This window comes from Podarcis vaucheri (assembly GCF_965113315.1).
Source record: "Podarcis vaucheri genome assembly, chromosome: 2".
NCBI classification, from domain to species: domain Eukaryota; kingdom Metazoa; phylum Chordata; class Lepidosauria; order Squamata; family Lacertidae; genus Podarcis; species Podarcis vaucheri.
Genome location: NC_138760.1, coordinates 17,599,525 through 17,669,755, shown reverse-complemented (window position 1 = coordinate 17,669,755; position 70,231 = coordinate 17,599,525). Strand labels below are relative to the sequence as shown.

At 46.8% G+C, this 70,231-nt stretch overlaps 2 protein-coding genes, 1 long non-coding RNA gene and 1 pseudogene across 7 annotated transcripts; 1 reads left to right on the top strand and 3 right to left on the bottom strand.

The window, feature by feature from the left end:
* Positions 1-2,654: 2,654 nt before the first annotated feature.
* On the top strand, positions 2,655-7,336 carry LOC309526591 (leucine-rich repeat-containing protein 3 pseudogene; annotated as a pseudogene). 2 transcript variants are annotated; one of them, XR_014224610.1, is made up of 2 exons: positions 2,655-3,426; positions 6,486-7,336. The product of XR_014224610.1 is annotated as a leucine-rich repeat-containing protein 3 pseudogene (transcript). The 2 variants fall into 2 exon arrangements; XR_014224622.1 differs by lacking the exon at positions 2,655-3,426 and adding an exon at positions 3,448-4,288.
* A 3,759-nt stretch (positions 7,337-11,095) lies between these two features.
* Positions 11,096-40,265, bottom strand: AAAS (aladin WD repeat nucleoporin). Its single transcript, XM_082212565.1, has 17 exons — positions 40,135-40,265; positions 37,418-37,544; positions 36,435-36,562; positions 35,520-35,632; positions 35,063-35,154; positions 34,688-34,734; positions 33,606-33,704; positions 31,818-31,961; positions 29,659-29,779; positions 28,579-28,703; positions 28,040-28,100; positions 27,367-27,457; positions 23,522-23,615; positions 21,770-21,837; positions 17,955-18,036; positions 13,495-13,579; positions 11,096-11,530 (listed from the first exon to the last, which is right to left on the bottom strand). Exons 2-17 carry the CDS (start codon positions 37,538-37,540, stop codon positions 11,387-11,389), a joined length of 1,617 nt encoding a protein of 538 aa, XP_082068691.1. The 5' UTR covers positions 37,541-37,544; positions 40,135-40,265; the 3' UTR covers positions 11,096-11,386.
* Positions 40,266-44,192: 3,927 nt separating this feature from the next.
* Positions 44,193-52,729, bottom strand: LOC309526635 (rho guanine nucleotide exchange factor 11-like). Of its 3 annotated transcripts, XM_082212948.1 has the most exons (7): positions 52,358-52,729; positions 48,425-48,520; positions 47,565-47,644; positions 47,286-47,411; positions 46,097-46,261; positions 45,373-45,443; positions 44,193-44,556 (listed from the first exon to the last, which is right to left on the bottom strand). In XM_082212948.1, exons 3-5 carry the CDS (start codon positions 47,625-47,627, stop codon positions 46,115-46,117), a joined length of 336 nt encoding a protein of 111 aa, XP_082069074.1. In that variant the 5' UTR covers positions 47,628-47,644; positions 48,425-48,520; positions 52,358-52,729; the 3' UTR covers positions 44,193-44,556; positions 45,373-45,443; positions 46,097-46,114. The 3 variants fall into 3 exon arrangements, with proteins under 3 accessions (XP_082069074.1, XP_082069073.1, XP_082069075.1); XM_082212947.1 differs by lacking the exon at positions 52,358-52,729 and having other exon boundaries at positions 45,373-45,446; positions 47,565-49,891; XM_082212949.1 differs by lacking the exons at positions 45,373-45,443; positions 46,097-46,261; positions 52,358-52,729 and having other exon boundaries at positions 47,565-49,891.
* Positions 52,730-58,345: 5,616 nt separating this feature from the next.
* On the bottom strand, positions 58,346-61,394 carry LOC309526681. Its single transcript, XR_014216831.1, has 3 exons — positions 60,659-61,394; positions 60,033-60,337; positions 58,346-59,697 (listed from the first exon to the last, which is right to left on the bottom strand). It is a non-coding gene; the product is annotated as an uncharacterized lncRNA (long non-coding RNA).
* Between the last annotated feature and the right edge of the window lie 8,837 nt (positions 61,395-70,231).

Genomic DNA, 70,231 nt, shown 5'->3' with positions numbered 1-70,231 from the left:
TTCCACATTCCCTACTGGGAAATTTGGAGGGCCACACAGCCGTGGTGTTAGGCCAGGAGCAAAGTGGGCAGTGCAACCAAGGTTAAACCACAGAGCCTAGGACTTGCCGATCAGAAGTTCGGAGGCTTGAATCCCTGCGACAGGGTGATCTCCCGTTGCTCGGTCCCTGCTCCTGCCAACCTAGCAGTTCGAAAGCACGTCAAAGTGCAAGTAGATAAATAGGTACCGCTCCGGCGGGAAGGTAAACGGCGTTTCCGTGCACTGCTCTGGTTCGCCAGAAGCGGCTTAGTCATGCTGGCCACATGACCCGGAAGCTGTACGCCGGCTCCCTCGGCCAATAAAGCGAAATGAGCACCGCAACCCCAGAGTTGGTCACGACTGGACCTAATGGTCAGGGGTCCCTTTACCTTTAATAGTTCCCACACATGCTCCATCCAGGCAAATGAGGTAAAGAGAACATTGACAGAGGCTGCAAAGCAGGGTTTGTGAGGGGTGTGGGCCTGGGGAAAAGACCAGACAGAAGCCTAGAGGACCATGCCTGACCCCTGGGTCTGAGGTTTCCCCACCCCTGATCGAAAAGATCCAAGCTAGATGGGCTAACACAACAGCAACCATCTTCATACCCTGATTAGTGACTCCTGCGCTGAAGTTTATTGCATCCAAATTCAGGGACTTCACTGCATTATTTTGCTTTGTTGTTTTTTAGTCGTTTAGTCATGTCCGACTCTTCGTGACCACCTGGACCAGAGCACGCCAGGCACTTCTGTCTTCCACTGCCTCCCGCAGTTTGGTCAAACTCATGCTGGTAGCCTCGAGAACACTGTCCAACCATCTCATCCTCGGTCGTCCCCTTCTCCTTGTGCCCTCCATCTTTCCCAACATCAGGGTGTTTTCCAGGGAGTCTTCTCTTCTCATGAGGTGGCCAAAGTACTGGAGCCTCAGCTTCAGGATCTGTCCTTCCAGTGAGCACTCAGGGCTGATTTCCTTCAGAATGGATCGGTTTGATCTTCTTGCAGTCCATGGGACTCTCAAGAGTCTCCTCCAGCACCAGAATTCAAAAGCATCAATTCTTCGGCGATCAGCCTTCTTTATGGTCCAGCTTTCACTTCCATACATCACTACTGGGAAAACCATAGCTTTTACTATACGGACCTTTGTTGGCAAGGTGATGTCTCTACTTTTTAAGATGCTGTTTAGGTTTGTCATTGCTTTTCTCCCAAGAAGCAGGCGTCTTTTAATTTCGTGGCTGCTGTCACCATCTGCAGTGATCATGGAGCCCAAGAAAGTAAAATCTCTCACTGCCTCCATTTCTTCCCCTTCTATTTGCTAAGAGGTGATGGGACCAGTGGCCATGATCTTTGTTTTTTTGATGTTGAGCTTCAGACCATAATTATTTTGCTTAGCACCCTCCTTTTCTTACATTCATTCCTCCTAAGCCCTTTTGCCTCTCCTCATCCAATACACTCAACATACCTAGTGTCTGGGTTCAATTCTGGGCAATTGAGACATTTCGGTCAATCCTAAATACAGTGGTACCTTGGTTTTCAAACTTAATCATTCCGGAAGTCTGTCCTAGAACTAAAGCGCTCCAAAACCAAGGCCTGCTTTCCCATAGAAAGTAATGGAAAATGGATTAACCCCAGACTTTTAAAAACAACCACTGAAAGAGCAATTTAACATGAATTTTACTATAACGAGACCATTGAGCCATAAAATGAAAGCAATAATCAATGTACAGTGGTACCTTAGGTTACAGACGCTTCAGGTTACAGATGCCGCTAACACAGAAATAGTACCTCAGGTTAAGAACTTTGCTTCAGGATGAGAAGAGAAATCGTGTGGCAGCAGCAGCAGGAGGCCCCATTAGCTAAAGTGGTGCTTCAGGTTAAGAACAGTTTCAGGTTAAGGACGGACCTCCAGAACGAATTAAGTTCTTAACCCGAGGTACCACTGTACTGTACTGTAAAATAAATAAGATGGTATTGTAGATGATAAAAAATAAAATTGAATTTTTTTCTTACCTGCACTGATAGTCATTGTTTGGATGGGGGGCTTTTATCCATTTCCGCACTCACACAATCAGTAGCTGAACAGGGTTCCACACAATCACAAAAACAAATGAACAGAAAGAGCCTCAAAAATAAAAACTCCAAACCTAATCTGTTCCGGAAGTGTTTGACTTCCGAAATGTTCAAAAACCAAGGCGCAGCTTCTGATTGGTGCAGGTGCCCCAGAAACAATAGCCGACAACCACATTGGATGTTCGGCTTCCGAAAAACGTTCAAAAACCGGAACACTTCTGGGTTTTCAGTGTTTGAGAACCAAGGCATTTGATTCCAACAGATTCCACACGGAAAACGCTTATGTCCCTGTGGAGATGGCAGTACTGAATCGGTGGCGCATGCCCTCCTGGCTTGCACTCTTTATAAAGACTTGAGTAATGATATTAATCACCCCTCTTTTATTGTCCATTCTGGGTCGCCCAGCCACTGCCACAGTCTCCTTCCTCTTGGCACATCAAGATGAGCAGGTGACGGCAAAGGTTGCAAGGTTTTTAGCTGGGGCAATGAGAATAAGATCCACTATTTGACTATTGATTCAAAACCCTAAAATGTATTTTATATAAAGGTAAAGGGACCCCTGACCATTCCAGTCGTGACCGACTCTGGGGTTGCAGCGCTCATCTCGCTTTATTGGCTGAGGGAGCCGGTGTACAGCTTCCAGGTCATGTGGCCAGCATGACTAAGCCGCTTCTGGCGAACCAGAGCAGCGCACGGAAACGCCGTTTACCTTCCCACCACAGCGGTACCTATTTATCTACTTGCACTTTGAGATGCTTTCGAACTGCTAGGTTGGCAGGAGCAGGGACCGAGCAACGGGAGCTCACCCTGCGGCAGGGATTCGAACCACCGACCTTCTGATCGGCAAGTCCTAGGCTCAGTGGTTTAACCCACAGCGCCACCCGCATCCCCTGTATTTTATATAACTGACTTTTTATTTCTATTCTTTGTATATCGTATTGTTGTTTTATTGCTATGGCCAATGGCTGGTGTAAACAAAGAGTCATTCATTCATTCAACCAAGGCATTTGAGAACCAAGATACCACTTTACAGAAGAACTGAGTTGCAAAAGCCGAGCTGTCCCTGCTGCTGTTCCTTGTGCAGTCCAGCAGGGGCAGGCTCTCCCCTCTCGGTTCTCAGCGCTTGTGTGTGTCTCAAGCTCTTTTGCTGATGGGCAGGAGACAGAGAAGCTGAACCAGGAGGATGCACTCCTAGAATCCTGCCCGCAAGGTTTCTGCCACCTGCCCACATGCTCCCAAAGGAAGGCCAGCAGATGTTTCGGGTGCTACTGAGATGGTCCCTGGAGCCACAGTCAGACCGGACCTGTTTCGGACCAGACTGACCACGAGAGCGCTGTTCACACAGGTGTGTTTGGAGCAATGAGAAGTACGGGGTTGGGGGGTGCAGGATGAGAGTTGCAACTAAGGCTTAAAACAGACTCCTGTGGTCTTTTGACAGCAGTCCGAGACAGAAACTCAACGGGCTGTGCTTTCCCTAGCACTGTATTCAATTGATGGTTGTGGTTTTGAAAAATCTAGAAGATTATCTAACAGGAAATCCTGCTAGGGTGGGGTGTTTTTTTTTTTTGTAAGGTGGGGTTACATGGATCTCCCCCTCCTCATTTAACCCCCAAAGCAACCCTGCGAAGTAGGCTAGGCTGAGAGGAATGACTGGCCCAAGGTCACCCAGCCAACTTTTTGGATTTGAACCCTGGCTACCCAGGCCCTCTAACCATTACACAACGCTGAGGTTTTGAGCTCCCAAACTGGGAAGGTGTATGGGCCTGCTCTCACGCCCTTGAAGAGCATGCTGAATTTGCAAGGGGGTCTTTTTCACAGCATCAAACCAAGCGAGATGACCCTGCTAACGTCTGCATGCGGCTCTTAAAGGCGCTGCGCAGAGGCTGCTAGGAAATTTGGCAACCCTAACTGAGCAAGTGACTTGAGAAACACAGTCAACTGTTGAATAAGTCACTCAGTACAGACTAACCCACTTCATACAAGTTTTGGCAATGTTCCTGAACGAGCCCTTTTTGGGACACGGTAGCTAAACAATTTAATACAGTCCTGAAATACCAGGAGCGTTTTTTTCATCCTTGTGGCTGCAATCCCGTCCCTGCTTAACCTGCATGAGTGAGACCCAAGGGAATGCACTGTTACAGCACAAATCTACGTGTATTTACCTGGAAGTAAGATCTGCGGTGTTCAATGGGGAATGCTCCCCTCAGGTAAGCATGCAGAGGATTACGAGCCTTTATCTACTCTAAATCTGTATTTCTGCCACCTGGGTGCTTAATCCTAAAGGACAGAAAGCATGGCTTGCTGGACAAACCTTGAAAAAGAGAAACTAGGGCACCAGCAGGAGGAAATATTAAACCCAGGGTTCCTCCAGATGACCTTATTGTGCATTCATCCTGATTTGCTTGCACAAAGCTTAGATGGACAAGGTCAGGTCTTTAACGTTTTGATTTCCTTTTGTGGGGTGGTTATATGACAATAAGCAGCCGTCTCGATTTGCTTGAGGATTGTTTACATGTCTTATTGTTCATTTAACCTACACTTTTGAGGGCCTTTCCCTGTAATTTTTCCAAACTGCAAGAAGTCTGTCGCTATTTAAGTGGATTTGTTGGGCTAGGGCGACAGGGTGCTTTAATAAACTTTTAGTACACAAACCTAAAATTCCACTATGCACTTGAATCTCAGAAAACTGTGACCGTCTGGAGGAACCTGTATTTAATTCAGAGTGAGATAACAGCTTTTAATATATACTTTGGATTGCCCTCTTTTGGAGGTAGGTGTGTAATTAGTAAAAGATACATGCACAACTCAGGTTATACCATCCCAGTGCAGAGGTGCAACAGATTTACTCACCCTCAGAAGAAGCACAACCAAAACAGTGACTCATACAGAAGCAAAGGGGGTGAGCACTGGTTTTCTTACTCAAGGAATCGTAGCTGGAAGAGACTTTGCAGGTTGTTTAGTCCAGCATTAAATGGTTGTATTTTGGTAATTCTGCTCCATACATGACAAAAAAAGGGAGATCATAATCTTTCAGTTTGTTCTTGTTTCTGACTCCCCTCATTCTGGTAAATTCAGTTAATTTCACCATCGTTGTAAAGTGTTATCCTTTCATAATCCAGTCTTTTTTAATCTTGGTATTTGAGATGGGCGCCATTTGGCAACGAGTGATGCATAATAAAATTTCTTACCAGAATGACATGCTCAGAACTGTATCTTTTTCCATATACCCCAGAATAATCAACAATGGGCTTAAAAGTAATTGACATCCAATTATAACTTCAATAGTCTGAATAGTCTTCCCCCAGTCACCCTTCGCTTTTTCAGATTAGTTACCACTTATCTAGAACGGATCATCAAGATTCTTGCTATGTGGTGGAAAGTTAGATAGTCCAAGAGTTTTTAGTGTTATTCTTATTACTTCTCCCACACATTTTATAAGCACTGAACATCATTCACCGCCACCACCCCAAGTATTATTCTAATAGACTATTTCCACTGTCGAAGCTGGTTTAGCTGTGATTGTGTGTCTGTCATTCCAATTTTCCCACACTCAGCTACACACACTTATGGGTGCAGAACTGAGCACAGCAGCCTTTGCAACATATAGCAGGATTTAAAATCTGGAGAGAGAAACGCTAAATAAGTTTTAGAGAAGCTAAAGGGCTGGGAGGTGGCAAAAGCCGGGGCGGGGAGAGAAAGAGAGCAGTTGTCCCAAATGGTCACTATGGTAATGATCAGATCACTACAAAGAACCAATTTCCACTTTTAAAAACAAGATCGCAAATCAAGGTGAGATGCAGACTGCAGCGCATACCTGGAGCAGATGTTGAAGCCTGGTTAGAAAAAAATATATATGCTAGTGTGGTCAGTCCTTTTTTTGGGGGGGGGGGGCTACTCAAGGGTACAAAGTACCCACACATTTTTTCTGGAAGGAAAACATGGGTTTAAAAGGTGGTCCTTACTGTGGTTAAAAGAAAAAAGAAAAAAGGTAAAGGACCGCTGGATGGTTAAGTCCAGTCAAAGGTGACTATGGGGTTGCGGCGCTCATCTCGCTTTCAGGCCAAGGGAGCTGGTGTTTGTCCACAGACAGCTTTCTGGGTTATGTGGCCAACAGGACTAAACCGCTTCTGGCGCGACGAAACACCGTGACGGAAGCCAGAGCGCACGGAAACGCCGTTTGCCTTCTCGACGGAGCGGTACCTATTTATCTACTTGCACCGGTGTGCTTTCGAACTGCTAGGTTGGCAGCAGCTGGGACAGAGCAACGGGAGCTCACTCCATCGCGGGATTCAAACTACCCGCATCCACACTGGGTGTGGTAATATTGTTAAAAGAAACCCATGGAATGTGTTAGGAGGCTCTTTCTCACTGGCTCATTTTTGTCTGCCCTGCCCTCTTATCCAGGTCGGATTCTGGGCCCTTCTCCACCTCGTGACCCCCGCCATACCCAGAGAGAGAGGAGAGCAATGCAGAGATGCCAGCATCGTTCTCCCTCTTCCTCCTGCTCCTGATCCTGCACGGCGGCCTCCCCTGCCCGCAGAGCTGTGACTGCCCGCCGGGGAGCGGCGTGGTGTGGTGCAACCGGAAGGACCTGGTGACCATCCCTTTCGACATTCCCCCCGACACCCGGGTCCTCTACCTGGACTCCAACTGGATCACCCACGTCCCCAACGGGGCTTTCTACGGCCTGAAGCAGCTCCGCGAGCTTCACCTGGCGGACAACCTCATTGAGAGCATAGCGCCGGGGGCCTTCCGCGGCCTGGGCGGGGGGCTGAGGCTGCTGGACCTTTCCGGCAACCAGCTGGAGAGGATGGAGTTTGCCCCCTTTGCCATGCTCACCTGGGTCCGGCTAGAGCTGTACGACAACCCCTGGCACTGCGACTGCTCCCTGCAGAAGCTGGTGGAGGCCCTTCCTCTGGACGCAGAGACCGTGGAGGACGTCGTGTGTGCCACTGCGGAGTGGGAGGAATACACCGGGAAGACCTTAGCTCGCTTGCTCAACACTGGCGTCAACTTCTGCCTGGGCCAGCAGAGGAACACGGACCTGGCCATGCTGCTCACCATGTTTTGCTGGTTCGCCGTGGTCATCACCTACGTCATCTATTACGTCCGGCGCAACCAAGCGGAATCCCGACGCCACTTGGAGTATCTCAAGTCTCTGCCCCTGCCCAGCAAGCAGCCCAGCCCGGAGGAGATGGAAGAAGACACCCTCAGCACCATCCTCTGACAACGGAGGGTTTTGAGGAGCCCCACCCCCAAACAAACAGAAACTGCTTTGAAAACGGTTATAAAACTTAACTGTTGTCAGCTTCTTCCTATCAAGAAATCTGGGAATTAGGTGTGTGAGTGAGGACCTTGGTGGGTTGGTTCCCCCTTAAAACGGCCCTTGGACCCCAGTTCTTGCTTCCCTAACCCTATGACCTCCTAGCAAATGAAAGAGGGCCAACCCCATATGCCTTCAGGGGATGCTGGTTGGAAGCCAAAAATGAGTTGCTTAAAATCCGAATTCCCCCTTCTGCACAATACATTTTTTTCCTGAATTACAGGCTGCATTGCTCCTATGCAGCAAACCCAACCCCAACCCCAACCCCCCGCAGAGAGTCCTCAAGCTTCTCTTTCCCCATTTGCCAGGGATTTAGGCAAAGATATTACAGCTTAATGCTAGGGGGATTAACCACGAAACAATCATAAGTCCCTGTTCCCTTAAATCCCTTATTTTGACTGGGGCGTTTCTGCCCCATCTGTTCTGCTGCAGCCACTTCCCTTTCAGTGGCTTTTTCTGCCTCCTTCCAGTCCCCATTTCTCCACATTGTGGGGCAGGGAACCTGCAGACGGAACAGCTGCATTTAATCCTGCCTCTTTGGTGACTGCAGAATGTATATACTAAGTCAGAGCTTTGGGTCTATCTAGTTCAGTGTCGTCTACACTGACTGGCAGCACCTCTCCAGGGTTTCAACTGGTTATGAGTGGCTCTCCAGTGCCCCAAGCAGGGTTCTCTCCCAATCCTCCCTGGAGATGGATTGAGCCTGAGACCTTCTGCATGCAAAGCAGTTGCTGCAAGCTGCAGCCTTTCTCCTTTCTGGGCTGCAGCTAAGAAACCTGTTCCCAAACACACATTTTTCCCACTCGCACATTACATTTTACAGAGGCACACTTTAAACAACTTGGACCAGAGCTTCAAATGAAAGCAGCGTGTGTAAACAAGGTCTCCACTTTCCCGGTTGTAAGAAATCAATTTTCACAGGCAGCCACCGCTATAAAGACGCAGAGACTGGGTGGTTATTCCGTCCCATTCCAAAAATGCAAGTGTTTTCTGCAGAGGAGCAGAGGCTACTCAATGGGAGCTTCCAAGGAAAAGACCCTCCAAACTCAGGAAGTTAGGAGATTTAAGAACCCATAAAACGGCCACTTTTTATTTCAGTATCAAAAAAGGAAGTTGAGCCCCATAGCTGGGATGGCTAAAAGATTCCTGCACTGCAGGAGGAGGAATAGATGATCCCTTGTGGTCCGTTCCAACTCTACGGTTCTATGATTCACATTTCTTGGGCCTGAAACAGATTTAGGGCAGGCAATCTCTTTACAATCAGGTACTCTTGTAAGCATTCCAGATCCTTATACTTTGAACACAGATAGCAGGCAGGTATGATCTAAAGTGTAAAGGTAGGCTCACTCATAAGATCACTGGTTGAAACTTAGCCAAATCCAGAGTGTTTTCTGAGAGCAATTCAAGGCCCAAGACTCAAACCGGGCATTGGGGTGAGGGAGCGAAAAGAATCTTATTTTTATTACTGGATTGCTTTAAATGTCCCCTTTTATAACATTGGTTCTAAAAATGTAACTGTCCTTCATGAGACTTCTGAAAGGCACAAAATAAAATGTATGATACCCAATAATATGGAGCTTGGTCCTTCTTTCTAAATATGCCTTTGGCGATCTTTAAGAAGAGGCTGTTCAATTTCAGTCCTCAGATTTCATCGTTTCTGCTTATTCCCTGGTTCTTCTGTTCCTGGCCACTTTTAATTGACCAAGCCTTTTAAGTAAACTGAACCGAATCTATTTTCATATTTTCAAATAAGCGGCCTTTGTTTCTCTCCTTTGCATGGCAAACTGCTGGCCATGCCTTCTTATCTTAAAATAACTCTTCCGGTTATTAAAGACTGCAACTGCTCTAGAGAACTTTTTTTTCCCTTTGCAATTATGGTAATCACACGGCACTTGAGCAAAAAGTCTGCAGCAGGGAGGCTCAACATCGGGCAGAGGCAGCTGATAAAGGCTGCAAGCCTCCCTACACACACTAAGGAGTCAGCTGTTGCTGAAAACGGGAGACTTTTAAATACGAATGCACGGGATGATGGATGAGGGGGCAAAAGGAGGGGTTTCAGCAGGTGCTGTCGTCTTCACATTGGTACTAAAAACTACCTGCTGAAAAAGAGGTCTTTTAACACCATTCATAATTTTATAACTCTCAAAAGCCCCCAGACACTTGACAGCTGTGCACACAACTGCTTAGATGTTTTGACAGCTGCACACAACACCGGGATCGAGACACATACCGTATTTTTCGCTCTATAGGACACACTTTCTATCCTCCAAAAATGAAGGGGAAATGTGTGTGCATCCTATGGAGCGAATGCAGGCTTTCGCTGAAGCCTGGAGAGCGAGTGGGGTCGGTGCGTCTGCCTGCTTCCCGAAGCCCGGGGATCACTTCGCAGCGCACCCCGGGCTTCCGGCAGATATCCACAAGCCTTGGGAGCCCGGCGGGAGTGCCTGCCGCGCTCCCAAGGCTTGCAGATAGCAGCCTGCATCCCGAAGCCCGGAGAGCGCAGAGCTGGGCTCTCCGGGCAACTATCCGCAAGCCTTCTGAGCGCGGGGGAGTTCCCGGCGGGCTCCGAAGGCTTGTGGATAGCAGCCTGTTCTGGGGGCTGGGGTCGGGGGAAGCTCGGGCTTCCCCCGCGCCTGGGGGCGGAAAATATTTTTCCCCTTTTATTCCCCCCCCAAAAAACACCTTGGTGCGCCCTATGGGCTGGTGCGCCCTATAGAGCGAAAAATACGGTATATGCTCCACTATGCGCAGGATACAAGTGCAACAGTTTAACTTCTGTATTTCCCCTAAGATAATACGCTGGAAGGGAAGGCTGCCTTTATACAGAAGCAGGCCTCTGGGCTACACCTAGCTCAGTACTGTTCACACTGACTGGCAAGGTCTTCTGGGGTCACCCCCTATCTGGAGATCCCAGGGGCTGAGCCTAGGATCTTCTGCATACAGTGGTACCTCGGGTTACAGATGCTTCAGGTTACAGACTCCGCTAACCCAGAAATAGTACCTCGAGTTAAGAACTTTGCTTCAGGAAGAGAACAGAAATCGGGCTCCGGCGGCACGGCGGCAGCGGGAGGCCCCATTAGCTAAAGTGGTGCTTCAGGTTAAGAACAGTGTCAGGTTAAGAAAGGACCTCCGGAATGAATTAAGTACTTAACCCGAGGTACCACTGTACAAAGCAGATGCTCTACGACTGAGCTGTGGCTCCTTGATCTCTCATTATATGTTTCCCCCTTTTATGAAGTGATACAGATAGCATTGGTCAATTCAGCTCAGTACTGCCTACAGCACTGACTGCCAGTGGCTCTCCAAGGTTTCAGACAGAGGACACTCCCAGGCCTACCTGGAACTGCCAAGCACAGAACTTGGGACCTTCTGCATGCAAAAGCATATGCTCTGTCACTTAGCCATGGCCCTGCCCAACTTCAGTCTCCTGGCCGCCCTCACACCTCTTTCATCCCAGCATGCAAACAGTGGAAAGGGATGCGAAATTGGCAGATCCATAAGTAGCACAACGATCTGCGAAAAAGATCCTTGCAGGGGAGGAAGCAGAAATAATTGAAATATCCAGGAACTGCTGCTTGTGCGGATGGAGGATGTTGACTTGGGATAATTTCCGAGATACGGTGCCCTCTGAAGCCGATGACGTAAAAGCCCCAGGAATGCTTCTGCTTGGAAACGTTGAAGGAATAAAACATTCACCCTTTGTTGTTTTTATTTTCTGTCTCAAATGCGAAAACTACAAAGTGGTCCATCTCTGGCAGACGTTCTTCTGGCTTCAAAGGCTGCTTGTGGATAGCCTACTAACACTATCAGCATGTCAGCTGCTCAACGCCTCAACTGCAACTGACAGAAAGAAGACGGCGCTCTCCAAAGTTGGACTTGGGAAGAAGCAGCCTTCACAGTGTGTATCTCCAATGTTCTGAAGGTATCTGCAATGCTCTGAAGGCACACAGGCTGGCAGGGAGGAAGCCCAGCATGTTGACCCTTAGAGTTCAGAAAACAATGGCTGCTCCCGTGTGCTGCTTCTACTGCCCAAGGGTATGAGGGGACTCAGCCCAGGGCTGAAAGATGGAAACTGGGCAACCACAAAGAAGAAGGGGATGTGGCTGACCTTTCCTGTTGACCAGCACTGAGAAGAGAGAGAAGAAATAAATAAATGAAGTAGGAGCAGAAGATCACCTTTTGCATACCCTGCCCTGACCTTCCAGGCTTCTCAGTCATACTGTTTGGCCCTCAACAAGAGGGAATCCTTATGGTAGGACGGAACACGGAGGGCCCTTTAGCAGGACCGCTGCATATACACACCCCTGCACTAGGAATCTTGTTCCAAGAAAAGGTGGGTTCTGTCACCTATAGATATTACAAAACTTGGCATATTTGCTTGCTACGTTGCATCATCTCATCTGCTTCTCGTGGCTGGAGGGAGCCCCTCCCTCCTGGACCTGGCCTCTGAAATGGCACTGGACACACACTTCTCCTGTGCTCCCAAGCGGCGGTTCCCAAACTTTGCCCTAGGCAAGCTAGCACGCCGTAAGAAAACTCCTGGCATGTAACAAAAAAATAAGGAAGCCCCAGAACATCCAACCACAGGGGGAAGCTGCCACTGCCATCCTAGGAAGCGATGCAACAGTGACCCATTCTCAAAAAGTGGTGGTTTCTTGCATCTTGAGTTAAATTGCTCCTCTGAGCTTAACTTCCTCCATTAAAGCAGTATGCCCAAATCAGTTCACGAGAAGCACAGGAATTGAGCACCAATAAAAGTGGGCAATTTATACTCTAAACCTTTTCGGCTCTTAAGAGGGACGTACGTATGTGTTGGGCTCTCAGAGGTTGGGGGAAAAGAGTCTCAAGGGCTAGAAACTCAATTTAAAAAGCTTGAGATTTGTGGATTGTTGAATTCTGTGCCGAGTCCAGGACAGAATCATACACAAACCTGAGTGGTGCACAAGACACCCAGACCCCAACTGAACAGATCAGCCTCTGCCCTCCAGACACACAGTGTGCCAAAATCACAACAGTACGTGCTCAACAATGATCAGCCCGTGAACATTTTGACCCACCCTAAATAAGGTTACTGGTAGCATTCCGAACATTAGCAAAATGCATCCTGCAACTGGTACTAACCCGAATGTGAGTAAAATAGATTATTCAGCTTTTTCACCAAGGAAAAACCCTTGAGCTGATAACAGGAACTAGGCCACCGGTACTGCATAGCTCATGTTAAAAAGGTAAAGAGACCCCTGACCATTAGGTCCAGTCATGGCCGACTCTGGGGTTGCAGCGCTCATCTCGCTTTATTGGCCAAGGGAGCTGGAGTACATGTGGCCAGCATGACTAAGCTACTTCTGGCAAACCAGAATAGCATATGGAAACGCCGTTTACCTTCCCGCCAGAACGGTACCTATTTATCTACTTGCATTTTGACATGCTTTTGAACTGCTAGGTTGGAAGGAGCAGGGACCGAGCAACGGGAGCTCGTGTTAGTTTAGCAGTAATCTAGGTGCGCTATGGTGCCTGTGTTTGACTGCAGAGCATGTTGAGTCCTCCAATTAATACCTCATACCAACATGCATGAGGGACGCGGGTGGCGCTGTGGGTTAAACCACAGAGCCTAGGACTTGCCTATCAGAAGGTCGGCGGTTCAAATCCCCGCGACGGGGTGAGCTCCTGCTGCTCGGTCCCTGCTCCTGCCAACCTAGCAGTTCAAAAGCACGTCAAAGTGCAAGTAGATAAATAGGTACCGCTCCGGCGGGAATGTAAACAGCATTTGCCAGAAGTGGCTTAGTCAAGCTGGCCACATGACCTGGAAGCTGTACGCCGGCTCCCTCGGCAAATAAAGCGAGATGAGCACCGCAACCCCAAAGTCGGCCACGACTGGACCTAATGGTCAGGGGTCCCTTTACCGTTACCAGCATGCATTATAGTTACTGTTATCCCTTTCTCCTACTAGTCCACAGGCCCGTCTAGGTGCTGCTTAGCCAAGTTAGAAGTCATTCCAGCAGCTCCTATCTGGGGCAACAACAAGCCCTTATCAGCATTCCCACAGGCTATAGCAAATGCTCCTCAAAATCTCGGCGAAGGCTTAACGCTTACCACTGTCAGAAGAGCTCCCTTCTTAAAGCAAGGGTGGAAAGCAACTAGTTGTGGCTGAGCCCCATCTTCTCCCTGTAAGAAACCACTGAAGAAAGGAGGGGTGGGGGAAAGAGAGATACAGATATCATTATTACAAGGGACACTCATAGGCTGTTGTGATGTGATGCTGCAGGCCTAGGCTCCAATACAGGCACACAAAAAGTACTTAGGACAAAAAAACAGCCCATTGGCCTTTGCTGCTGTCTTATGTCTGAAACTGCCTCCCAGAGCACAGCCTTAAACTCCCACAAGGCCATTGGGCTTAACCCTTTAGCCTTTACTTTCCTCCTTAGGTTTATTTATTTTAACCATTCAGATTAACCGAGAGAAGGTTGTGTTGGATTACAACTCCGGTGCCAGCAGGTCTGATGAGAATGACAGTCCGCAACATTTGGGGGGCAACAGGTTGGCAGAAGCCGATTCAGACCATGCTGCTTCGATCAATCTACCCTCTTAAGGGAGAGCCGTAGAACCTTTTCCTTACGTTAACCCTATAAAATACCATGTGTACTGGTGGTATAACCCTAATACTTTCTCAAAGGCATCAGAGAACTGACAGGTGCTGCATTTCTGGGGCACGTGCAAAGAAAAGGGCAGGCATCACAGGGGGAAGCAGTTGTGATGGGGTGAATCCTTTTGGCAGTATTGTCACCACCAGCAACAGTGGAAAAACTGTGCTTGCCAGTCTCCTACCTCCTATGGCCTTTGTGCTAAGGAGGGCATTTGCTTCTGGGGTGCAGAAGTGGGACATTTTAAAGCACTAAAGCTTTAAGTTAAGTGGGACATTTTAAAGCACTAAAGCTCCAGCTTTCATACAACATCCTTCACCTTGACTACAGTGGTGCCCCGCAAGACGAATGCCTCGCAAGACGAAAAACCCGCTAGACGAAAGGGTTTTCCCCTTTGGCGTTGCTTCGCTAGACGAATTTCCCTATGGGCTTGCTTCGCAAAATGAAAAAGTCTTGCGATTTTTTTCGCTCCCCCCCCCTTTTTCTAAGCCGCTAAACCGCTAATAGCCTTTTAGCCGCTAAGACTTTAATAGCCACTAAACCGCTAATAGCGCTAATCCGCTAATAGGGTTGCTTCGCAAGACGAAAAAACCGCTAGACGAAGAGAATCACAGAACGGATTCTTTTCGTCTTGCGAGGCACCACTGTACTTATCAATTCTCAGGCAAAGCATCTGTTCTCCCCAAAAATTAAGAAAAACATGCACTGGGTTTTAGTGACTAACATACAGGTGAGGTTTCAGTTACAGATAGGTAGCCGTATTGGTCTGCCATAGTCAAAATAAAAAAATTCCTTCCAGTAGCACCTTAAAGACCAACTAAGTTAGTTCTTGGTATGAGATTTCGTGTGCATGCTTTCGGGTATCTGAAGAAGTGTGCATGCACACGAAAGCTCATACCAAGAACTTAGTTGGTCTTTAAGGTGCTACTGGAAGGAATTTTTTTATACAGGTGAGGGTTTAAAAAATGCCTCACCTATTCTAAGATTAAAACACCAAAACAAGATGTTTTGCTAAAAACACCTACTGAAAGCATTTGTTTAGGCAAGCCTATTCAGACCTATATAAGAGGTTGATTCTATTCTTACTGTTGATTTTCATTGTTTCTGAATGTTTCAAATATTTGTTTTTAACTGTTTCTCTTACTGATAATTGCATTATTTCACCTGTTTTGCAAACTACTTTGAGGTTTAATTACAATCAAGTGGTACATAAATGTGAAATAAATACACTAAAGCTCAAAATTACAATGCATTAAAACCCATTTACATTAAACGGGCATTAATCAAGCTGCGATCATTCGTCCATTTGGACTGGGGCAGAATAAATATGTAAACAATAATCCTCAAGAACTCAACTTCTGATTTTTCTATGCATGCATTGTCCTTTCCCTCATCCCACAAGTCTCCAGTGCTATTTTAGGGTAGGAAGTGAGATCAGTAGCATTTACTAGAAGTTAAGACATTCCCTCTTCAGTATTCCTATTAGAACTTCTCCCCTGGCATTCAGAAAAGGCTGCAACACACATTTGACTGGAAGTTTGGGGGTTTGGTTAAGAGGTTAATTCATCACTGTTGTTTTTGTGCCGACAAATATAGGTTTTGTTTTATGGCACATGCTTCAAAGCTTCTTCTAAACTATTTTTAGACACTGCTTGTGAACCACCTTGAGTTATGAATAGGCGAACTATAAATATTTGAAATAAGTTAGGGCTGTCACTCAATTACAAAGTAGTCTCAAGGGAATAAATCTGATGAGTTTAAAACCCAGTAATAAGAGAATAGAAGAAGTATCTTCTGTTTGTTAAGATTATATATATATAATATATGGACAAACAAACAGACGAATAAATGCACGTATCGCAGAACACAAGAATGCCGTCAAAAAAGAAGAAAAAACTTCCTCTCTTTTCCAACACATGAAAGAAACAGGACACGAAATTAATTTTGCAGATTCCAAATTGCTCTTTAACATGGAACATCACCACAAGAGAATAATCATGGAAGCCATCGAGATAGAGAAACACCCTCACAACATGAACAAGCGTGACGACACGTCCCGCCTGCCAGACATCTGGAAATTAGCCCTCCCCACAAAAACCGACACCAGAACCAGAGGCACACAGAACGTCGTCACCAATCAACCACACCAGACCCAAACCCAGACCCTCTCCACAGACATATTACAGACTCCATCCAGTAGCCAAACTATAGTGGCACCTCCGGATGCTGCACCCCCCTGCAATCCCTACACAGATCTGGCTGGCACAAGGCACAAAACCACAGCTCGCCCCTATACACGAAGCCAAGCCAGAGCACAACTAAATGCAGCACAGCCATCTTCTCAGAAAAACTCTTCACAAGCTCAAGAGGTCAAGACACGAAAGCTTTAGCAACTAATCTACACTTAATGACCCACCCAGTGGTATTCAGAATATCACTCATGTAATCACCCAAGATATCCCTCAAGTAATTAAGGAACAAAAGAAGAAAAGGCACACTAATCTAGGAACTTCCTCTCTGCCCAGAACGTTGGAGGCTATACACCACACCCCTCAACAGTATTTATAGGAACTCAAACACCAGACTCTGCTCTGTTCCAGTAACAAGAAGCCGAAAGCACCAGCCTGAAGATGACGAGTGAGACCTCGTCGAAACGTCGCACAGACACCCCGACTCTTACACGGGAAGACACCCGAAGACACCAAAACCTGCATATATATATATATATATATATATGAACTATTCTAGAAGAGGCATCCCCTTATGAGAGAGAGGAGTCCTTCTTCTAAGCCAAGCTTTTTTAACAAATGAGGCTCAATCAGAAACAGCTTTTAAATTAAAGAATATTAACTGATCAGCTTAAAATGCTATGGCCCATAAATAAATTAGAGGGCAAGATAATCAGAGCTACGGTTACACGCTGAATTGTGGGATTTGGTATCTATGAAAGTTGCCTTGTGCTGAAAACAAACCACATGATGCTGCCCTTTACGGTCTCCTCTGGCTAGCAGAACATCTCTAAGATCTATCTTCTCATCCCATCTTTCCTACAACTGCTGCAACACATGTCACAATTGTCTCACTTGACTTCACTGGTTCATGAGCTCAATTTAAGGGGCTGGTTCTTTAATAAAAACATTTTTTAAAAAAATTAAGGGGCTGGTGCTAAGCTTTTAAAGCCCCTAAACAGTGGATGACCTTCTTTCAAATGTCCGTCTTGCACATCCTCTGCTCACCAGAAACTTTGGATCTGTGTTGAGGCCTGGCGAGCAACTGCAGCAGCGCCAACCTTACAGAATGCTCTGCCCACTGAAGTTTGCTGGGCCCAGACTCTTCCTAAACTTTGCATAGGAGGCGTGCAAAAACTATTTAAAAAACAACTTTCTTAAAAAAAAAAATCAGGTCTTTACCAAATGTTTCCCTGCTTTTGTTTTTTTCATTGCTCCCCCAATATACCTGTTTATTGTTGGCAATTTATTCTTATTATTGCATCACTGCCACACAAGACACAATCCCTGCCAGCTCCCCCATGCAATGCAATTGTTCTTCAATCATTTTTTAAAGCCTGAACATCTCAGTTTTCATATTAAAAGAAGTGGTACCTCAGGTTACATACGCCTCAGGTTACAGACTCAACCTGTGGGTCCCCAGATGTTGTTAAACTACAACTCCCATCACCCCTAGCTAGCAAGGCCAGAGCTCAGGGACGATGGGAGTTGTAGTCCAACAACATCTGGGGACCCATAGGTTGAGAACTGCTGATCTAGAGGGTCATATACTCTGACCAGGTTATAAGGCACCTTCCTAACATTTTGACACCTACAGCAGCACAAAGGCTGGAATGACATGGGGCTCACGGATTCCATTTCCAGTTTAAGAGCAACCAGAAAACCAAAGCATGTCAATACAAACCATGGCAAGAGCTCAAACACAGGGCTGTTGCGGGTGCGAAACACAGCAATGATGACCCTGCAGTCGGGAGCATCACGATTTCCTGCCAAAAGAAAACAGAAAAAGGTGAGGGAACAAAGCGACATGTAGAATTTATGTGCAGAAATCTGACAGAGCCTACTGTTTTAGGTCTGTAGCCTTTAAGGCCATGATGATAGGCTTTTTAAAAAGTACAGTGGTACCTCGAGTTACATACGCTTCAGGTTACATACGCTTCAGGTTACATACGCTTCAGGTTACATACGCTTCAGGTTACAGACTCTGCTAACCCAGAAATAGTGCTTCAGGTTAAGAACTTTGCTTCAGGATGAGAATAGAAATCATGCTCCGGCAGCGTAGCAGCAGCAGGAGGCCCCATTAGCTAAAGTGGTGCTTCATGTTTAGAGCAGTTTTAGGTTAAGTACGGACCTCCAGAATGAATTAAGTACTTAACCCGAGGTACCACTGTATTTCCAATGCAATCTACAAAGGCTGCTGAGGGCAGGATACTAGGTGGGTAGGGGTTCAGTACCCTTGGTGTCTCTGTTGAGGCTTCTAGAACACCTGGATAATGGCCTGGGCTCAGACTGCAGAGATGGAAGTACACCAGACATCATGTTATGTTTATTTTTCGCAACAAGGGTGGCGACCCTTTTTTCAGACCGAGGGTCGTGTGCCCTTGTAGACAATCTTCCATGGGGCACCATGTCAGCAATGGGAGGAGCCAAAGGCAAAAGTGGATACACCAACTAATGTGACTGGAATGGTGCTTGTTTCCTCCCTGCAGAAAGGTAGTGGTACCCCGCAAGACGAACGCCTCACAAGACGGAAAACCCGCTAGACGAAAGGGTTTTCCGTTTTGGAGGCGCTTCGCAAAACAAATTTCCCTATGGGCTTGCTTCGCAAGACGAAAGCCCATAGGGAAATATCCGGGACAGCGGGGAAGCGCAGCGCGTCTTCCCCACTGTCCTCGGACCTCCTCCCGCCGCCGGGCATCGGAACGAAGCTCCGATGCCCGGCGGGGGGGGGGACGTCTCCTCCCGCCGCCGCGCATCGGAACGAAGCTCCGATGCCCGGCAGCGGGGGGGAACGTCTCCTCCCGCCGCCGGGCATCGGAACGAAGCTCCGATGCCCGGCGGGGGGGGGACGTCTCCTCCCGCCGCCGCGCATCGGAACGAAGCTCCGATGCCCGACGGGGGGGGGACGTCTCCTCCCGCCGCCGGGCATCGGAACGAAGCTCCGATGCCCGGCGGGGGGGGAAGTCTCCTCCCGCTGCCGGGTATCGGAACGAAGCTCCGATGCCCGGCGGGGGGGGGGAACGTCTCCTCCCGCCGCCGGGGATCGGAACGAAGCTCCGATGCCCGGCGGGGGGGGGGAAGTCTCCTCCCGCCGCCGGGGATCGGAACGAAGCTCCGATGCCCGGCGGGGGGGGGGGAGTCTCCTCCCGCCGCCGGGCATCGGTTTCCCTAGGAACGCATTAATTGATTTTCAATGCATTCCTATGGGAAACCGTGCTTCGCAAGACGAAAAACTCGCAAGAAGAAAAAACTTGCGGAACGAATTAATTTCGTCTTGCGAGGCACCACTGTACAGTGGTACCTTGGTTCTCAAACTTAATCCATTCCAGGAGTCCGTTCGACTCCCAGAACCGTTCAAAAACCAAGGCGCAGCTTCTGATTGGCTGCAGGAGCTTCCTGCACTCAATCGGAAGCCATGGAAGCTGCGTCGGATATTTGGCTTCTGAAAAACGTTCACAAACGGGAACACTCGCTTCTGGGTTTGCGGCGTTCAGGAGCCAATTTGTTCAGGAGCCAAGCCGCTCGACAGCCAAGGTACCACTGTGTGCTGGTTTCTACATACACTCACAAACCTCTTGCCACCCGCCACCCAGTGAAGCAAATGGCATTAAGAGGGCAGGCAAACGCATTCTAGCCAGGCTACAAAAACACTCAAGGAGGGTACGAAGCAGGGCTGGCAAAAGGCGTGGCTGAACAGAGAGTGTTGCCTGGGCCAGGCAGTGGCCTGCTTTAGTAGGAAAACCACAGTTAGTCTCTTTCCCGTTGAAACAAGTCTTTCCCATCAAATACGAAGCCACGAGGAAGGAGCCGGTGTGCTTGCAAACTGGTGCTAACTGCTATCGTCCCTCCCACACTCTTTCAAAAGATTCAGGGCTCACGCAAAAAACTGCCTGGTTTAGAATTCAGAATCCCATTTTAGGAATTTTGGACCAAGGTGCAGCCTGGACCTCTCCGTCTCTTTCGCTGAAGCCCCAGCCTTAGAGAGGATCACAGAATGCTTTAAAATGCAGATTAGAGAAGGGTTATTTTAAGCACTACCAAACACAAGCCATTTCGTGCTCTTAAGCTTACGCGTGGGACACTTGCCATCTCTCCAAAAGGACAGGGTGAAAAAATGGGCTGGTTCTCGTTTTCCTTTTGGGAGCAAGGTAGGGGTGGACATGTAGGGATGTATGGAAGTGAGAGCTGGACCATAAAGAAGGCTGATCAGCGAAGAATTGATGCTTTTGAATTATGGTGCTGGAGGAGACTCTTGAGAGTCCCAGGGACTGCAAGAAGATCAAACCTATCCATTCTGAAGGAAATCAGCCCTGAGTGCTCACTGGAAGGACAGATCCTGAAGCTGAGGCTCCAATACTGTGGCCACCTCATGAGAAGAGAAGACTCCCTGGAAAAGACCCTGATGTTGGGAAAGATGGAGGGCACAAGGAGAAGGGGACGACAGAGGATGAGATGGTTGGACAGTGTTCTCGAGGCTACCAGCATGAGTTTGACCAAACTGCGGGAGGCAGTGGAAGACAGGAGTGCCTGGCGTGCTCTGGTCCAGGGGGTCACAAAGAGTCACAAACAACTAAACGACTAAACAACAACAGGGATGGACATCCTGGTTTTCGGGTGCAAAAGCTCAACAACTTTGCAGGTGTCAGGAATTTTACTTTTTGAAATATGGCAACCCTACCTTTGGCTTGCCATTCAAGAAACGGGGTAGGACGAGGAGAGACATACAAGTGCCACAAAAACCAAACCATGAGGACTAGAAACTTACAAGTGAGAAGTATGTATCCTTTGTCCATTAAAACAAATGCACAAAGAGCAACTGGGAAAAGGGCCAGCCACTACCTGCGTGCATTTGAAAAAAACAAAAAAGAGGCAGACACATTTTTCACTTGACTATATGCATCTGCATAAGGTGACTGAGGGTGCATATCTGTTGCTCCAAAAAGTAAAATAAGAAGCAATGCTTTATTGGGGTTGGGGGGAATGGGTGTCCCCCCCCCAATGTTGTCTTCTGATTTGGAATAAAAATTACCATATTGGCCTGAATATAAGCCAGACCGGCAAATAAGCCACACCTTTAAAATTCAAGGGGGGGTACTTCCGGGGTGGCGCCATTGGTAATGGCCGCTTCCCTCTGATCCGGAGGGACAGAGCTCCGCGGAAATTGGGTCTTTACTGCTACGGCGCAGCGGGGATCCTTCAAAAATCACAGGCGGGGGAAGCCTGTGAACTTGGGACTCAGCGGGCACTGTTTGCGCCCCCCCCCCAATTGCAAAAGGAGCTCGGCAACGGGCTCCGGAGCGGAGTGGGGGTGGCGATATTGCAAAAGCCAATTTTTAAGGTCGTGAATTTAAGCCGCACTTTAACTTTTCACGGTTGGAATTGGGGGGGGGTGACTTATATTCAGGCCATTACGGTACGTACTGGCTTATTGTGAGAAACGCACCCAGCCTCCCCAGCTCTCCCTATCTTGTCAAAAGTTTTGGCTGTAGAGGACTTTACCTCTGATGACAACTGCAAGCCTCTCACCACTGGGGTCCCAGACCATGGAAAGAACCTCCCCTCCAATCCTGGAACACAAGAATACAAAGTGAAAGGCCAATAGAGGAACACTCAAGGTAAGACATCCATACTCAGGCCAAAATAAGAGTTGGGGGTCACCATCAGGATGTGGAATGATGACACTTGGGAGGGGCGGGGAGTGGTACAGTATTTGTTGAGTACTAGGCCTGGGCGACCACCGGATGACCTTGGGCCAGTTACTGTTGGAAAACCAGCCCCATCTGGAGAGGCTGTCCCCTCTCCCTGCTCCCGGAGCTGGCTTACCGGTGATCTGCCTCTGGCTGCGTTCCCAGACAGACCAGGGAGATCTTGATATAGGGGACATCTCCCAGCTCGGGAAAATGCACACCGACTTCTCCCCCTTCCACAGCGGAAAGAAGAGTAGTCAGAAATCTATTTACATGATGTTTATTTCTGACATTACAGCTCTACAGAAAACGTGTCCGATCACTTCAGTTTCCATCCAGCAAGAGACAAAGACTTCCTGTACATACGCAAGAGGAAGGTCTCAAATTACACACTTCACAAAGACTTTTCCAGCCTGTGAACTTCCGGGAAGGTTCTTTCCCACAGCTAGCCATATCACATGATGTCAACAAGCTGACTGTCTGCAGCTGCGATGTTCTCATATTGTAACAGTTACTACCTCTCAGCCTATCCTACCTCACAGAGGTGTTGTGAGAATAACACGAGAAGGGGAAGAACGCTACCTCAAATTCCTTGGAGGGAAGGTGGGATATAAATGTAATAAACCAACAAAAATGATAGCTGCAGGGCAGGACTTTTGCATATTCATACACTGATTATTAAAACAGGTTTTTAAGATAAACAAGAAAATAATCAAAATGCTAAAGCCTTTATTCATTTCCTGGCTTGTGCATATTCAGCAGTGGGTATAAAACTTAACATCTTGTTAATTTTGTTCCTATTGTTATTTTTAAAAAAGCAGGTTTCCAGCCCTCCGAGACTACACAGATACACTCTCATTCATTCGTTTTATTTGTATGCCAAAAATTATGCTCATAGCGGCTTACAACAAACAGGACATTTCGAACAAACACTACAAAAATAATTTCAGAATAACGTTGCAAAAGAAAAATATAGCAACCTATTAAAAAAAACACCACATTTCTATACTATAAATATAACAAGATTACTTAAACAACATGCAGCACCCAATTGCAAAACTAAGAAGGGAGCTTTACTTTCTAGGCTATAAGCAATGCCTGGAAAAATTCACAAGCTGGTTGTGAATAGCAGAGACCCCTGTAGTGAGAGTTTGGTAAGGCTTCAAAACCACGGCATATAACTTTTTGTCCCTCCTTTTGCATGTGACTGGCAGAATCAGAACCCAGCAAATTAAGCAAATGCTCATGCATTTTCAGGGTAATAAAAGCATGGATTTTTAGAACATCTAATAAATAATCACATGTTGGGGTGGGGTGAACTCTCTCAAAACAACACAGCACCAGTCTCTCTGATTCTGCTCCTAATGATGAAGGGAGTGCAATATAAGACTTTCTGCTCGGAAAGACCCCACCCCCACTCCCTTTCTGAGATTTCACCCAACATTGTCCATGTTCTGAATCCTATCTTAGCAGCCTTAAAGGGCTAGAATCTTGCACCAACTAACACTCAGTTGTGTGCTTGTGCGGCACTTACAAGACACATGTTTTTCTCCCTTCCTCTCACCTCTCCTCTCCATACAGGGTCTCAAAAGTGGTTTCCGACAGATCAGCCACGATGGAAGCTGTTTTCGACCCACCAACCTGCCCTTGCTGTTCCCCTGAGAAGAGGATGGAAAAAGTCATTCCGAGGGAAACAAAACAATAGGAGGAGGAAGAACATAGGACATTTCCTTATAGCAGGTATGGGGAACCTGAAGCCTGGGGGAAATGGACCCCCACAGGGCCTCTCTACCTAGCCCTTGGACCTAGCCCCAGACCAAACGCCTCGTTGGCTCTTCTTCGCACCCTGAGTGCTTCTGCATGGCTGAGAGATGTGTCACTCTCATTTGCCTGGATGGAGGGGTGTGTAAGCTGACTGTGCAAAATTAATAATCACATTTGTTGCTCTGGCTGCACCCACCACTGATATGCAGCCCTCATCAGGGAATGTGACCCTCAGCCTAAAAAAGGTTTTCCACTCCTGCCTTATAGGAAATCAAACTATCTGTTTCTCTAATCCAGTACTGTCCACCTGCGGGAAGAAGAGTGTGTACTGGCCAGCAGGTAATGGCTTTTCCCACCTGCCTTGCCCTAGGAGCTTTTATAAGAAAGCTGTTTCCAGAGGAAGAACTGGGAGGGGAGACTCTGTTTGCCATCAGGGGGTGGTTGGTTTCACCTTGGTTCCCCCACCTCCAGCCTGAGGAACCTTCAGAAGGGAGTTGCTGCCACAGGCATTATATGGATTTTAAAGAGCAGTGAAACAGTGAAATATTATGATTAATTGGGTTGTGGAAAGTGTGTGTATGAACAGGGCTTAGTTTACCTTTTGGTTGCTATTTTGTAGGTGCTGTTAATATTGTTTTATAGATTATAAAAGCTGTATTCATTTGTTAATCATATACAGTGGTACCTCGGGTTAAGTACTTAATTCGTTCCGGAGGTCCGTTCTTAACCTGAAACTGTTCTTAACCTGAAGCACCACTTTAGCTAATGGGGCCTCTTGCTGCCGCCGCGCCGCCAGAGCACGATTCTGTTCTCATCCTGAAGCAAAGTTCTTAACCCGAGGTACCATTTCTGGGTTAGCAGAGTCTGTAACCCGAAGTGTATGTAACCCCAGGTAGCACTGTAATAGGACTCTTCCTTAATGTTTAGCTTATTTGCTTTGTTGACAAGCTGGAACGTGTGCAGAGGAGAGAGATTAAGGTGATCAAGGGTCTGGAAACTAAGCCTTATGAGGAGCGCTTGAAGGAGTTTGAAGGATGTATCTCAAGGGCTGTCACATGGAGGAGGGAGCATGCTTGTTTTCTCAAACCAATGGCTTTAAGTTACAAGAAAGGAGATTCTGACGAAACATTAGGAAAATTTTCTTGATAGTAAGCTGTTCAGAAATGGAACAAACTCCCACGAGAGGTGGCAGACTCTCCTTTATTGGAAGTTTTTAAGCAAAGGTTGGATGGCCATCTGTCCTGGATGCTTCAGCTGAGATTCCTGCTTTGCAGGGGTTGGACTAGATGACCCCTGGGGTTCCCTTCCAACTCTACGATTCTATGAACAGCGCTATACAGATTGCAATTGTTTCACTGATGATTCATGAATGCTTCTGCATGATTTATGCTGCATTTGTGGTGTTCTACTACTGCGTTCTTTCATATTATAGTCACTTACTGCTTGTAAGCAGCTTTGGGATTCATTCGAATGAAAATTAGAGCAGGAATTCAATAAATAAAAAACATGACTGGCAGCTGCTCTACAGGGTCTCAGGCAGAGGATGCTCTTCCCCAGCAGCTGCTACCTGATCCGTTAAAACACAGACACACAGAAGTTCCAGACAGAGGCATAGAAGGGGGGGGGCACTGGGTGCCACATTGTGGGGGGCGGCGGCACTTACCGCGGGACCTGCAGTGTGCCCAGGCCACGCATCTCTTCTGGGATTGACGCGGTGGCTCAGGCACGTACAGGCTCCACGCTGCACGAAACTGCAGCATAGCCTTTGTGTCTGCCTGTCGTCTCTCCCTCAGGCTGTTGCCGTACAGCTAAGGGGCGGGACAGCAGCAAGGCTCCACATAGCACACCCTGCCAAAGCTCCCCCCGTCCCCATGAGTGGCTCGCTCTGCTCCAGGGTGCAGGGCACACATGCCGCCTCAGGCACCTGACCAGCTAGCTACGCCGCTGCTTCCAGAGGTGGCCAGGTATTGTATGTGCACACCTTCATTCAGCTACAGTCTCTCCTCTAGTAGTAGTCAGGAGCGGGAGTTGGTTGGGGGGGGGGGAGCCAGAAGGAAGCTTTTAAATAGAGGGAAGTGCTGGTATACACAGGACGATAAACAATTGCATGCGGTAGGTCAGAGTACCAAAAATAAAGAAGGTCTGAAATTAAAGGGTGGCGTTATTTGTGGTAAGTACTAGGTAGGGAGAGCATGACATCTGCAAGCAACTTTGAGAGGAGATAAATGCCTGTAGCCAACCCCCAACCAGCCACAGAGCTTACTGGGTAGCCTTACAAAAAATCACCTCTCTCTCAGCCTCCCACACATCACAGGTTTTGTGAGGATGAAGCAGACACCACATAGGCTAACTCAAGGTCCTTAGGTGAAGGACAGCCCACATACGAGATGCTAGATCAGGGGTCTGCAACCCGCGGCTCCGGAGCCGCATGTGGCTCTTTGACACCTTTGCCGCGGCTCCGGGGCGGATACTAGCGAGGGGAGGAGGCGCATTGTGCGCCCCGACACTCCCCACTGTGGCGGGCGCTGTACTGGCTGTGATGTCGCATGGGGGCGGTGCGTGCGTTAGTCACGCACCGTCCCGGCGTCTCCTTCCCGCCCACCTGCCCGCTACATTGTAAGGGGCATGTACGCTGGTCACTGCATTGAAAGGGGGCATGTACGCTGGTCACTGTTTTGAAGGGGAGTGAAGAACACACACATACAAAAGGTAACTTGTTAATTTAACGTTTATTTCTATGAGGAGCAGTAATTCTGAGGGGTCAAACAAAGAATAATAAAAAAGTGACAAAAAAGTTATTTTTATAATGACGAGTTTTGCGGCTCCCAGTTTTTTTTTCTTCGGAAACAGGTCCAAGTGGCTCTTTTTGTCTTAAAGGTTGCAGACCCCTGTGCTAGATAGAACAGAATTGGAGGCTGCCAGGGGGCAAAGGTCCCTGTCGCAGACAGGATTTCAAAGCCTCCCCCTGTAGCACTTATAGCAGAGGTCGGCAACCTTATCCGAGGATGGGCCGGTCAGAGGATGGGCTGGAGTGTGTGCGCACACGTGCTATTCCAGATCGGAGGAGTGCCCATGAGCATGCACGCACGCTATTTCCGGCGCTCCTCCGACCCAGAAGTGCACCGGAAATAGCGTGTGCACATGCGCATGGGCACTTATTCGTCCCGCACATGTGCACACACGCTATTTCCAGCGCACATCTGGGTCGGAGGAGAGCCCGTGCACATGAGGACAGGCGCCATCAACCCAGAAGTTGGTCCCTGCGCTGCACTGCACCAGTAAGAGCAGGCAGCGGCAGGGGTCAACATGGCCTGGTTAAACAAGCCTCTTGGGCCGCTACCGGCCCATGGGCCTTAAGTTGCCGACCCCAGGCTTATAGCAAGGTTTCCCAAACTTGGGTCTCCAGCTGTTTTTAGACTACAACTCCCATCATCCCTAGCAAGCAGGACCAGTGGTCAAGGATGATGGGAATTGTAGTCCAAAACCAACTGGAGAATCAAGTTTGGGAAACCCAGGCTTATAAGTTAGAAACTTATTGAGACAGACAGGAAGATGCAGAGTGATGGGCTTGGAACCCACTTTCTGCATTTGCAGAATCCACACAGCTTTACTAGTTACAAGCCGCTCAAGTTACAAGTTACTCACCGCTATATTCCAGGAAAGACAAAGAATATATCACCGATTCCCCCTGGACCGTGAAGAGCAAGCGGCTGCCGTCCGGACTCCAACAGCCAGTCTTTGGGGGAAGACACATAAACAGACACACTTTTAACTTAGGCGAGGGTCAAGGAGGGTCTAAAAATCCTCTGCTAAACACATAATATGACTTTCAAGGTGAGAAATGCCCCATTCAGCAAATGGGACCTAGTCAGGACTGTTGTAGCCATGGATATTTCAGAGGCTGACTCATAAAAACCGAGGGGAGTCAGAATGAGGCTTGGGTGAGTCAGGTTGCTGAAAGTGGGGCTTGGAAGAAAACCCATGTGGTCAAGCAAGTAATAAATGGAGGCCTAAGTCTGGGGGGGGGGGGCAGGGAATCTCAGCAAAGCCACAAACTCGTGGGCACAAGTTACTCTATGTTTCTACAGCAAATAATAGCCTATATAGCTTATTCTAACAGCGATAGGGACCTGTAACCCTGCAGGTGTTGCTCAACGACAACTTGCAACATCCCTGAACGTTGCTCATGCTGATGGGAGTTGTAGTCCAGCAACATCTGCAGGGCCACAGGCTCTGAAAGAGAAACCAATAGAAAAATAAGAGGGTCCGGACGGTTGCTTTTGTCAACATATTCCCCCATGCTGCCTCCCTCACTTACACGGCAAGGACCTTTGATGGTCGGCCACTTCTCACAAGTCCACATCTGAACTTCCCATACCCTGCGAAGAGAAGCACAAGGGGGTAGAAAGAAGCAGAGTTACTTTGAGTGCAATTCAGTATGAGGAAACGCTCACGGGAGAACTGTGGCAACGAATGCTTCCCCACTTTAACCTGCCGCCATGGTCCAGCACTAGACAAGGCGCAGAGGGCTGATCAATGTTGGCTGCTGACCACTGGGATTGGTGGCGTTGGAAAGCAGGGAGGCCAACAGCAGGTGGCGCTAGAGCCAGTGGCAGGAGTTCTAGTTCTGTCCCCATCCTCTCTGCTCAATTCTTCAAGGGCAACTCTGAGATTAAGGAGGAGGAAACTGGCAGGCAGGACCAACCCCTGGACTGGTTGCAAATAAGAAGGCAGGAAGGTGGGGGGTGTCTGAGGACAGGCTGCGGCTGGTGGTGCCATGTGCCTCATTTACTTTAATGAAGCAGCCTCTCCTGGGGTTGACCCCATGCTGCTGGCTTCCAGGCCCTCTCTACTCACCTGAAGACTGCTGAAGGTGTGGCTGCCAATACTTTGCTGCCGTCAGGAGACCAAGCCAAGTATGTGACCCCTCCTCCTCCAAACCACTGCAACTGGATGCAGTTTTCTGTGGATACATCCCACACCTAAAGGGAACAAGGTCTGAGAATCAGAGAAGAGCACCACAATCATCGCTCTTAGCCAGGCATCCTCAAACACGGCCCTTCAGCTGGTTTGGGGGACTACAATTCCCATCATCCCTGAGCACTGGTCCTGTTAGCTAGGGATGATGGGAGTTGTAGTCCCAAAACAGCTGGAGGGCAGAGTTTGAGGGTGCCTGCTTTTAGCAGTATTGGACTTCTATTTTCTGTCTAGCTTTAACACAACGCATGTCTGCAGGAATAAGTTATCTTTCCTCCGACAGCTTGGAAGCCCTTCTGCTTCCACAGCCGACGCCCAGTAACCTCTCATCCTTTTCCTGTGGTTGTGAGCTACAGGCACACGAGGTCATTGAATGGCCACAGCTTTACATGCTCGGACCGCCACCGCTTTTGTGGTCTCCCTCCCGCATCATAAAGGCAGAAATTGCCCATGGCACCAAATATGGTGGCTAGACTAGGTGCACTGGCTCCACATTAATTTCTGGAGATGCAGCCCTACGTGGTTAAGGACCCCGGTATCTGATAGAAAGAGTCTTCCACCTGTGCCTCCAAGGGCTTTCCAAAGTGCAAAGGGTGGCAATGAAGGAGTGAGTCTTCTTAGTAATGGCCCCAACTGATGAATACTCTTTCCCCCCAAAGGCCTTCCTGGCATCTGCATTAATGTTGTTTCCATGCCATGAAAGGACTTCTCTTTTCTCCCAAGTCGTTTAAACTGCTTAAACTGCTTTATTATTTCTTATACTGCTTTCCCCCTGTGAACTGATGGTGATTCCTTCTCTGGTATTGAGGTATTAGTTGCTTGGCTCAGTGTGTTGCTTCTACTGACCAACGGGTATACTGTTACATTGGATCATTATTAACATTTCATTTGTACATCATCTAAAAGCTCTGGGAGCAGCCAAGTAACACATCTGGTAAATAAATGAAATGCCCTACTTACAAGCATGGCAGTGTCAACAGGTGAGGCTGAGAGCAGCAACCCTCCACTGGGTGCCCAGGCCAGGCTGGTGACGGGGCTGTGACCAGGGTGGCTGAGTACCTGGGCGCAGCCAGATGAAGGCCTGTTGGGGGACAGGAGAGAGAGACAATATCATTCCTCCACAGGCAGGAGGAATGCAAACAAAGAAGCAGTAATAAGCAGGGCTATGTATATTCTGTACACCTGAGATTACACAGCTGTCCTGCAGTCCATCATCCTGAGAATGCTTGCTTTGACTGTATATGCAGCTATAGAAATAGGCAACATGCACATTGCCTAGTGAAATACCAGGAGCCAGAGAAGGCGGAGATGAACATCAAAAGCAGGGGTTGGGAAACCTTTCGCACCCGGATGGCCATGCTCTCTTGTGGGCAACCTTCCGGGGGCCACATAACAGTGGTGGGTGTAGTCAGAGCAAAAATGCTCCCCATCCTTATCCAGGCAAGCAAGAGCTATTATGAGCATTGAGGGGTACATTCCAGCCAAGAAGAACCACAAGTGGCACACAGCAGGGTCACTGAGAGCTGAGACCTGTGGCAGGGGTCATAATCTTGAAGGCCAGATAGAGAGGCATGGGGGGCCACATTCAGGCCACGGACCTGAGGTTCCCCACCCCTGATCTAACCTTCAGCAAAGTGTCCATCCCACAAGGGGAGCAAAAGAAGAACCGCCGTGTACTGATTTGCTTGCACCATCTTATCAGATCGGATTGGGGAGGGGGGCTTAAGAGAGGTACAGTTTTCTGAAAAATGTGGAAAGACAGGTGGATAAAGGTTGTGGAAAGGGGAAGATCAGCTACTTGACATCTTCTGTGGCCCTTCTTAATGTGCCTCCTCCATGAGAAGTCTGGAGAGCGGCAACAAGAGAACACGCCTTTTCTGCAGTGGGTCTCCATTTGTGGAATGCTCTCCCCAGTGAGGTTTGCTTGGCACCTTCATTATACACCTTTAGGCACCAGGCAAAAACGTTCCTTTTTAACCAGGCCTTTGGTTGATGCCCTTTTGCACTTGGGCAAAAAAAAATGAGAGGCACAAATACAAGATGGGGGACACCTGGCTTGAGAGCAGTACATGTGAAAAGGATCTAGGAGTCTTGGTTGACCACAAACTTGACATGAGCCAACAGTGTGACGCGGCAGCTAAAAAAGCCAATGCAATTCTGGGCTGCATCAATAGGAGTATAGCATCTAGATCAAGGGAAGTAATAGTGCCACTGTATTCTGCTCTGGTCAGACCTCACCTGGAGTACTGTGTCCAGTTCTGGGCACCACAATTCAAGAAGGACACTGACAAACTGGAACGTGTCCAGAGGAGGGCAACCAAAATGGTCAAAGGCCTGGAAACGATGCCTTATGAGGAACGGCTAAGGGAGCTGGGCATGTTTAGCCTGGAGAAGAGGAGGTTAAGGGGTGATATGATAGCCATGTTCAAATATATAAAAGGATGTCACATAGAGGAGGGAGAAAGGTTGTTTTCTGCTGCTCCAGAGAAGCGGACACGGAGCAATGGATCCAAACTACAAGAAAGAAGATTCCACCTAAACATTAGGAAGAACTTCCTGACAGTAAGAGCTGTTCGACAGTGGAATTTGCTGCCAAGGAGTGTGGTGGAGTCTCCTACTTTGGAGGTCTTTAAGCAGAGGCTTGACAACCATATGTCAGGAGTGCTCTGAAAATGCGTTTGGGAGGAGGGGAATTATTGGGTTCTTTCTGGTTTTGTTTCTATTATGTATTTTGTGTTTTAATACTGTGATTTTATGCTATGAACCACCCTGAGACCTGTGGGTGTAGGGCATTATACAAATTACCAACAACAGGATAGCCTTTAAAGACAGAGCCCAGGGTGAGAAAGGAATCCCTGACGATCTCAAGCACTTGAAACCTGCTAAGTCAGGAATGGGGGAAACTGTGGGGGCCCATTGCTGATTCCCAGCTCCCATCAGCCCCAGCCAGCATTGCTGATGATTAGGGATGTTGAGAGTTGCAGTCAAGCAACATATGAAGGCCTCAGGGGGTTCTCCTACCCCTTTGCCAAGTGTCTCCTTACAGCTCAGATCGTGGCAACAAGCAGCCACTGGGCCAGTCAAACTTCAGACAGGCCCTGCAGCAAGTGGCTGGTTACCTGGTGGAAAGCGAAGTGGGGTCCAGATGCCAAACTAGCACACAGCTGTGGCATGCCACGGCAAGGATAGATGCGCACAGCGGCTTCCATGCCACTGCTGCCACGTTCCTCTGCAAGCGATGCTTCAGGATCGGGATGGTGGCGCTGCAGAAGAGAAGCAAGGAAGAGGGAACCACAGAAGAAATTGAACCAGAAACTTTCCAGCCAAGGGGATAGCCATGAGCTGTATCAGAACAAGAACTGGCAGCACTGATTGGCCCATGACCACCCTTTGCTCTTCATAGCCAAGGATTCTGAAGTCACATTCAAGCCCAGTACTTTTGGCCACAGCGTTCTGCTGGTTCACAGGGTGGACTGGACCTCTGCTCATCCTCTATGCCCCTTAGCACAGCTGTGACAGCTACTTTTAGCCCCTTGTTTACAATGGCCAACGGTGCTATGGTCAATGGTGTTGAGTTCTACAGAGGGCACGGGCAAAAGATGGTGCAGAAGTCCCCTGCGGTCTGTTCCAGGAGGGGGATTTAATTAGCACCTGCAGGTTGCTAGGATCCTAGGAAAGAATGCTGGACTAGTTCAATCTGGCTTTAACCCAGTCAGCAAGACACTTCTTATTTTCTAAGGAGTGCACACTCAGGAGCACTTAACATTGGTAAGTTATGCTTAACTGACAGGACACTCTTGCATTGTAAAGTTCAGAATGCATCCACGGGCCATGAGGTCACTGGATTAATTAAAAAATACAGTGGTACCTCGGGTTACATACGCTTCAGGTTACAGACTCCGCTAACCCAGAAATATTACCTCACGTTAAGAACTTTGCCATTAAGAACAGAAATTGGGCTCCGGCAGCGCGACAGCAGCGGGAGGCCCCATTAGTTAAATTTGTGCTTCAGGTTAAGAACAGTTTCAGGTTAAGAACGGACCTTCAGAATGAATTAAGAACGTAACCAGAAGTACCACTGTATATATGTTGTGCAAGACTGAGGTCAGAGCACCCGTATGGCAGATTACACTCCTCTGGGAATTTTAACTTGTATTTGTCCCCAACACCCTTGGCCAGCTTAGTCCCTAGTCAGCACTGAAGTCTACTAACCTATTATAGGCTGGGAAATAATTACATAATTCAATTCAAACCTAGAAATGGCAGGGGAGAGCTGGAGTGTCCTCATGGCTTGCAAGGAGACCATGCCAGGAGCCCAAAGAGGATGTCCATGAGGGTGGAGGAAGCCCTGAAGAGACCGGAGGTGCAGGGGGGGGGGCTTTGTTTATGCTGCTCAACCTCCCCGCATGACAGCTGATGTGAGAGTTAGCACAGCAGCAGCAGCCGCTTTCCTGTGTGTCCTTCAGCCTTTTGCTGGCCCCTGAGCTTCAATTCTAGTTGTGAATACAGTATTTTTTGGTATGGATTGAAGAGAGAGCAGCAGAGAGGGTGTTTAAAGGGTGCTCTCCACTTAGGCGATTTTCACTTATGCATGCAGGGGCCGAGAACATAACCCCCATGTAAATAGCCTGTATTCTTTTTTGAGGCTCAACTCACTTATTGGTTGTTGTTGTTGTTTTTAAAGATTACTCTTATTTGTATTTAACTCAGTTATTTTCCTTGCCCTGAGATGACAAATTTGCAAACCATTATGCTAGGTTGCACTGCTGCTGCTGTTGCTGCTGCACACTGCTAGAGAGATTTTGGCATGCAAGCTCCATGCCTGTGAGCAGATAGATGGGGCCCTGCCAATCCTAAATAGAAACTTGGCTGCTCAGGTGCGGAGAGGAAAACCCCAACCCCCTCACCTGCTTGCGTTGTAAACACGGATGGAGTCATCCAGCAGGGCCACAGCAAACTTGCTGGTGTGAGGATGCCAAGCGAAGGCTCGGATTGAGCAGCCTGCCCTGGAGAGTGAAGACAGGAAAGGGTAAGGGAGCATTAGGCAAGTTTCAATAAACAAAAAGTCAGATGGCAGCTAAGGTATGTGGAAGCTAGACACATTTGGGTGGATGGGACCCAGAGTACACACTCAAGGAAGGCTACATGCAAACTGCTCACCCCCTGAGCAGACTATATTCATATTGTATACATAAGAAGGATGGCTGAGTATTGGTTTAAAGGAGGAGCTCCTCCATCACCAATATTTCATTGCATAACTGCAGGTGAAGTGAGGAGCCTTGTTTGTGTTAGTAATTATAAATGAAGAACCAATGAGTGGTAGTTATTCCAGGTTCATCAATCTAGTGAATATAAGAATGGGGGAAAGGCCAATGCATGTTCGTATGGGTGCAGATCATCCTGCAGGGACTGCTTGGGAATAAGCCATTCATACCTATACTGCACAGTTTTAGTGCCTAGATCCAAGGCTCAATCTCACCAGGAGGTACAGGAAGATGTAAACAAATGCGCCACCGCCTCCTTGCTTCAGATCAAAGATGAAGCAGAGCTTTCCCTTACACCCACTGGGTACTTGGAGCTTGGGGGGAAGAGGCAGAGGAAGCCGAGTCATCTCCAGCTCTCCTCTTTAGCTCCAAGCTAGAGAAGGGAGCTTGCCATTACAGCCAAGAGATGCTCCCAGTGCCCCTTCTGTACAGAGCAAGCCTCTGAGCTGTTGGAGGGGGGCTTGTTTTCTGTACCCCCACAGCTCTAATCTTAGAGCTGAAAGTCGATTTCCCCCTAGAACTGAATTCGAGATGTAGCATAAGGTCAGGGGCAATCCTTGCCCTGATGGCAACTGTTTTTTGGGACAGTCAAAGCCAGCAAAAAATTGCTGTCCCCTGCCTAGCACCTAAGTAGATGGGAAACTGCTCAAAACCTTACATGCATGACAAGAAGTGTACACATACATGCACACACACACACACACACACACACGGAGATAACTTACCAATCCACAGCCTGGGAGAACTGTGCTATCATGTCTTCACTTTGCAGCTTTGGAGGAAATGATAGACAGAAAAATTTAGTACTTCTAACAGCAGCCGCTCATGATGTGGCCCAGCTTTAAATCTGGATCTGAAGCAAGCTACGTGTTGAACACAGTTTCAAGGGAACTGGTGGGTGGCCAACATGTGAATGGGGTGGGGAATAAGATTCCTTCTAGAAAAAAGGGGGATGGGAAACCATGCAATTAGTGTTCCGTTGCCATGGCTGTCCTCCCTCCCCCTCCCCCACAGCCCTGCTCCCAGTGTGGACCATTAGATTATCTACCAACTGCCAATGTTCTTCGGTCCTGCTCAGGCCTACTTTGCACAAGCCTCACCGACAAATGGGGAAAGAAGGAGCCATGGAGAGAGGAGACCCAACAGCAGAGTGCTAATGTGTAGCGGGATCCTGCCTTCATCCATCGGAGAGCTGCAAAGGCAAGGAAGGAGATGGTGGAAGAAATCTGAGCCATTTGTCAAAGCAGTGTGGAGCCTCAAGAAAGGGTTTGGCAAACAATGGGTCTTATTCCTGTACCCCGGATGGGGTGGGGGGATTAAAAGAAGCCGGAAAAAAAGACAGTGTGACATCGAAGCATCTTTGCAGTGAGTTTAAAGCAGGGATGGGGAGCCTGCGGCCCTCCCTCTGTTGTTGCATCACAGCATCCATCAGCCCCAGTCAGCATGGCCAGTGTTCGAGGTTGATGGGAGTCCAATAAAATCTGGAGGCCTCAAGTCCCCTGTACCTGGTTTAAAGTGAGGAATGGGTCCAATATGTACAACTATATTGAAAGCTACCTAGCTCCTTTGCAGAATCTGTCCAAGGCAGCTCATCCACCTCCTGGTCCAAGTCACCGTCCTCCTCTGCATATGCAAGCTCTTCAAGAACTCCAGCGATTCCAACGTCACGCCTAGGGGCAGAGCATTTTGTGAAATCTCCTGCACCTCAACGGGGGAAGGTGGCGTTGTGCAAATGTTATTTTCATTGTGCAAGCTACTAATGGGCAAATATGCTTTTTAATAGCAAAAGGGAGGTGCATGTAAGGTGTGCAAAACATTCCTCCCAGGGACCAGTTATCTCCCTATAGTCTGACCTTGCTCTTCAAAGGTGCTTTCTCCTCAGTGGTGCTCTGATAGCAGCATAGGTAAAGGTAAAGGGACCCCTGACCATTAGGGTCCAGTCGTGACCGACTCTGGGGTTGCGGCGCTCATCTCGCTTTATTGGCTGAGGGAGCCGGCGTACAGCTTCCAGGTCATGTGGCCAGCATGACTAAGCCACTTCTGGCGAACCAGAGCAGCGCATGGAAATGCCGTTTACCTTTCGCCGGAGCGGTACCTATTTATCTGCTTGCACTTTGACGTGCTTTCAAACTGCTAGGTTGGCAGGAGCAGGGACCGAGCAACGGGCACTCACCCCGTCGAAGGGATTCAAACCGCCGACCTTCTGATCATTAAGTCCTAGGCTCTGTGGTTTAACCCACAGCGCCACCCGCGTCGCATAGTACTTGCCTAAGTGAGAAAGCTTTGCATGGTGGGGTGTGGGGAGGCAATCAGTGAGCAGAAGGAAGGAGGAATTTGCATTCTTCCCCTCTGTGCCCCATCTGCTGTTAAGAATGGGTTCTTCCCCCCTTCCCAACTCATCCCTTTTACTATGTGACTGGGGCAGATCAATGTTTTAACAGCCAGGTCAGATCAAATTTGGCCCATACTCACCAGGCGTTGATGCACCTCTTCCACAGTGACTCACGGTGATGGATGAAGGCAGGTTTAGTGCTGTGTTCCTGTCGACTGTGAGCTTTCAGAGTTTCTTTGGGGATGCTCAGGACAGGCAAGTCTTCTAGCTGTACAGCCAACCGAGACAATCAATAGTAAGTGAAAAGGCCTGGGGGGGGATGCTTGAACAAACAAACAAAACTAGGAAAGAGAATCAACCAAAGCAAAAGTTTTGTTTTACACTGCAGTCCACATATGCAGGAACTGGAATTCATGGGTACAAAATTCAGAATAGGTAAAATCTCGCACTTTTTGAAGAAGAGGAGCATGTTTCTAGTCCTTCAAGCTGACTGAAGCACTGGTAAATGTGCAGGCAACACACAGTGAAATAAAAATAGCCAGAAACTGGGTCTACGTAGGACTTTTTTTATTAAAGGTGTAAAGCTTCGTGCGCTGCATAGAACTTTGCCCTTCTTTATGACTACCAGAAGTAGAATGAATTGTGAAAATAAATGTGCAAATCTGCATAAGATATATAGGTCACAGAATTCAGGTGTGGAACATAACTTTTTACTTCTATTTTAAGTATCTAGTACATCAGTGATGTCCAACCAGTCAACCGTAATGATACAGTACATGATACAGGCAACTCCCATTTTGTGCATGTTTGATCTATGCATAACCACGGATCCATGCACCATGTTCAGCACCAGAAGAGGGCGGAAGAGGCTTACACGCACTCCACTGACACATGCCATGACCTGGAACGTAACCCCTGCGTAAATAGAGTTGCCTATATTTGTTTACTAACTCCTGCTGACTGCTCCTTTTCTGGTTTCACATTTATGTGACAAACAGCATGTTCAATGAGTAGTTATGGAAGCCTTTTGACAGCCAAAGTGACTCAAGTACAAGCTAGAACGTCTAGTCTCTCATCGCTACCTAACATTAGTTTCTTCCTGTGACTGAAAAGTGTTGCTTACCTGTCCTTGGAAAGAAAGTGGAAGCTTCTCAAAGCTGCGGCCAGAAACCAGGGCATTATTAAATTCATAAAGTGTGATGTCTCCCGGAGGCGGAGGGGGTGGGAAGAGCGCTAGGGAACACATCCTCCTGGGGATCCAGACAAGAAGCCACAAGTTGCAGCAAGAGAGAGAGAAAATTGCTTGTTCAGTGCCATCAAATGTACCATTTTCATATTTTTCTAGCAAACAGTATGATTTGGACTATATGTCTACCAAATTTCCAGGCAGCTTGGAAGAACCACCACTTCAAAAGTACTTCAGGTAGTTTTCATTTTTGAGGGGAAGGGGAGTCATTTTCAGATTCTTCTAGGAATTGAGATGTCTTAGAAGATATATGTGCTCATTAGGAGGTATCCTAACAAGTCCAACCACCCCAGTCAGTGTGTTCTGCTTATCTCTATAGGAAGAACATAAAAACATTGACTAGTGAATACAGTATGTTTAGTGGGAAAGGGCTGAATGAATCCAGACTCCTCCTGCTGAATTGGTGCTATCAACAGTGATCTAGCCAGTGCTACAGCTCCTGGATTGGGCATGTGCAGTGTAAGAAAGAAAGAGATAAAATGCTTATGAATATATACAATTGTGAGTCATTTCCCTGTATAAAGTGTTACTTAGGTAAAGGTAAAGGTAAAGGGAACCCTAACCATTAGGTCCAGTCATGACCGACTCTGGGGTTGCGGTGCACATCTTGCTTTATTGGCCGAGGGAGCCGGCGTACAGCTTCCGGGGCATGTGGCCAGCCTGACTAAGCCGCTTCTGGCAAACCAGAGCAGTGCACGGAAACGCTGTTTACCTTCCCGCCAGAGCAGTACCTTGCTGGAGCGGACTTGCCAATCAGAAGGTCGGCGGTTTGAATCCCCACGACAGGGCAAGCTCCTGTTGCTCGGTCCCTGTTCCTGCCAACCTAGCAGTTCAAAAGCACATCAAAGTGCAAGTACATAAATAGGTACCGCTCCGGCGGGAAGGTAAACGGCATTTCCATGCACTGCTCTGGTTCGCCAGAAGCAGCTTCGTCATGCTGGCCACACGACCCAGAAGCTGTATGCCGGCTCCCTCAGCCAATAAAGCGAGATGAGCGCTGCAACCCCAGAGTCAGTCATGACTGGACCTAATGGTCAGGGGTCCCTTTACCTTTTTTATTATATGAACACTGGGAGGAGTGTGGAGAGAGAAAACGCCATGGTGCACCTGCAACAGTGAAACTGGACACCCCCATCTGCAACAAAACATGTCTCGCCTACTCTACAGTAGGCGCTGTGACTCTCCAACAGTTTGACTTTAACCCCCCCAAAGCATGCTCCTCCACTGTCTCTTCAGACAGATGGATGCCAGCAACAACCACATCTCCTCTGAGTCTCCTCTTTTCCACGCTAAACATACCCAGCTCCCTCAACCATTCCTCATAAGGCTCGGTTTTCAGACCCTTGATCATCTCGGTGGCCCTTGTTTGGTTGTTAAGTCGCTTTGGGTCACCCTGAGCAAGATAAAGTAACTAACAAATTCAACAAATGATGACGACGATATACTTATTCCAGAACTTCTTTAATTTTTTTACACTATCCAAAGATACGGCTTCCTCTTTTTGGCGAAGTAAAGAAAGAGCGAGTTAAAACTTGACTTTCAGGGTTTAATTCGCTTGTTGCGGCGATACTGCGAATACCCTTAACGGCGGCACAGAAAGCTGTCAACTTTAACACAGGATTTAGTCCAGGATTTTAAAAATGCTGCTTGGTAGCCTGGGAAGCATTATTATGTACAGTGGTATCTCGGGTTAAGTACTTAATTCGTTCTGAAGATCCGTACTTAACCTGAAACTGTTCTTAACCTGAAGCACCACTTTAGCTAATGGGGCCTCCTGCTGCTGCCACACCGCCGGAGCGTGATTTCTGTTCTCATCCTGAAGCAAAGTTCTTAACCTGAAGCACTATGTAAGCAGTGTCTGTAACCTGAAGCGCATGTAACCTGAAGCGTATGTAACCTGAAGTGTATGTAACCCGAGGTACCACTGTACAGTGGTACCTCGGGTTAAGAACTTAATTTGTTCCGGAGGTCCGTTCTTAACCTGAGACTGTTCTTAACCTGAAGCACCACTTTAGCTAATGGGGCCTCCTGCTGCCGCCGCACAATTTCTGTTCTCATCCTGAAGCAAAGTTCTTAACCCGAGGTACTATTTCTGGGTTAGCGGAGTCTGTAACCTGAAGCGTCTGTGACCCGAGGTGCCACTGTATTGGCTGCCTCCCATGCACGTCACAGTGCCATGTACAAAATGCAATAAAAGCAGCAGGAAGAAACAGCAAGCTGCTCCTGTTGGCCAGAGCGTGGTGCTGATAACGCCAAGGGGGCAGGTGCGACCCCTGTATGGGGCAGCTATATATTCCTGTAGTGTGGGGAGGGGGGCTGGACTAGACGACCCTCAGGGTCCCTTCCGACTCTATGACCCTGGGATGGCGAGGCCTTGCGCTGCAGAGGCAGGGCGGCCTGGTCAAGGAGCGGGCAGCCGCGACGCCTGCACTTCCACAGGTGAGGAGGAGCAGCAGCAGGCGGAAATTCAACAGGTGCGGGTTTGCCTGACCCCGGGGCTGGCTACTCGTCGCTTAAAAGCCCCATTCCTCGATTAATAGGGAGTTAATAGGCCTGCCCACCCACCGCCCGCCTCGGAAGCGGCCCTCACTCACCCTCAGGCCCGCCGCTTTCGACGCAAACGCCTCACAGCCGACTTTGGCTTTTCCCGGGCGCCGTTCGGGCAGCGGCGACGGGAGCCGCGAGGCGCCACAAGAGCCCGGCAAGCGAACGCCTCGCGCAGCCGCAGTCGGGGAGGGGAGAGCGGTGTGTTCCATGTGGCTGAGCTCGCGGCTCGCCACCTACTGGCTCTGGAGGGTAGCGCAGCACGCTTCTCCCCGAGTCCGGCGCGCGGTGCTTTCTTAAAGGGGCCGACGCCCCGTTGCAACACACAGCAAGAGGTATGCGGGTTGCAGGCTGATGCTATTGAATTCTCCTAACCAAGGCGATGTGGTGCTGTGCGCTGCAACATACTTCCTTTCGCAGTAAGACTTGCATGCATAGCCAGGATTCCCAACCCCGCTGTTTTTCTGTTTTCTTTTTCACGTATTTTTATTTTGTACTTTTCAAGTTTATACATTTCACTAATTTTATGCATTTCTCTAATTTTGCAATCCTTTTGACATTTCAAAACTTGACTTCCTCCCCTCTCCTTCTACAATTCCTTAAATTTATTTTTAATATCTTCTGCATATTCAAATTCTTAATTTGCTCATTTATTCATCTTTAAATATACACTCTTATAAAACGGCAGGTTATTACGATAACCCTGCCAATGTTTTTATCTGTTTATAATTTATCTGTAAATGTTCAATAAACCATTTCCATTCTTTTATTTAAAAATTGTTATCTTGATTTCTTATTTTTCTGGTAAGTTTCGCCATTTCTGCATACTCTAAGTTTTCGTATCCATTCTTCCTTTGCTGGGACTTCTGCTTCTTTCCATTTGGGGGCAAGTAACATTCCTGCTGCTGTAGTAGCATACATGAATATGTTTCTACAGTGGTACCTCAGGTTACATACGCTTCAGGTTACAGACTCCACTAACCCAGAAATAGTGCTTCAGGTTAAGAACTTTGCTTCAGGATGAGAACAGAAATCGTGCTCCGGCAGTGTGGCAGCAGCAAGAGGCCCTATTAGCTAAAGTGGTGCTTCAGGTTAAGAACAGTTTCAGGTTAAGAACAAACCTCCGGAATGAATTAAGTACTTAACCCGAGGTACCACTGTATGTTTTAGGTAGTTCTGTCCCTATAATTCCCCAAAGAAAAGCTTCTCGTGTTTTTTTTTTACAAAGGCTATTTTAAACATCCTTTTCATTTCATTCTATATCATTTTCTTTTCTCTGTCACTTCTGTTTTCTTCACTTCTCACTTCCCTCTGTGATCGCATAGTCCCATGCCGTGGGTCTCCATTTATGTGATTTTCACCTGTGGCCTCCTTGGAATATCTTGGGGGTGACCAGGGGCCCATTTGCTTGGGGAACACTGTTATAAAGCCACCCGTAAAATGGGATAAATGTCCCGGAGAGGTTGCAGTTTTTTGTGGCAATGAGATAATCTTTTCTAGAGTCCCTGCTCTTGGAGTATGGAAATTTAGAACTGATGAGGCTTTTCCCGCCAGGGATATAAATGGTGGGGAAATCTTCACCTTTCTGAAGTTAATGTGCAGGAATGCTCCTCAATACTCAAGGCCCTGCCAGGGAGGAACTAAGACAGAACTGAAATCAAGATACACTATGCCCACAGCATTCCACTGATCCACCAAGCTTGTAACTCCATCAGGAAAAGAAATGAGATTTGTCTGGCGTGACTTGCCTTTGAAAAACCCATGCTGTGTCTTAGGAATCGCAGCATCCTGTTTGTTATGTACTGAGTTGAATAGGATCCAAAATGCAGCAGTCTGTTTGGTCCTAGAACAATAGGATCCAAAATGCAGCAGTCTGATTGGTCCTAGAAAAATTGGATCCAAACTGCAGCAGTCTGATTGGTCCTAGAACAATGCAGCAGTATGATTGGTCTTCAGGAGCCACCCAATCCAGCTCCAGATGGAAGTGAATCCACAACCTGATTGGCCTGCAGGAGAATTCCGGAATTAGCCAATCACGTGCAGACCATCGTAAATAATGTATATAAAGCAGATACTTTGGGGGGAACTTTCATTCCTCCTCCCCTATGAGCTGAATAAAGCGCATGAAATCCACTCTCGACTCTGAGTATATTTCACTGTTCTAAGAGCTCACAGACCTGCTGGGATGCTTGGGATAAGGGGAGTTTGGAATAGTGGAATGGGGCGGCCCCATCTTTTGCAGAAAGGGTGGGCGCTGCCCCTATCTTGGGCTGTGGGGACTGGGCAGCAGGCTGCTCCATCTCTTGGTGTAAGGAGGGTTTGGGGCTGCCCTTTCTATTGGGATGACATGAGGACCGCTCCTTCTCTTGGGGGGGGGTGTTCCTGTTGGAAGCTGCCCCCTTCTCCCCTGGGTGGGGCTGTGGTGTTAACTGCCCCCTTCCCTCGTGGGGGGACCTGGGAAGGGGAGGGAGTTAGGAGGAGTTGCATGCCCTAAGGGTCTTCCTGGCAGCCTCTGGGCTGAAATGGAAAGAAAAAGAGAGTGACACTTCCTTCCTTCATTCATAAAATTATTTCTATACTGCTTTGTCTCATATACACACATTCATGGAAGCTGTTCACAGCAATCCAAGCCATAGAATAATTAAAGACAGGCATGCATTAACCCTTTCTGGAGGGCTGTGTCATCCTTTGGTCATGAATATAATGCATGCGGCTAAGTGCATGCCTACAAGTATACAGAAGCATGAATACAGTCCCATACCCCGAAAGAAAGCGCTGCGGAAAAATGCAAGTTGCCCTTTAAATTTAAAATCCCCTTAGGAACAGCTGGCCTCTCTAGGAAAAACTGTGCAAGTAGCAGGCTAGGCTCTGCAAAACCTTTGCAGAATAGCTTGTCAGCACCTCATCCATCAAACAGCAGGGCGCAAAGCAAAGACACCACCTTGTGGAAGTTATTATCATTAAATGTATTTATTAAAAGTGTACATTGCCCTTAATCCACAGAACTCAGGGTGCTGACAACATAAAAATGCAATATAAAAGCACTAAATACATGACAACATGAACAAAAAATAAACAACCCATCCCCCACCCACCAAATTATTATTATTATTAATTAAGGCCTATAAACTCACTTTTATGAATGAAAAACATTATTAATTAAGGCCTATAAACTCACTTTTATGAATGAAAAACTCTGTAAACATTAAAATAAAATGTTCCATTTCTTTAATCTTCAATCCAAATTTTAAGATTAAAATTTTCAATCTATTTGCCAATCTATTTGTCAATTCCTGCTCACGGGAGTCATCTGTTGGGGCCGGCTGCAGCCACGGACGGCTTTTATTTACAATATTTTGTTCAGGTTGGCGCCCATAGGTGCTAAGTCCAGGGGGGCCTGGGCACACATATTTTTTTTCATGGACCATTTATTGATGTTCCAGTGCATATACATAATATTTACATAGAATTTCATATTTCCTATACAGTGGTACCTAGGGATGTGAACGGGATCCGTTCCAGAGCCCCATTCGCATCCCGAAGCGAACGTAAACTGTGTCTGCTCATGTGCGGGTCACATTTTGGCGCTTCTGCGCATGACGTCATTTTGACGGTCTGTGCATGCGCACGTGGCAAAACCCGGAAGTAACACGCTCCGTTACTTCTGGGTCGCCACAGAGCGCAACCCAAAAATGCTTATCCTGAAGCATATTCATCCCGAGGTATGACTGTACAGTGGTACCTCGGGTTAAGTACTTAATTCATTCCGGAGGTTTGTTCTTAACCTGAAACTGTTCTTAACCTGAAGACCACTTTAGCTAATGGGGCCTCCTGCTGCTGCTGCGCCGCCAAAGCACGATTTCTGTTCTCATCCTGAAGCAAAGTTCTTAATCCGAGGTACTATTTCTGGGTTAGCGGAGTCTGTAACCTGAAGCGTATGTAACCTGAACATATGTAACCCGAGATACCACTGTGGTCATTATCATTATGGCATGGGACATCCCTATTTCCATCAGAGAAATGTTGGAGGATATGTCTTTGGGCATTTGTGGAAAGCTCTGCCAAGAGGACTATGTCACTGCAGGTCTTTTGAAAAGGTCCTGAAGGAACGTCTGCCGTACAAATGGAGTCATCTTCAAGGAGGATAAGATCAACTACTGAATAACACAATAACTTCAGAACACTTTCTTTGCGTTCTGAACTTGTGTTTAGCAAAATAGTTGCTTTCCTTGCTTAAACAGGCCTCTGGGGCTAGCCTCAGGGGGATCCAAACTCCCTTCTGCAACATAAAGTTTTGAGGAGGAAAATAGGCACTTGCCATCTGTGGCTATCGGAACAGGGTGGCGGTTTTTTTGGTGCTCGTATGAGAAGATGCTGTAGAAGACATTTCAACACAGCTGGGTTTTGCTAGATGTTCCTCTTTTGCAGCAATTCACAGGCCGTGTAACGCTCCACTGCTTCTCCTCCATCTCCTGCAAAAGGGGGACTCCAATGGAGAGGGGTTAGGTACCCCTGAGAATGTGGGCAGCCGCCACTTGCCCCCATGGGAAACCTCCTGGGGACTTCTTGCTGAAAGTGGGAGGGGCCAAGGCCCAAAGGTTAGGTAGCCATGGATGCAGCTTCCACTTCTGCCCTGTTGGCTACAGTCCAGCCAGGCCAAAAGTCACCCACCCCACCTCCTCTGTCCACGTGGCCTCTTATACCAGCTCAGGAAAGTGGTCCAGCCAGGCAAAGACCCTTAAGTGGAGCGTGGCGTCAATATGGGGGCTTTGAGGGGTCTCTCAAAGACCCCACCTCCGGCTCTCTCCTCCAGCTGCTTCTTGTCTCCAGGGGCAGACGTTGCCCTCTGAGGTTTGGACCAGCTCCTTCTCCCTTGCCTGTGACTCCAGGTGGGCACGGGGTGGTCGAGAACTGAGAAATAGTGGGGTGTGTGGCAAGGGCGGTTGAGGGGTATGGCAATGGAGCTCAAAGTGGAAACCTATTTTGTTTTCTTGGCCTGCGTGGACAAAGAGGGGCTGGCAAGGAGACCCTGCCCCTACATGCCCGCTGTCCCTCATCCTTTTGACTTTGGTCCTCCCCCTCCAACTCACACAAAGCTTCCGCTATTGCATCCTCTCAGGCTCTGGGTTTGTACAAAAGATTCAACTCATTGCCCTGCCTCCCACAGCAGAGGCCATGTGCAGATGTTGGAAAGTGTTCAGAGGAGGAAATAGGACTGGAATAGCAAGGGTCTGCCCCCACTTGCATTTCTTTGGCCTGCTAGCACAACCTCTCGCCCGTCTCCTCACCTCCAGCCTCTCAAGCTTCCTTGGGATCTTCCTTGGGATTCTCTGGGTCTTTTTTCCTAGCCGCTCCACCTCTGCTGAGAGACAAGGAACCCTCAGTATAAAAAAAGGTCAGCCTTTGAGATGCTTCCAGGCTCTTTGCACACAGGGAGCCTGCTACCCAGGAAGTTTCCTAGTCTTGCCTCCTACGGGGCCCAGGAGTTCCCTGGGTGGCCAAGCAACCCCAATGAGCGAGGAACTGATGCCCACCACCCAGCCCTGTTCTCCAGGCCCAAATACCCATTGCACACCTGCTTAAATTCTACCCCAGGCCAGGAAACCTCAGGGAGATGGCACCTGGTGGGGCTGCCTGCAGGGCAGAATGGTGGTTTGCCTGCTGGTTTTGGCACCCTCTCCAGATGGTGCAGCCACCTGCCAGGAAAAGCAGGAGGAGGGGAGACAGAGAGATTCTCTTAAAGCCCCAGAGGAGGGGCTTCGATTTGCCAGTTGGAAAGGCAGGCAACCAAAGCGTGACCCCACATTTATTTCAGCAGCGTCTTTCTTCAGGGGGTTCTAACACTATTCTAATCTATCTATCTATCTATCTATCTATCTATCTATAAGACACACATACCTCTACCCTGCTTTTTGACACTTATGGTATTTATAGCTTGTTTAAAACTGCTTGAATGGTTGTAATTCACCCTGGGAGAAGGGGAGGGGGGAGAATAAGAGGCAAACATCTTGCGCTTATATGATCCTTTTGTTAGGGCTGGACATCACCATCAGAGAGACCATCAGTGTGCTGGATGGCGTTATTCAGCAGCAGAGAGTAGCTGGTCAGGTGCTGCATCTCAGACTGAAGGAAATCCTTTAGCTGGCAGTGGTGGCATTCAGGGCAGCTCTCGATTTTCTGGGAGAGGCAGAGAAGGAAGCAGACAGACAACATGTTTCTGGACAGCAAAGAGTCAGCCACCTCCAGGATCACAAGCAGCAAAGCAAGTGGGGTGAGTCTTGCTGCTCAGCTCCTGCTTGCTATGGGGCTTCTCCTTTGGGGCAACTGGGCGGCTGCCCCTCATTCCAAGGAAACCAAACCTAGGGAAAGCCCTTGGATCCCTTTGGAATCTTCCGCCACCTGGAGATTACGGTAGCGTGCAACAATAGTTTAGCACCCAAGAGCCACAGAAAAGGGTCACCGACCGTTCAAAGTGAATTTGAGTCATTTTGTACCTTGGTAGGTTCAACAAGCCATAGCACGCAAACCACAACTAACACATATGTAGCATACTTTTTTGTAGAATGGGCTAACCATGAACTTATTATATTTTTAAAATAAGAAGGGTGTATTTGTGGTTATAAAATATTTAAAAAGTAAGCTTTATTAATTATTTAATAAAACACGTTTCAAAACCCTTTTCTGTGGCACTTAATGCCATTTTTAATGCCTTATTTTGAAAGAGACCAAAATTAGCTTTATTTTGATACCAAAATAAGCCCAATTGGTTGAAAAATAAGTGAAACAGGAGGTTATTTACTAAACTGACACAGAAATTGCATTAGCCTAAATCATGTGAAAATAGAATTTAAAAAATATTACTCCTGCGCCCAATTTTGGACCAAAAAAATCTTTAAAAAAATAATTTAAGGCTATCTCATAGGCATCTACACACAAATTTTTTTTTGTAGTAAATCTGAGTTGTGAGAGCACGGTCGAGTATTAAAATCAGGTGATCTGGCGTGGAATGACCCCTAACTGACATCATCTGGCTGGTTCTTCTGCACTCTGGCATTTGCCCAAGGAGTGAAGAGCAGGGAGAAGCGGACAGGCCTCCTGCCCACCCCCCAGAATGGGAAAAGAGCCCCCCAGGGAGAGTGCCAAGCCAGCAACTGAGAAGGCCCCTTCCATGAGCTCAGCCTCCTCTTCTCACGCAGCTTACCTGGATGAAGTGTTGCAAGTGAGCATCCTTCCGCTGCTTGGTCCGCAGGAACTGCAGGGCCCTGGCCTGCTGCAAGCTGAATTTGATGCCGGACTGCTGGTCCTCTTTGCTTGCACCCACGTCAAACTGGGGGTTAGGAAGGAAAGAAAGAAGGGGGCAGGGGAGAGGAAACAAGCCTGGTGAGCATCAGGAAATCAAGGCGCCCAACTCAACTGGAGACCCACAGGCAGCCCCTTCCCAGTTGCCACCAGCCTCTCCGCCCTGCTCTGGGATCCTTACCTGGGAAAGCAGGAGGTCCCAGATCTCCTCAATGAGGGGCTCTTTCTCCTGGAGATCCTTCATTTTCCCCAACAGAGAGCCTGGGAGGGGAGGGAAGATACATGGGAGGTGAGGTTGAGCAAGGCAGGGACAGAAGGGGGACAGAAATGGCCTGCTCTGTTTTGAGTGCCACTTGAGTGCTCAGTGGTGGAGAGACAATGTGTCTCATTTATTTATGTCATTTACATCCCGCTTAATGCTCTGAGATCATTACCTGGGAAAGCAGCTTAGGCACTGGTTCAAATTGAAGCTGTCCCAGAAACTCCCGCGGGTGCAGAATGCTGCAGCGAGGCTCCTCACGGGGTCTCTGCCATGGGAGCATATTCACCCAGTGCTTTACCAACTGCACTGGCTCCCGGTAGAGTACAGGGTCAGATTTAAGGTGCTGCTTTTGACCTTTAAAGCCCTTCATGGCCTAGGACCCTCGTACCTACGGGACCGCCTCTCCCGGTATGCCCCACGGAGAGCCTCAAGGTCCATAAATAGCAACACCCTAGTGGTCCCGGGCCCTAAGGAAGTTAGATTGGCTTCAACCAGAGCCAGGGCCTTTTCAGCATTGGCTCCGGCCTGGTGGAACGCTCTGCCTCATGAGACCAGGGCCCTGCAGGATCTGCTAATAATATCCTGCTCATTGACATTTTAATAAGTACACCTGAAATAGGAAAATATTGATAATCAAAATGTTTTCCCCCCAACCCACAATAAAACACAATAGAATGACAATGACTCAAATTCCACAGTATTGAGTTAGCAATACGAGCATATAAACACTGCGTTGCACAGACTCAGACCAATAGTCCACCTAATCTAATATAATCTACCTTGTTCCACAGTGGCGGCTTTCCAGGGGTTTTAGTCTGTTGGTTGCTTCAAGATTCATAGGCAGAAGCCCTGGCTACCTGACACCCATTTGGCATCTTTGATATGTGAGCAGAGAGAATACAGGGGATGGCAAAAGAGAAAATATTGAACACAATCCTATGCACATCAACAGAAACAAAGCGCTGAATTACACTGATACTGAGAGCCAAGTCCCACAGTTCAAAGAGTCCCAACAGAGCATAGACTGGCAGAGTGAATGCTATGTCATACACTGATTAGAAATGGGCTTGGACAATTCGCAAAGACCCCCATCACATTTTATGAGCCACAAATGGATACATAAAACTGCAGGAATGGGGAAGCTGTGGCCTTCAAGGTGCTGTCAGAATCCCAACTCCTATCAGACCCTGTTAGCATGGCTAATGTCAAGAGAGGGGATGGGGATGGTGGGAGTTAGAGGCCACAGCATCTGGAGAGGCATAAGATCCCCATCCCTGACGCAAAGAAAGGACAGTGACCCAGGAATACATTAAACTCTCCCAGTATGCCCCACAGAGGACCTTAAGGTCCATAAATAGCAACACCTTAGAGGTCCCGGGCCCTAAGGAAGTTAGATTGGCTTCAACCAGAGCCAGGGCCTTTTCAGCACTGGCTCCGGCCTGGTGGAATGATCTGTCTCATGAGACCAGGGCCCTGCAGGATCTGATTTCTTTCCGCAGGGCCTGTAAGACAGAGTTGTTCCGCCTGGCCTTTGGCTTGCAGTCAATTTGATTCCCTCCCCTCTTTCTTTTTTCCTTTCTCCTCCTGTGATGAGGCTGCATTATAATGTTTTGATGTTTTAATGTTGTATTTTAATCTTGTTTTTAAGTTGTAATCATTCAACTTGTTTTTATTATTGGTTGTTAGCTGCCCTGAGCCTGGCCTTGGCTGGGGAGGGCGGGGTATAAATAAAAAAAATTATTATTATTATTATTATTATTATTATTATTATTATTAAATTGGTTGGTGGAGGGGTAAGTGCCTACCCCTCCAAGGGAATTCCGTTAAAGGAATCCAGGGGCTTGCCATTCTTTTCGTCCTTGTCCCTGGCATCGGACTTGGGCCGTGCAAGCCACCAGGAGCATGAGGGTGAGAAGTGAGGGACTGAGGCTCATCCTCATTTTTTCCCCAAAACTGTTTCCCTCACTGGCTTCAGCTGGAATCCAGAAGTCAGTTCTGTCCCTGGGCAAGGACAGATAGTCGGAACCAATGCCTAAGCAACCACTCACATGTGTGTATTTAAATAAAGTTGTGGCCAAATTCATGCCAAAAAACCTTAAACAAAAATTGATGTGTGAAGTGTGAGTTATTTGGGGTGGCCTGGGGAACCTCGACACGCAAAGCAGCTTGGGTGGGAACGCAGCATTTCCCCTGTGTTGTTCACACAGTAAAATATTTCTGAGACCTGAGGTAAGAGCCACAGAAAGACACCCTTAGAGGCTAAGGCCCACAAGAAAGTTAATATGGAGGTCGGATGGCCAAAGTATTGTGAGATCTTAGAACAGGATGGAGAGAAACTGAAATTAAAGAGCCATGAAAAATTAAAACCCAAAGTACAAGATTGGCTCCACTACTATCAAATAATGGAGGTTTTTAAACAAGACAGGAAAATTGGCTTCCAGGTGGAAAAATCAAAACTTGAGACAGAATTGTTAGAACCCAATATTAAGAATTTGTCAAGAATGTATAACTTGCTGTTGAAATGGAATACACAAGACGAAACAGTTAAATCAGTTATGATTAAGTGGGCACAGGACATTGGTCATAATATTATGTCTGCTGACTGGGAAAGGTTGTGGAACACTGGTATTAAATTTACGGCATGTAGTGCTTTAAAGGAAAATGTGATGAAAATGGTCTATAGGTGGTACATGACCCCAGTTAAGCTAGCAAAAATTTACCATTTGCCTGATAACAAATGTTGGAAATGTAAGGAAACTGAGGGTACTTTTTATCATCTTTGGTGGACATGCCCGAAGATTAAGGTTTTCTGGGAGATGATATATAATGAAACGAAAAAGGTATTTAAATATACCTTCCTTAAGAAACCAGAGGCCTTTCTCTTGGGCATTGTCGGCCAACTGGTGCCAAAAAAGGATAGAACTTTTTTCATGTATGCAACAACAGCAGCAAGAATACTGATCGCAAAGTATTGGAAGACACAAGATTTACCCACCTTGGAAGAATGGCAGATGAAAGTGATTGACTATATGACATTGGCGGAAATGACGAGCAGAATTCGTGACCAGGGAAAGGAGACTGCGGAAGAAGACTGGAAGAAATTTAAGATTTATCTTAAGAACTATTATAAACTTGATGAAGTTTAGAATGTCGAGATTCTACAGAGAGAAAGGGTTGCAGTAATATAAGATTAGATTAAGAAAGGACTATGATGAATTAGGATGGGAAAAAACATTTATATGTTGCTATAAAACTTGGACATGAGGATGCAGAAAGGGGAGGTATGGGGAAGTCCGAGGAAAGAAGTTTATGAAAGGACATTTTGAAATTATATTTGTTTGTTTGTCTGTTTTTCTTTTATGTTTGTTTGTTATAAAAACTCTTGTAAAACCAATAAAAATTTTATAAAAAAAAAAGAGCCACAGAAAGACACCCCCCCAGTCACCACCAGCCTCTCCGCCCTGCTCTGTGCCTCCTCCTTCTCCATCCTTGCAGATTACCATATTTTTCACTCTATAAGACACTTTTCCCCTCCTAAAAAGTAAGGGGAAATGTGTGTGTGCATTATGGAGCGAATGCAGGCTGCGCAGCTTTTGCTGAAGCCAGGTCCCTCTTGCTCACCTGGCTTCAGGGATAGCCGTGCCAAGCCTCTTCAGGGCAATGGGAGGAACACTCCCTCTGCCCTGAAGAGGCTTGGCATAGCTATCCCAGAAGCCAGAACAGCAAGAGGGATCGCTGCTTTCGCTGTGCATCTATCCCTCTTGCTGTTCTGACTTTGCTTCGCTGGAGAGGCGCTGCACAGCACCTCTTCAGTGCTTAAGAGGCGCTGCTCAGAGAGGGAAAGCTGCGCAGCACCCCTTCAGCAAAGCGGGAGGAGAAACGGAGCCCCTTCCATTTCTCACCCCGCTTTGCTGGAGAGGCGATGCGCAGAGAGGGAGAAAATATATTTTTTCTTGTTCTCCTCTAAAACTAGGTGCGTCTTGTGGTCGGGTGCGTCTTATAGAGCGAAAAATACGGTGAGTGCCTGTCAGCCACACATTTTGGGGGGATTTTGCCTCTCCTCAAGGAAAAACTCACCGAACTAACTCTGTGCCAAGTCACTACAGTGGTACCTCGGGTTAAGTACTTAATTCGTTCCGGAGGTCCGTTCTTAACCTGAAACTGTTCTTAACCTGAAGCACCACTTTAGCTAATGGGGCCTCCTGCTGCCGCCACACCGCAGGAGCACGATTTCTGTTCTCATCCTGAAGCAAAGTTCTTAACCTGAAGCACTATTTCTGGGTTGGTGGAGTCTGTAACCTGAAGCGTATGTAACCCGAAGCGTATGTAACCCGAGGTACCACTGTACAACTTTTTAAATAGACAAAAGGCACCACAAGTTACGTCTCATTTTCCAAAGAGTGCAGAGCGGATCCCCAGGGCTGCTCTCCTACAGACGACTAACAAAGTCCTTTCCTCCACTTTTCACATTGGACAGCGAGTGACTAATTCTGGCTACTCATCAGGGCCAGGATAAAGTCCTGACCAGCCACCCAGGGCCATGATGCCAAATTACCCTGATGTTTTCTATATCAAGCCTCCCCCAAATGGTGGTGCCTTCCAGATGTTGCTATGGGACTCCAGCTCCCCTCCTCTCCCTCCCCCTGCCCCCCTGGCCTGCTATCTGGGGCTGGTGGGAGTTGGGAAACTGATTCAAGATGCCGGAAATGTACCTGAGGCAGAGAGTCATTCTGCTCCAGTTTTGATGGTAAACTAATGTTAGCAGGCATCCCCGGTTCCCAGTCACAGTCCCCGGATTTACAAACCAGTCCCCATACAAAATCCATTGTCCTCGGATTCATTGAAAAAAATCTGGTAACCTTACGGTAAACCGAAAAGGGAAACTCGGATAATTCACCAGAAAAACTCCCTGGGGAAATTGCTGGCTCACGTAATAACCAGCGTGAGATTTAGAAAGGTCACATGACCAAAGAGCATCTTTAAAAACTGGCCATGTGGCTGGGGCATGAATCTTCAGGATGCCTCCCCTATTGCCCATGACTTTGCCAGCGCCACATTGTGCCATGGGGGTGGAAGACAGAAGATGTCCAATGGTCTCCTAGGAAACGGAATTCCGCAGCAGGATTCCGCCGGCGGTTGTGATGTCAGAGCCTGGCATGGGCTCCGGGCTCCAGGAACACTCCCTCCGCCAAGCCCACGTCACCCACTGGGTGACTTCTGGCAACTGCCAAGCCCCTGGCACACTCCTGCCTTCACCCCCAAGCAGAAAGCTCAGGCAGCCTTGCACTTTAGCAAATGGAAGGTGCCTGAAGGCCTCCCTCCCCTGGTCTCCCTCCCCATCCCCTTTCATGAATATCACCCGCTCCGAGATCCCACAGCTAATTCTCCCCTGGCCTCCTCGCTGGCCCAAGTAGGACAAATTTAGCCAACTAGCCCTGGACATTATCTAATGCTTATTAGATGGATTTCCACTAAATTGATTTCTGAACTTTCAATTTTATTGTTATTCATGTTTTTATACTGTATTTTAAGCTGCTTTTACGATTGTTTTAAATTTGTTGTTAGCCGCCCTGAGCCCAGTTTTTGAACTGGGAAGGGTGGGGTATAAATAAAAAAATTTTTATTATTATTATTGTTATTATTATTATTATTGCAGGGCCAATAGGAACATTACAATAAGTCTGACACATTGTTAGCCTGCCTGTTTGAGGGCTGGCACCAGGAGGCACCAGGGCCAGCCCAGCCCAAGGCATTTTGGCACCTGAGGTGAATCCACCAAGGAAGGGTGAATGAAGATCTACATCAGGAACACAGAGGGAATAAAGATGTACATCAGGATAAGCTGCACTGGTGGATCCTGCCGCCTGAGGCAGTCACCTCACCTTGCCTCATGGGTGGGCTGGCTCTGGGTCATTGGGGAGGGCTCAATTCAATCCCATGGGTGCACTTGCACATGCTGGGAAGTATGGATCATGCCATATTCTTCATTAGGAAAACTGGGATTTGTTTTATTTATTTATTAAATAATTTTTATTGAATGATTTTATATTACCAAAAACATTACAACCATACTACCACAAAGTACAATTGAGAAATAAAAATTACATACATCAATATTTTGTTTGTTATTTGTTATTTACCGTCTTGTTTCCTCCCAAACATCCCATACAAAACACACAAACACACACACAAAATAATAATAATGATGATGATGACGATGATGATAAATTTCCCCCCTTTTATCTTACAAAATCTTTTCTTCAATTTTGACTTCCAGGAAAATTGGGATTTGTTTTAAAGCAATACCATTTCCTGGAATTATATTTGGTCTACAAAATGCATTCCAGTAATGCAATAAAAGGAAACTGTTGTTTCTTGTGAAGAGTCGTCGTCTTTTCATCTCCCTTATCAAGGATGACTCCGTGACGTAGCTACAGTTTCCTCACAATTTAAGACAGCCACTCTGGTGTGCTGGGGTTTCCAACAGTGAACATTTCAAAGCATTGAGCTTCAACGCCAGTTATATTTTGGAAGGTTCTAGAACTTGGAGACCACAGGGCCAGCAATTCACCCCAAAAGAGCACATATGAAGGTTGAGCACTTCAGGTTGAGCGCTTTCAGGTTGCGCTCCGCGGCAACCCGGAAGTAACAGAGTGCATTACTTCCAGGTTTCGCCGTTCGCGCAGACGCTCAAAATGACGTCACGCACATGTGCGGAAGCAGCAAAATGCGACCTGCCCACGCGCCCACGCACCGTCACGTCTTACATTCCATTCAGGATGCAAATGGGGCTCCGGAACGGATCCCGTTCGCATCCCGAGGTACCACTGTATAAAGACAAGGGAGATTTCTTACCATTCTTTTTTACTCAGTATTTACAGAGGCTATAGCACCCAGCCTCTTGGATAATATAATTTATTAATTTTATTTAATTTATTTAATTTATATACCGCCCTATACATGAGGGTCTCAGGACAGTTCACAGAATAAAATCAAAATACAGAATAAAATCAAATACAGAATAAAATCAAAATACAGAATAAAATCAAATACAAAATACAGAATAAAATCAAATACAAAATACAGAATAAAATCAAAATACAGAATAAAATACATATACAAAATACATAATAAAAATAAAAACAACAACCCAATATCCCCCAACCCAATGGCGTTGTCCTGAGCAAATCTCCATCCCCGTCTCTCCCACTTCCTCATTCATCACTTCTACAGGTACTCTGTCTTTGAGCTCTTTGCTCTCCTACTTTCAAGGCTTGCCGGGTTCTGGGAGGGGTGGGATTGGGTCTGGAATGCTTTCTAAAGACACCATCTGTCGCGCCTCTGCTGCTGCTTCCTCCTCCTTCTCCATTTAATTTCCCAATTCCCCCCTCCCCATCTGCCTCTCAGTTGTGCCCTCCCACAAACCCCAGTTATAAATCTAAATTGCCTTCCTCTTTCTCCTCCCTGGAAGGGTCAGGCTGGGGAGGCAGTCTCCACCATTCATTCTCTGCCCAGTCCCTGACATCTAGTCACTCTTTCCAATAGCGAACTCATGATGATTGCCAACAGGACTTGTGGGGAAAACAGGGCTACTGAGTAAACAAGTACGTTTCCGAGCACAATTCAAAGTGTTGGTGCTGGCCTTTAAAGCCCTAAACGGCCTCGGCCCAGTATATCTGAAGGAGCGTCTCCACCCCCATCATTCTGCCCGGACACTGAGGTCCCGCGCTGAGGGCCTTCTGGCGGTTCCCTCACTGCGAGAAGCCAAGTTACAGGGAACCAGGCAGAGGGCCTTCTCGGTAGTGGCACCCGCCCTTGGAATGCCTTCCCACCAGATGTCAAAGAGAACAACTACCAGACTTTTAGAAGACATCTGAAGGGAGCCCTGTTTAGGGAAGCTTTTAATGTTTGATGTATTACAGTATTTTAATTTTTTTTTTTAAGCCGCCCAGAGTGGCTGGGGAAAACCAGCCAGAGGGGCAGGGTATAAATAATAAATTATTATTATTATTATTATAAGGGAGAGCTATCAGCATGTTTGTGGAACCCAAAAGTTTGCAGAAGTGCAAAAAAAAAAAAAGCTTTAAAAATAAAACACCTAAGGGGCCGTCTTTCCTGGCCCCAAATAGCCCACACAGGACTGAATACACACAGCTGCGCCGCCACAGACTGCACAAAAGTCTTCCCCAACGTGGTACCCTCCAGATCTTTTTGACAACTCCCATCAGACCCAGCCGAAACATGTCGAGGGCACCAAGTTGGAGAGAGCTGCTGTAGAGTGACAGGAAAGAAAAAAACAACAACTGTGGGATGGGGAAAGCACTCAGACGGGAAAACCCCAACATTTTGTTGCAGATTTGTTTCTTCTACTTTCCAGCACTTTGCTCTGGTGGGTAAGGATTTACATACCCAAAGAGAGATGTCAGCAGCTTTGGTTGCCCATATTTGTTGTGCCCACACACAACAAATAGGGTGTGTACAGGCATGTAAACATGCGTGCCTATTTAAGTGTGTACAGGGATGTAAACATGTGCCTCTGTGCGTCCAGGTTTGTACAGGTTAGGTAATGCGAGTCGAAAGCAACAGCGTTCTTGCGCAGTCATATGTGAATATTGTGGCACCGTCCACATGATCTTCGCTTCATCGTGCAAGCCCACATTTGTGCACCTCCTTGTGCATGTGTGTGTGTGATCCCTGTTCCATTTATGCCCCTCCTGGATCCCAGCTGTTGGTTAGGAAAGCTTCCAGTCCCTTCTCGGGGGCTATATTTTCGTCTCACTTTTATTATATTTATCTTTGTTTTTCCTAGCGGCCGCAGAAGTTATTTTAAATTTTTTCAGGATATTAAATAAACGCTGTGGCTGGGGGGGGGGCGGGGGCCCAGAAAACCTAAAATTCCTGCCCCATCAGAAAGAGAGAGAGCGAGAGAGAGAGAGCGTGCACAGGAAGGGCTCGATAGGAGCCGTGTCTATTTAGATGGAGCCTTAGCCTTGAAGAGATCAGAGGCACCACAAGCCTGGCTCGAGTTTTCTGGTGTCTGGACACAAACATAGGCAAAAGGCAGGCGGGAAGAGTGTGGAGTCAAAGGGAACACACAGTATGTGCCTGGCTGAGAGATGATGATGAATCAGAGGCGTGACGCTTTCCCCTAGTCAGATAACACCATTAGGAAGCTAGTACCGAAAACTGCTAATTATTTAGCATCCAGCGTGTGCCAGGTGGTATACTGTATATTGTATATGCAATATACAGAAATGATGCGCTCCCATTCCAGAGGGTTATATAGTCTGTGTTGGAAGAACTGGGAAGGAGGTCAAGGGGTAGTCAGTGGGGAGGAGTGGGGCAGGAAGTGGCGCAGACTCCCTTCCCCAGGGAGGCAAAGTTTTCAGAAGCTTGGAGGATTAGTGGCTGGTCAGAAGCAACACCAGGCTGGGGTCAAATGAGATGCACGGCTGCTGCCTAAAATAGCAGCTGCTTGACTCGCTCCACCACCACCCAAACTGCAACATCTAGTAAATCTTACCTGTCTCCTGGTGTCCCAGGGTTCCACATTTTTCCACCCAAAAGCAGGAGCAGCCAGATATGTGGGGAGGAATGCTAGGTCGTCACAGGCAAAGGCAAACTTCTTGTTATTGTTATGGGAGTGGAAGCAGGAGACAGACTGCCATACAGATAGGTGTGCAAGGTAACAAAAGGACGTCTCTAAAAGTTATGAGTCCATCTTGCCCAAGGCCATCCCCTACGGTGGTCTGGAAAGGGCTTCCAAGCCTCCCTCCCTCCCTTTTTCAACCTAGATCCATCTGCCTCCGTCTGTTTCAGACCATCTGGAGATATTTGACAACTAGGGTTTCCAGTTTTTGCTTTCCAAATTGTTATAGGGATTCTAAGGTCCCAAATAGAAAATAAACACTCATAAATGTACAAGGCAAACATATACATAAGTATGTGGACTGCGCGTCTGAAATAGTGCAGGAGAGGAGTCCTGAAGCCATTTTGACTCTCAAATTGACCTCAAATATTTCTCTGCAAGGAGGAAGGAAATGGGAAAGCCTCCCATCTTTTGCTTACCTGTCTTAAGGCTTATTTTGTATAAATAGGGTGAGCCTGTGACCCGGATTCGGGAATTAAAGTATTTACCATCACAAAAGAATGGCCAGGCTGCCCAGGTAAAGCAATCAGTGACCATTATCACGTATCCTGGCAGACAGGTTTCCTGCTGTAGACAGCCTCCTGTGCTGTATTTCTGCTGTAGACCCGCCTCCTTCTGTGATATATGTATGATGTTTTGGGGGGTGGTCTTGGACTACAGGGTGGGCAATTTCAAGAGCCTATATAAGGGCTTGCGCACCATTGTTCTGGGTTCCTCCTCCCTCCTGCGTGTAGTGAGTGGGGACCCTATTGCAACAGTTTAATAAAGATCAGGCTTACTAGCTGCTTTGCTTCTCAATATTCTCTGGTCTCCTACCAATAGGGAACCCACTTAAGGACTCTATATGGGCTCTTGGATACCCCATAAGGGGAAAGGAGCAGTGTTTTCTTATAACAAAATGGATTCTGGTATCTCATGTTGAGTGTTTTCCCCATGGATGGGGAACCAACAGTGTTTGTTTTAAAAATTAGCAACCAACAACTTAATTTGACAGAGTTTTTCTAAGCATGCATACCCAAATCGTTCTGTTTCTAAAATGTGTATCATTTGAAAAACAGAACAGTGGTACCTCGGATTAAGTACTTAATTCGTTCCGGAGGTCCGTTCTTAACCTGAAACTGTTCTTAACCTGAAGCACCACTTTAGCTAACGGGGCCTCCTGCTGCTGCCGCACCGGCGGAGCACCATTTCTGTTCTCATTCTGAGGAAAAGTTCTTAACCCGAGGTAATATTTCTGGGTTAGTGGAATCTGTAACCTGAAGTGTATGTAACCTGAAGCGTATGTAACCCGAGGTACCACTGTATTCCACAACAGCTTTCAATAACAGAAACATCCCAAGGCTGTGAACACGCCACCAGGTTAAAACATAGATGGTGTTTTTTTCAATCTTTGATTGAATCTGGTTTGGGGGGTAAAGGGAAGCATCAAAACACAGCATTCTATGAGAAATTGTGGAATGGATACATATGATTGATATGGAATGTGGCTAATGTCATTTGTGCACTGCTTCCCGAGAGAGCAGTAGGCGCAAACAGGATGCAGAGTAAACAGAAGGATGTACACACCTCAAGTTGCCTGCAAGCATATAAAAATTGGACTCATAGCTATTTAGAGAAACTGTAATCCGGAAGAAGGAGAAGCTATAATCTGGAAGGAGAAATCTTTTCTTTCTTTTTAAGACAGACCACCTTGCAACACTAAGTTTTCAAAGGCTGCACCGCAAAAATCAGAAAAGTGCAAAATCAAAAGGATTGCTACATTCCAATCCACACATTAGTTTGGGAGGTGCAAAGCTGGTCAGCGCACTTTGAAATACGGACCGATCAACTTCCTCAAGTATGCCTCATTTTAATATGTTTCAACTGCCAATAACTTTCTTGCCACATTCGGAGAAGTATAAATAAAACCAGTGTATAACTAAGTTCCCATCTGCACCTTGGTCTGCGAGGTGTGGACCAGATCCATACATACTGGAATTCACAAAGATTTACCGGTAATTTCACAAGCATCCTTAGCTAGCACTCATGGTTAAAAGTGATCCCCTTTCAAAAGGTATTGGAACATTGGTGGCAAGATGATACCCTCTTTCTCTTACCAACTTTCACTCCTCTTTCCTCCTGAGAATTCTTTTTGCTAGGTGAATTTATTCTTAAATCTGTTCCAATCATTGCCGGATTTACGTATAAGCTAATCAAGCTATAGGTTAGGGCCCCACTCTCTTGGGCCCCCCCCAAAAAAAACTAAAGGAAAAAAATGGATGTACATTTCCAAAATATAAGATAAAAACCAAATTAAGAAACCTACATACAACAACAGTGTTTTGTTTGAATAGGCTCCTATGATGTAAATAATGGGCCCCGCCTGCTGGCCTGCTCCCTAAAATATCACTGGTTCGCTCATTTCTATATACAGTGGTGCCTCGCAAGACGAAAAGAATCCGTTCTGTGATTCTCTTCGTCTAGCGGTTTTTTCCGTCTTGCGAAGCAAGCCCATTGACGGATTAGCGGATTAGCGCTATTAGCGGCTTTTAGCGTCTTATCTGCTGATCGGATCAGCTGATAAGCGGCTTAGCGGCTTAGAAAAAGGGGGGAGGGGAAAAAACAGCAGGAAGTCGCAAGGCATTGTCGTCTTGCGAAGCAAGCCCATAGGAAATTCGTTTTGCGAAGCACCTCCAAAACGGAAAACTCTTTCGTCTAGCGAGTTTTCCGTCTTGCGAGGCATTCGTCTTGCGGGGCACCACTGTATAGGGTACCTACATTCTGCATGGACTGGTTGCATGGCAACACGTGCAAATGGCTTTAGATACCTATTAGGTCCATAAATTACCATATAGCATATATTCAAAACAAAAAACAGTGACAATTTGTTGTTGCCAAAGGACAGCTGGACATATAAAGGGCCCCATTACCTTCAGTAGCTTAGGGCCTCATCCGGCCCTGGTTCCGATGTAATTGCATATTAACTGAACATATCATTCCTTATCGCCAACGGGATTTTGGATAATGAACCTCCTTTTGTTTCATGGAGTAAAATGTGTGAAATCTGGAAAAAAAGAAAAGCCACATTCTTTTCACTGTCATTCCAGTGACACACCAGAATGAAATTATTCCGACAGGCAATGGCAGAGATTGAACACTCACGCATTTCTCAAAGATAGATAGCACTGCTGCTTTCTCCCTCCCAACCCCCTTTTTTTCTGCCAAGCTACCACAAAAAGCCAAGGAATGAACTGCAAAGCATTCGAGAAAGGGAACCACTTCATAGGCAGCTGCCTTGGACCTTGGGCAAAGACCTCCCCTCTCCCCCGGCTGCCACCCACAACAGCCACTCAGGCGAGTGTGGTTAGTGGAAGAGTCTACACACCATCAAAACACACCGAATGGTCCGATTAAAGGACGACCTCCCAGAAAGTCAATCACGAATCATCATCCACATAAATTGGGCAGGGAGCCACGAGTTTCTCCCTCCTTCACTCCCAACCCCTCTGCGCAGGCCTGTTCTTTGGAAGAGCCAAGGTTCCTCATGCCTAGGAAAAAAACAAAACGAAGGGAAGGGTGAAGGAGAGATTTAGAGAAAAGCTCTGAAGACTTTGCCTGAGTTTTGGTTCCCCTCAGCTCACCAGCTTCACAAATTACCAAGAGTAAAAATAAAGAAGAAGAAGGGTTTTTGTGGATGTTCTTTATTAACTTTGAGGGAAGATTTCTAAAAGAATGAACTGCCCTGGAAAATGTAAAGAGCCGCAAGCAGGCGAGGACGGGCCAAATTAAGCATTGTGAGTTTGATCCAGATTGAGGCTACAATCCTAAACCTTGGAGTAAAGGTAAAGGTACCCCTGACCATTAGGTCCAGTCGTGGACCACTCTGGGGTTGCAGCGCTCATCTCGCTTTACTGGCCGAGGGAGCCAGCGTCCGCAGACAGTTTTTCCAGGTCATGTGGCCAGCATGACTAAGCCGCTTCTGGCGAAACCAGAGCAGCGCACGGAAACGCTGTTTACCTTCCCGCCAGAGTGGTACCTATTTATCTACTTGCACTTTGACGTGCTTTTGAACTGCTAAGTTGGCAGGAGCAGGGACTGAGCAACGGGAGCTCACCCCATTGCGGGGATTTGAACCTTCTGATCAGCAAACCCTAGGTTCTGTGGTTTAGACCACAGCGCTATCTGCGTCCCACCTAAACCTTGGAGTAAGCCTCACCAACTCCAACAGGACTTACTTCTGGGTAGACATGATTGCAGGAAGACTGCAGGAAGCTTCCGTGAGTCTGCAGAAATAATTCTGGGGGGACGGGGCAAGATCTATGACTTGCAATTTACGGGTTGTTGACCTATGACTGAACCCCACATACCATCACATGATGCTGAAGAGAAGCATCGAACAACAGTGGTGATTTACTGCATTGTGTGGTTTTGTACATTTCAGAACTAAATTCTGCCAAAGTGATTTACTTGCCCCTGTAACAATAACAGAGTACAACACTAGAAAGACATAAAGCTTTCATTTGTCCACTGAACAACAATACTGTAGGACTCTAGTCTAAACTAAATTAAACCCCTCTAAGGCTGAATTCCAGATATTTTACACCAAACCTGCCTTTGTTGCGGTGAGTGCCAGAAACAGGGTCTGAAACCAGTCAGATTCTTCTAAGCCTTGCCTATCTGCAACAAAAAGGAAAATATAACACAAAACGGACCACTCTTTAAACGGAAACGGGAGTCTTTGAGGGCGTTGGTCAAAATGGTCAATAACTTACAGTATATACATTTCTCCTTGGAATAATTGTTCTTCAACTTTTCCCTCCAAACACAAGCAAGACAATTGATCCTCACTTCTTCACCCTATAGTGGCTTTTTAAACTAATAATAATACTTTTATCTTTTCTACCCCGCCCATTTGGCTGGGTTTCCCCAGCCACTCTTGCTACCCTAAGAGTTTTAACTGACGGGTACCATAGAAACATTCTAAAAAGTTACGTAAATAAATTTTACAAAATATAATTTATTAAGCCTATATGTTTTGCCCACTGCAGCTGTGGATGGAGAGGTGATTTCGCACATGGCCATCCCAGTGCCGTGCTCTCAGAAATAAAAAATAGGGCCTACAGCCATGAAAACCTCCACTCATAGCTTCACTAAAACAGACCTTAAGGTGAGGTCTCTCGCCTGTAGTAGTTAAGGACAAAACTGGGTGTCTTCTGGAAATCTGTGAGTGGATCTCTTGTCTCTTTTAAAATTTATTTTAAAAGTAGTAACAGAGCATTAAGAATTATGATGGGTAGGCTTTCCTGATCTGAATCCTTTCCCCACCCATCCCAGCTGCTCTTTGCCCCATTACAGTAAACATGTTGTTGTTGTTTTTTAGTTGTTTAGTTGTGTCCGACTCTTCGTGACCCCCTGGACCAGAGCACGCCAGGCACTTCTGTCTTCCACTGCCTCCCGCAGTTCGGTCAAACTCATGCTGGTAGCTTCGAGAACACTATCCAACCATCTCGTCCTCTGTCGTCCCCTTCTCCTTGTGCCCTCCATCTTTCCCAACATCAGGGTCTTTTCCAGGGAGTCTTCTCTTCTCTTGAGGTGGCCAAAGTATTGGAGCCTCAGCTTCAGGATCTGTCCTTCCAGTGAGCACTCAGAGCTGATTTCCTTCAAAATGGAGAGGTTTGATCTTCTTGCAGTCCATGGAACTCTCAAGAGTTTCCTCCAGCACCATAATTCAAAAGCATCAATTCTTTGGTGATCAGCCTTCTTTATGGTCCAGCTCTCACTTCCATACATCGCTACTGGGAAAACCATAGCTTTTACTATATGGACCTTTGTTGGCAAGGTGATGTCTCTACTTTACTTTTACAGTAAACATACAGGTATATTATTGCTATATCTGTATTGTTGCTCCACTCTCACTGCACTTAAACAGGGACAGAGTAAATCAGGGATGGAAAGACACTGAGGAGCTTGGTTGTTGTTTTTTAGACGAACAAGGAAAAGGTGGTACAATGCATAAGCTAACACCAAAAAGTTAACACAACAGATCCTTTCTGAACTCACTTTTCACTGCACTCAAACTTTTTTTAACTGCCAGTGTCACCCCCTGCTCATTCTACTCAAACCTCTGCCATTGTTTAAAATCTACACTTTTTAACACTTTGACCTCATTAATTATCGCAGACAAACACACACCTGCTGATACAATATGCATGTTTTTTAAAAAAACCTTAAATGCTGAGTTAAGCAGAAACGCACTTAACATCATCAGGTCAAGTGTTGTTTGGCACTTAGCCAGAATCTAAAGATATATGAATATTATTATTCAGGAAAGTTTTTAATGTGTGACATTCTAATGTATTTTTAATCTTTGTTGGAAGGCGCCCAGAGTGGCTGGGGGAACCCAGCCAGATGGGCGGGGTACAAAGAAATTAATTATTATTATTATTATTATTATTATTATTATTATTATTATTATTATTATTATGTCACCTGAAGGTATGATTGAAAGTAGATCTCATGTTCAAAAGGGGTCTGCTGTGGAAACTAGTGTCCTGTGTTCAATCCTACATAGACAAATCCCAAACAGCCACAATTTGTTAACAAAAAACATGAGCACTCCCTCTGTCACTGTAACATGCAGTATTATTCAGCCTGTGTCATTACTGTGACATCATCACACCGCGTGTTTTCCTGTCTGACATAATAAACAACTGCTGGGCAGTGCTGAAGGCACTTCTAGACTAGCTGTTTGTTGAGCATTCAGAGGGATAATGTTTTGGGGAGGGGATTGCACAAAGGTTATGTGACGTCACCTATTTACAGAGCATTCGTCCTGAAATGGGCATTAATAAAAAGTGCATAACTCACTAGCATCTTTGAGATTTGGTCGCTCATCTCCAGTGCAATTTTCTGTCACTTTTCCTTATCGAATCAACATTTTTTGCAGCTAGCAGAGGGACGGGAGGATTGCACCAGAAATTGTGGAACGGCAATGTCATGTACTGAGTTGAATAGGATCCAAAAAGCAGCAGTCTGATTGGTCCTAGAACAATAGGATTCAGAATGCAGCAGTCTGATTGGTCCTAGAACAATAGGGTTCAGAATGCAGCAGTCTGATTGGTCCTAGAACAATAGGGTCCAGAATGCAGCAGTCTGATTGGTCCTAGAACAATAGGGTCCAGAATACAGCAGTCTGATTGGCCTTAGAACAATGCAGCAGTATGATTGGCCCGCAGGAGCCACCCAATCCAGCTCCAGGTGGAAGTGAATCCGCAACCTGATTGGCCTACAAGAGAATCCCAGAATTAGCCAACCACGTGCGACCCATTGTGTAAATAATGTACATAAAGCAGATATTTTGGGGGAACATTCATTCCTCACTACTATGAGCTGAATAAAGAGCATGAAATCCACCCTCGACTTTCAGTATATTTCAGGCAACCAATGGAAAAGGGTGTCAGTGGGGAGGGAGAGAGAGAGAGAGAGAGAGAGAGAGAGAGAGAGAGAGAGAGAGAGATAACAAACAACCATTTTTGTGTGCAAATAAACATCTGGAGGAGTCCACGCTCAAAGCGTAATGCCATAACGGTGCTATGACCTAGCAGAGGAAGAAGAAGAGAAGAATTTGATGCCTGTCATCAGCAACAGGGCATCCCCCAGGGAATCCTATCGCCAGTCAGGAGCAGCAGTTGTAACCATTTGCATGTGTCTCGCTGCTGCAGCCTGGCCAGCGCTGCAGTTGCTCCCACCCGCCCCTGCCCGCTCCCTCTTCTGTGTTTGTACTGGCAGAAAGAGATGCTGATGAATTGAAGGCCTCTCTCTCTCTTTTTTAATCTTTCAGAAACCAAAAAAGCCCCAAACTGAAACTCCCACAGATCAAAGGGCTGGCTGGAGCCCAAGGCGCTGTGAAGAGCCGGCCTGCGGCAAACTTCGCTTGGCACAGCTCAGCCCCTATGGAGCCACCCAGCACACAAGCTTGACTTTGGAGGAGGCCTTGAAAAACTTAGCCAAGGATGGGGAAGGGGGCGCACGCCACATTTCCAGAGATGTTGCGCCCCATCTACCAGGTACGTGGCAGAGACAATTCAGTCTCTGCATCTAACGTTTGCAATTCATATGTAACACTGCAGGGTGTTCATAGTACTCATTCAATCTGCACGATAACCCTGAAAGGTAGGCCAGCTTAGAATAATAATAATAATAATAATAATAATAATAATAATAATAATAATAATTTATTATTTATTCCCCAGCCACTCTGGGCGGCTTCCAAAAAATATTAAAATACCGTTGTAAAATAATATGGTGGGTGGGAGTCTGAGAGAGAAAGATACAGTGGTACCTTGGGTTACATACGCTTCGGGTTACATACACTTCAGGTTACAGACTCTGCTAACCCAGAAATAGTACCTCGGGTTAAAAACTTTGCTTCAGGATGAGAACAGAAATCGTGCAGCAGCGGCGCAGCGGCAGCAGGAGGCCCCATTAGCTAAAGTGGTGCTTCAGGTTAAGAAAAGTTTCAGGTTAAGAACAAACCTCCAGAACGAATTAAGTACTTAACCTGAGGTACCACTGTACTCTATTGGAATTCAGTATACGCCACTGGGTGGCGCTGTGGCCTAAACCACAGAGCCTAGGACTTGCCGATCAGAATGTGGGAGGTTCGAATCCCCGCGATGGGGTGAGCTCCCATTGCTCAGTCCCTGCTCCTGCCAACCTAGCAGTTCGAAAGCATGTCAAAGTGCAAGTAGATAAATATGTACCGCTCTGGTGGGAAGGTAAACGGCGTTTCCATGCGCTGCTCTTGTTCGCCAGAAGCGGCTTAGTCATGCTGGCCACCTGACCCAGAATCTGTCTGCGGACAAACGCCAACTCCCTCGGCCAGTAAAGCAAGATGAGCGCCGCAACCCCAGAGTCGTCTGCAACTGGACTTAACGGTCAGGGGTCCGTTTACCTTTAAACGCCACCTTATAAGGCCATAACAACAGGAGCTTATGTGGGGGTGGGGGGGTGGGAATGAATTAAAAATGGGAGCTTCATGGTTCACAGCAGACCTTCCAAGTTTCCCTATTTTCCAGGGGCAGTCCCGTCCCGGGACCCAGCTATACAGCTGCAAATAAAATGTTTTAAATGTGTTGTGAAGCGCAATATGCAAATGCGACACTTGATAGCGACAGTGAGCTATGCCAAATTGAATGTCTTTTTCAAAACCTTTTATATTTTAATATTTTAATGTTTCAACATTTTAATGTTGTATTTTAATTTTGTTTTTAAGTTGTAATCTTTCAGCTTGTTTTTATTATTGCTTGTAAGATGCCCTGAGCTCGGCCTTGGCTGGGGAGGGCGGGATATAAATAAAATATTATTATTATTATTATTATTATTATTATTATTATTATTATTATTATTATTTAAATTCCACCGCGTGTTTTTTAAGTGTGTAGATTCCATCTAGTTTCTGATTTGATCCCGGAATGCCCCACTCTTCCTTAGAACGTCCCTATTTTGACCTGTGAAATATTGGTGTGTATGGAGTTATGTGACTCCTGAGCCAAGGAGATAAGTAACTATACAACATTTAGAAGACATCTGAAGGCAGCCCTGTATAGGGAAGTGGGTTTTTTAAAAATATTTAACGTTTTATTATGTTTTTATATATGTTGGAAGCCTCCCGGAGTGGCTGAGGAAACCCAGTCAGATGGGTGGGGTATAAATTAATTAATTAATTAATTAATTATAATAATAATATTTGTATACCGCCCTATACCCACCTCAGGGTGGTTCACAGCATATTTGTGAGAAGTAGGAAGGTCCATTCTACTGGCGTATGTAAGCAAAGTGGGTTTTATGGGATGTAGCAACTCTCTTCCCAAGCAAATACACAAAATACTTCTCCACAGACAGCAGTGCTAATCTTTACTGTGCCTTTTTTGGAACTGTATTCTGAATGCCTTTCTTTCAGAAATGTAACTCTATGCCTTTCGGCCGTCTCTGAATTTGTAAACGTAACGGCAGGATCTCTAGCTTGAGGTCTGGCAATAAGATTTTATGAGGAAAAGCCAAATAAACTGGGTACGTTTGTCCTAAAGAAAATGTTTTTTGTTTGGTTGTTGCTTTTTACTCTATCTATAGCTCAGCTCTCTCCATAAAATGAGGTCACAACCTCACAGAAAACAAGCGCAGAACAATAAAATATCCATTAAAGTGATACAATCAGCAATATTTCCAAACAAAACGAAAGCATAAACAACAGCACGTTTAAAAACAACAACAACAACAACCAAACACTCGTATTATATTATTGCAAAGGATTTTTGGGAGAAAGAATAATAGAATTGTAGAGTTGGAATGGACCATATTATAATTATTTAGTCCAACCCCTTGCAGTGCAGGAATCTTACACTGAGAAAGGAGGTATCTTATCTCGTTGGAGGTAGTTCCGCAAGTGATACGTTGCTATAAAAAAAAACGCCTTGCATTTTGTAGCTTCCATCTTAAGCTTTGAGGCACGAGGCATGTGGAAATTTGATATGAAGGGAGAGGGAATACGCTAGCAGCGTTCAGAGATTTGAAACAGGCCAGAGGGAAGAGGGGAAAGAGAGAGAGAGTAAAATACAGAGAGGCAGATGTAGGAGAAACATTAGGAGAAAAAGCATAGCAGTACCCCCCACCCACCCTGCCTATTGGTATTTACCGTATTTTTTGCTCTATAAGACTCACTTTTTCCATCCTACAAAGTAAGGGGAAATGTGTGTGTGTCTTATGGAGCGAATGCAGGCTGCGCAGCTATCCCAGAAGCCAGAACAGCAAGAGGGATTGCTGCTTTCACTGCACAGCGATCCCTCTTGCTGTTCTGGCTTCTGAGATTCAGAATATTTTTTTCCCCTTGTTTTCCTCCTCCAAAAACTAGATGCGTCTTGTGGTCTGGTGCGTCTTATAGAGCGAAAAATACGGTATATATTTATTTAAAAGGAGTGGAGAACCTCTGACCTGGGGGACGAATATGGTCTTTCAAGCCTCATTATCTGGCACTCTGGGCTCTTCTCTAGGCTTCACCCCTCGCCAGTCCTGCTTTGCACCATCTTTTGCCTGACAGGCTTCAAATTCCAAGTGCCTCCAGAGTCCAGGCAGCTCCATAGCCTGACTTGGTATAAAGTAAGAACCTTTCAATGAGGGTGAAAGAGGAGAGCGCAAAATATGGTTTGAAGCTCAACATCAAAAAAATGAAGATCATGGCCACTGGGCCCATCACCTCCTGGCAAACAGAAGGGGAAGAAATGGAGGCAGTGAGAGATTTTACTTTCTTGGGCTCCATGATCACTGCAGATGGTGACAGCAGCCACGAAATTAAAAGACGCCTGCTTCTTCGGAGAAAAGCGATGACAAACCTAGACAGCATCTTAAAAAGCAGAGAGATCACCTTGCCAACAAAGGTCCGTTTATTTAAAGCTATGGTTTTCCCAGTAGTGATGTATGGAAGTGAGAGCTGGACCATAAAGAAGGCTGATCGCCGAAGAATTGATGCTTTTGAATTGATGCTGGAGGAGATTCTTGAGAGTCCCATGGACTGCAAGAAGATCAAACCTCTCCATTCTGAAGGAAATCAGCCCTGAGTGCTCGCTGGAAGGACAGAGCCTGAAGCTGAGGTTCCAATACTTTGGCCACCTCATGAGAAGAGAAGACTCCCTGGGAAAGACCCTGATGCTGGGAAAGATGGAGGGCACAAGGAGAAGGGGACGAGGTGGTTGGACAGTGTTCTTGAAGCTACCAGCATGAGTTTGAGCAGACTGCGGGAGGCAGTGGAAGACAGGAGTGCCTGGCGTGCTCTGGCCCATGGGGTCACAAAGAGTGGGACACGACTAAATGACTAAGCAACAACAAGCTTCTCCAGTTCCTACCTCATACTCCCTTGCTTCTTTCAGGATATCACAAATGAAAGGATTGCCCTCCCTAAAATGAAGTGATACATTTATTAAGAAACCAGAAGCCTTTCTACTTGGAATAATAGGATTGGAATTGCCCCCAAAAAGATGGTAGACTGTTTTTGTATGCCACTACAGCGGCTAGAATTTTATTAGCAAAAAATTGGAAATCGCAAGAAATACCAACAATAGAAGAATGGCAGATGAAGATGTTGGACATTTTGGAGCTGGCTGACCTGATTGGAAGAATCCGTGACCAGAAGGAAGAGGAGACATAAGAGGATAGGAATTAATTCAAAGAATATTTAGCTAAATATTGTGATATAAGATAAATAGAAAATTCTTGGAAGTAACAAATAGGCCTAGGGGTGGAATAAGATTAGGTAGTAGTGAATAGTAAGGATTAGAATTAATAAAGGAGAAGAGGTTAGTAAATGAAAGGAGTCAATATTATTAGAAATATGAATTTGAAGAACTGTTATATAAGTGATATAATGAAATTCAGTTAGAGGGGACTTGAGGAGGTCAGTTATCAATGTGATGAGAGTTGGGTATTTGAAGAGATAATTTGTGTGTGTGTGTGTATTTAGTTTGTTGTAGTGTTGTATGTTTTTCTATGTTGTGTGTTTTGTTGTGTCATTTTTGGAGATAAATGATGAAAATCAATTAAAAAAATTGGGGGGGAAACAGTCGGGGATGGAGGGCAGGTGTGGCGGGGGTTTGGAACAGCAAGGCCTTCTCGGTGGTAGCCCCCATTCGTGGTGAATGCTCTCCTGAGGGAGCGGCACCTGGCGCCTAGTTTGATGTATTTCTGGCACCAGGCGAATATATTTTTATGTCCCTGAACTGTGCCGAAGGGCAACATGAATCTTTTGAATCAGGGGCAAGGAACCTTATTTTAAGATTGAGGGCCACATTCCCTTCTGGTCTGCTTCCTGGGGGCCGTATTCTGGAGGTGGGTGGGGCCGGAGGCAAAAGTGGGCGGAGCAATTAACCTGCTGCTGCCTTGTACCTAGTCGCACTATTTTGCTATCTCA

What these genes read in the sequence shown, in the direction of transcription:
- AAAS (XM_082212565.1), bottom strand. Translation starts at nt 37,540, where the DNA reads ATGTGTTCCCTAGCGCTCTTCCCACCCCCTCCGCCTCCGGGAGACATC. An exon ending in CACTTTCTTTCCAAGGACAG is followed by an intron (nt 36,563 to 37,417) that starts GTAAGCAACACT and finishes TTGGCTGTACAG; the next exon opens with CTAGAAGACTTGCCTGTCCT. An exon ending in GCTTGCAGTTGTCATCAGAG is followed by an intron (nt 18,037 to 21,769) that starts GTAAAGTCCTCT and finishes TTCTTTTGGCAG; the next exon opens with GAAATCGTGATGCTCCCGAC.
- LOC309526635 (XM_082212948.1), bottom strand. Translation starts at nt 47,627, where the DNA reads ATGAAGGATCTCCAGGAGAAAGAGCCCCTCATTGAGGAGATCTGGGAC. An exon ending in GGGACCTCCTGCTTTCCCAG is followed by an intron (nt 47,412 to 47,564) that starts GTAAGGATCCCA and finishes CCTAACCCCCAG; the next exon opens with TTTGACGTGGGTGCAAGCAA. An exon ending in ACTTGCAACACTTCATCCAG is followed by an intron (nt 46,262 to 47,285) that starts GTAAGCTGCGTG and finishes TGCCTCTCCCAG; the next exon opens with AAAATCGAGAGCTGCCCTGA.